Source organism: Cupressus sempervirens, chromosome 1 (genome assembly GCF_028749045.1).
Source record: "Cupressus sempervirens isolate cs-2001-9-10 chromosome 1, ASM2874904v1, whole genome shotgun sequence".
Lineage (NCBI taxonomy): Eukaryota > Viridiplantae > Streptophyta > Pinopsida > Cupressales > Cupressaceae > Cupressus > Cupressus sempervirens.
Window position 1 is genome coordinate 579850983 of NC_143118.1, and position 72089 is coordinate 579923071.

Consider the following 72089-nt stretch of genomic DNA (forward strand, 5'->3'; position numbering starts at 1 on the left):
CTATCTACACCTAAAGAATCAAAGTCATAACAAGTCTAAATTTCAATAACCACAATATTACAAGAAATCCATCCAGTAATCTAAGAATTCTAGAGAGTAATTCTTCCTTGTATCCCCTTGATAGGGAACCTAAGAGATCACATAACTAATAAGGGTTAAAGTGGAATAAATTTTATTGTATTTTTAACACAAAATTGAAGCACATAAATTTCATTTTCAATTATTCTAACATTAAATATTTTGACATATCTCATTGATTAAATATATGAATATTCTATATTAACTCAACAACCAAGTTCTTATAGGTTCCCAAACATCATTACTAGAAAAGCATACATAAGTTCCCAAAAGTAAAACCCATCATAAATATATGAACAAGATTTCATTATAAATAATTGAATCCATTATTACAATTAGATAGCGTAAAAATCACATAAGCATACCAAGGACAATCATCTTGATATACCCATTCTTCTTTATTGCAACTAAGCATGTGTACATATACATATTACAAGGAGCAAGTAATCATTATATATCATGTCTTCATATACTTCTAACATTTTTCTCCTCCAACATGATCTCTATACAAAATGGATACATAAGTATTATATCATATTCATGATACAAAAATATGATGTCGTAACATCTAGTCACACACAAAAAAAGATGCAAAATTGGAATGTGTGAAGAAAGATCATCCAAGGCTTTTGAAAAAGTGTGGAAAAATACTCAATGTATAAAAGACATTCCACCCAACCATGGAACCTTACTACCCCACTCCCCTAAGCTAGGAGATAACACAAGGCCCCACACCAAGTTCAAACATAAGCAAGGGGATAAAATAGCTATTTTAACATTGATAAAGTTTATTGCTGATCAATATTGTATCAAAAATTTGAACTAATTAGGTATTGATGTTAGGAACCTATGTGTTCCTTCTGTTTATTTTGTTAGAGTAGTGTTGTTGGACGCATATGCTTTGTAAGTCGTCCCGTGAGTATATTTTATTATCCCACATGCATAGGTAGTATTACTTTTCTAGATCGTACTCAGTATATAAGAATAGGTTGAGGCCCTTGATGGGCACAGACGAATTTATTGTATTGAGCTTGCTCAAAGGAGGTTACCCCCTTGAAGTGGCCTGCGATCAGTAGATTCATTCTGAGTTCTGCTATCACTTTGTATTCTGTTATTTCGAGCATTCTCACGATATTGCTATAAGGAGGTTCTTCACATCTGGTATCAGAGCACTCTCTTGGGCTCGCTGGGTGGAAATTACATCAAATTTTTTTCTGTCGTGCCCTTCAGGTTCCTCTCACTTCTAATAACTCTTTTCAGTTGCAATAACTCTTTTCAGTTGTTCTGTCTGTAGCTTCCTTGTTTGCTTTCTGTTTTTGCTCATACTTCCGCAGAACGTCTGCAATATCATTTCGCATACTTCCTTCCTTGGCGACCCAACCCCAAATTTTACATATCAAAGCCTTAAATCCCTCATTTATCTAATTTTAGGGTTTGCCCTATCTTTTTCACCTCTCATCCAATCGCCACCAAACTGAGCCACAAGATTCAATTCCTCATTTTGCTCCCTTATCCCTCTTCGACTGTTCGCCTCATTTCGCCTCCCTACCCTTGAAACCCTCATTTTTCTTTTTCCCTTGTCCCCAGATAGTCTCCCACCACCCGTCGAACACCCATTTCCTATATGAGTTTTACCCAAATCCAAGTTTGCCGTAACTAAAAAAGTTTTTGTTTCTCATCTTCTACCCATTCCAAAAAAAAAAAAAAAAAAACCTTGCTTTATGGTTGTTACGCGTACAGGAGCAAAAATCATGGAAGAGGAAATTGCATCCCTCAAAACCAAACTTCAAGATCTGGATGACAAAATTCTGGGTCTTAACTTTCAGCAGTCAGCCATGAGTCGAAACCATTCAGGAGATACTGGGTCCTCTTCTGGCAATTTCCGTGGACCAAAGCTTGATTTTCCACGCTTCGATGGTTCTGATCCGACTGGATGGATCTATAGGGCAGAGCAGTATTTCAGCTTGCATAATACTTTGGATAACCACAAAGTCCCCCTTGCATCTTTTCATTTGGAACATGAAGCTCTTCAATGGTTTCGTTGGTACATCAAGGCTAATGTAGGCCCAACGTGGAGAGAATTGTGCACCCTCATTTTGGAGCGCTTTGGCCCTAGTTCCTTAGATGATTTCACAGGAGAACTCACTAAACTGCGTCAAACAGGCACTGTAAGAGAATACCAGACAGAGTTTGAAAAATTAGCTAATTACACAGAGGGCTTGTCTGATGAATTCTTTCGTAGTTGTTTTGTCAGTGGTCTGAAGGATGCACTTCGTTCAGAAGTCAAAATGTTTTGACCTACTACAATGATGGAAGCCCTTGGGTTGGCTAAGTTAGCGGAAGACAAGATTAGTGCTCTACAACGCTCCAGATCTAATTTTGTTCCATTCAGAAATACAGGTTCTCACAACCCTCCAGTCATACCAGCTCCCAGAACTACTCCGATCAAGCACTTGTCTGAAACAGAGATGCGAGTCAGGCGAGACAAAGGGCTTTGTTATAATTGTGATGAGAAATGGTCTCGGGGCCATAGATGTGTTCAGCAAAAGCTCTATCTCTTGGATGTGGATTCTCCACCGGAACTGGAAGAATATGTAGATGCTCAGGAAACAGTGGATGATGAGGTTGAGCCTCACCAGCCTGAACCTCCTTCACCAGAAGCTCCACCAGAGATATCTGTCCATGCTTTGGCAGGAGTCACTACTCCACAAACCATGCGGGTCCAGGGTTTCTTCAAGAAGATCCCTCTTACTATACTCATTGATTCTGGTAGCACTCATAACTTCATTGATCCACGAATAGCCAAACAGGCTGATTGCTTTATCCATCCCTGCTCTAGCTTTGAAGTCATGATTGCCAATGGGGGCACTTTACCTTGTAAAGAGAAATGTCACAATGTGCATCTCTCTATTGGAGATTATAACATGCGCTCTGACATGTTTGCCTTACCCTTAGGTGGCTGTGATGTGGTTTTGGGTGCCCAATGGTTACGCACTCTTGGCCCCATTCTCTGGGATTTTGCTGAACTTTGGATGCAATTTTCAGCCGAGGGGCACCAACACACTTTGAAAGGCTTACAACCAGGGTCTCTCAGCATCATCAGTTCACACCATATGGAAAAACTTCTTAAGAAGAATTCACATGGTGTCATCGCTCAGCTCCATTCCATTCAGATGCAGCCATCAGCAGTCTCTAGCACTCCTGCCGATCTCCAACACATTTTGGACAAGTATTCTGGTGTATTTGCTGAACCTGTGGGATTACCTCCTTCTCGTCCAGAGGACCACCGTATTCAGCTCCTTCCTGGCAGTGTTTCGCCCAACATCAGGCCCTACCGCTACCCATTTCATCAGAAGACCGAAATCGAGATACTTGTCTGTGACTTACTGAAGCAAGGTATTATTCGCCCTAGTACCAGTTCCTTTTCTTCTCCGGTTTTGCTTGTTCGCAAAAAAGATGGGTCATGGCGACTCTGCATTGATTTCCGAGCACTTAGTCATCTCACTATAAAGGACAAGTTTCCCATTCCAATTGTTGATGAACTTCTTGATGAACTTCATGGGGCTCATTTTTTCTCCAAGTTAGATCTTCGTTCTGGGTATCATCAAATTCGGGTTAATGAGGAGGATATACCTAAAACTGCCTTCCGCACACATGATGGTCACTATGAATTTTTAGTCATGCCCTTTGGCCTCACGAATGCTCCTTCAACATTTCAGGCAGTGATGAATAACATATTTCGACCATACCTCCGAAAATTCATTCTGGTCTTCTTTGATGATATCCTCATATATAGCAAAACTTGGGTTGAGCATCTCCATCATCTGGAGCTTGTCTTGCAACTTCTCTCTGATCATCAACTCTGTGCAAAACTATCTAAATGTGTGTTTGGCCAGGAGGAAGTGGAGTATCTCGGGCATATTGTTGCACACCATGGAGTGCGGGTGGATCCTACAAAAATAGATGCCATGAAAACTTGGCCGCATCCTAAAACTCTCAAGAGCCTTCGGGGTTTTTTGGGGTTGACTGGCTACTACCGCAAGTTTGTCAAAGATTACGGGAAAATTGCAGCACCATTGACAGCTCTGTTAAAAAAGGATGCCTTCTCCTAGACTCCTGTTGCTGAGACTGCATTTGAACAACTGAAACAGGCTATGTGCAGTACACCTGTTCTCGCAATGCCAGATTTTTCCAAACCCTTCACTATTGAGAGTGATGCTTGCGGCAATGGATTGGGTGTTGTTCTCCTACAAGATGACCATCCTATTGCGTTCACTAGCAAAGCCCTCTCTGGTAAGAATCTAGCCCTCTCTACTTATGAAAAAAAATGATGGCTATTTTGCATGCTGTACAGAAGTGGCGGCCATACCTCTTAGGGAGTCATTTTTGCATCAGAACCGATCACCAAAGTCTGAAATACTTCCTGGAACAACGGGTATCCTCTCCTACACAACAGAAATGGGTCAGCAAACTCATGGGGTATGATTATGAGATCACCTACAAGAAGGGTAAGGAGAATATTGTGGCAGATGCTCTTTCTCGCACATTTGATAATCAAGCTTCCCTTTCCGCTATTTCTATGCCCATTCCCAATTGGTTAGCGTCTGTTCAGCAGGGCTATGACAGTGACTCTTCTTTATCTCAAATCATTCACCAGCTAGCCAATAATCCTTCTGCTATACCACGTTACTCTTGGGATGGTGCTTCTCTTCGATACAAGGGTCGGCTAGTGCTTCCTCAGAACCCAGCTCTACATCAGGCTATTTTTTATGAACTCCATGCTTCTCCTTCAGCAGGGCACTCAGGCTTCCTCAAAACTTATGAACAAGCAAGGAGAAACTTCTTTTGGAAAGGGATGAAACAAACGATTCAACAGATGGTGGCTGAATGTGATACTTGCCAACGCCACAAGGGTGAAACGACCCTCCTTCCTGGCTTGCTCGAACCATTGCCCATCCCTACACGGATTTGGACTGATATTTCTATGGATTTCATTGAAGGGCTTCCTAAATCCGGTGGCAAGACAGTGATCTTGGTTGTGGTTGATCGTCTCTCGAAATATAGTCATTTTTGTGCCCTCAGCCACCCCTATACTGCCTCCTCTGTTGCACAAATCTTCATGGACCAGATATTTCGTCTTCATGGACTCCCTTCTTCCATTGTCTCTGATCGTGATGCAACTTTTACCAGTCATTTTTGGACTGAACTGTTTCAGAAAACTGGCACCAAACTGAAGATGAGTTCGGGCTATCACCCACAAACTGATGGTCAAACTGAAATTGTCAATAAATGCTTGGAAACTTATCTTCGTTGCTTCACTTCCGAACAGCAACATCAGTGGGCCAAGTGGCTCCCTTTAGCTGAATGGTGGTACAATACCTCTTACCACACTACCTCTAAAATGACTCCATATGAAGCAGTCTATGGTCAGGAACCTCCAGTGCTCCTTCCCTACACTCCCAACAGCTCACCAGTCCAGGCAGTTGACATAGTTCTCTGCAGCAGGGATCAGATTCTTCGTACCTTACAGGATAATCTTCACATGGCCCATAATCGGATGAAACAGCAAGCAGATCAACACCGTTCTAAGTGCTCATTTCAAGTTGGGGATATGGTTTTTCTTCGTCTACAGCCATACAAACAATCCTCCCTAAAGCTGAAAGGGCGTCATAAGCTGGCCCCAAAATTTTATGGGCCTTATAAGGTTCTGCAGAAGATTGGTTCAGTTTCTTATAACCTGGAACTTCCTCCTTCTTCCCGCATTCATCCAGTCTTTCATGTTTCTTGTCTAAAGAAAGTTCTGGGTACCACTGTCAGAGCACAAACTACTCTCCCTGAAATGGATACGGAAGGATCCATTATCCTGGAGCCGGTGGCAATCATTGACCAGCGCACTCGCCAGCTTCGCTCTCGCTCCATCTCTGAGGTCTTGATTCAGTGGCATGGCATGCAACCAGAGGATGCTACCTGGGAACCCCTTCTTCAGATTCAACAACAATTTCCACACCTTAAGCTTTGAGGACAAAGCTTTTTTCTAAGGGAGAGGGGATGTTAGGAACCTGTGTGTTCCTTCTGTTTATTTTGTTAGAGTAGTGTTGTTGGACGCATATGCTTTGTAAGTCGTCCCGTGAGTATATTTTATTATCCCACATGCATAGGTAGTATTACTTTTCTAGATCGTACTCAGTATATAAGAATAGGTTGAGGCCCTTGATGGGCACGGACGAATTTATTGTATTGAGCTTGCTCAAAGGAGGTTACCCCCTCGAAGTGGCCTGCGATCAGTAGATTCATTCTGAGTTCTGCTATCACTTTGTATTCTGTTATTTCGAGCATTCTCACGATATTGCTATAAGGAGGTTCTTCACAATTGAATTAAACTTGATAAACAAATGACAGAGAAGGAAAAATTTAAACATGAACAAGATCATAAATCATATGACAATGACATATCAAAAATGATAAACTTATGCTTAAACAGTGATAAATTTTATTGTTAATCAATATTCTATCAAAGTTTTGAACTAATTAGGTATTGAATTTAATGTCATACATGAACATATCTAATTTACTTTCATACATGAACATATCTAATTTAATGTCATACATGAAGAAACATAAAATATAAAATGATAACCAATAATGTTATGTATATTAACAAACACATAATATATTATGATAACCAATAATGTCGTACATGAACAAACATATCATATATTAACCAATAATGCCATAAGTATAATAATGTCATGCATCAAGTAAATGTCATACATCAAATATAAAATGTCATATATACATCAAATGTATATCGAATATGTCCACTGACATAAAATCCAACATATATGTCTGTTGATGCCTCTACATGTACATTTCTATCAACTATATCTTCTCCTTCCCACAAGGGGAAGGAAACAAATCTCTAGAGGCCTTCGATCGTCATGTGGAGGGAGATGATGGCGATGATGGGGTCCTCCGCACACACTCGCTTGTCCTCTTATTGAGGCTCTTCTCTAACTCGAGCTAATACAAACAAAGTAGAAATGAATGAATAATTATTATACATTGAAATCAAATATATGTACACACAAAATTAATTATTTTCTTACTGCCATCATGTAGTTGCTTTGCAAGTCCACCTCAAACGCTCGTGGACAATCAGGTATGACAAGACCCTACAACAATTGAATCAATATAATCACTTATAAATAACATTACAAATTTTGATACTAACTATTATAAACAACAACTAAAACCAAAAAAAATCTTTCATACCTCAATCAATGGCTGTGAACTAGCCATAGTTGCAGCCACTCCACAATTGACAGACTATCGGAGATGAGGAGGAGTGTCTGAGTCATACAATACACATTACATGTAACATGAAACATGAAATAAATATAATCAAATGAACTAAATTAACATGAAACAAATGTACCTCTACAAAGCTCATATAATGTCTATGCTCTGAGTCTGTAGTAAATGTCGACGGTCCTGTAGAGAACTGATGCACATGCATAATTGTTTTTGTCAATCCTTAATATAGTTACTTAATAAATATATGTATTAATTTAAATGATTAAATCAATACATACCTCTAGACTTGTGGATGGAGAAAAAAATGGGGCTGGGGGATCGCTACTAGGCTTGCCAACACTCTGAACCTAAATTTTGATAAATGTCAGTAGATGCTAATTAATTAATCATTCACTATACATATGAAATGTGATCAAATTAGTAAATTATAATTGTAATTTACCTATGTGTCAATGCCAAATGTGTCATTTAGGAACTAACCAGTGACGAGCCCATCATCCACATCATCTCTAGCATGAGTTCCAAATGTGCACAAGGATCTGCATGATGTGCAGATGTGACCGTGGTGCACTGAAGGCTCCCCCTCAACTAATGGACTCATGCAATGGATGAGGGTCTACCTCAAAGCATTAATGGTCCCTAGAGCACTGGCCTCTACATGTTCCTTCACAACTAAAGGAATAGTCACATGCTCACCTTGTGGCTTGACCACAGGTGCCCTAACTACATTAGGGTCACGATGTGCCCCCGACCTCTCAAATGATGACCCCCCACCTCTACCTTGGGAGTCTAATTTATCAAAATAATTAGGGATCTCCCCAAGAACAAACTCACAATACAATTTCTTTAAAAAATACATGGGGACCTCATGATTGTTGCAAGACATATTCTACCTTTTAGTATTTCTTTTTTTTTGAACAACTTGATATGACAATTTATTTGCATAAAATCTTTTGTGTTCATCCCTCTTAACCTGCCAAACATCTAACTGACCACTAACTAAAGCTATTTGGGTCTTAATGGATTTGAGGGATGATGCCAATTGAGCCCTCATTGAATTGGTTTGTCTAGATTCTTTCAATTGACCAATGAGTCCTTCTAATTCAGTTTTGCCTCTTTCTATTTCATTTATTATATTTTCTTTTGTGCCATGCAGAGGTCTTGCAATTGGTTCAGGCTGCAAAAATTTTTGTTCTTCTTGGGGAGAGTTTTGGTTTTGATTTTGTTAAGGTTTTTGAGCTTCTTGGGGATTTGTCAGTTGATTATTGACATTTCCTGATAAAAAATCAATTAAAATCTAAATAAATAAACAAATCTAAAGAAAAATTGTAAAAACCCTACAAAACAATATCAAAAACATATCAAAAAATGTAAAATGAAATTTAGATCACATACGGCATGCTTGTGATCTCGTATTTCGCTGGCAAGGAGGCATATTGGCAAGGCGGGTGGTGAAAAGTTTGATTTTCTTCAATTTGCATATGTGTTGTTGTGAGGAGAGGTTAAACAAAAGAGTTAAAATGAATGGGTTGCAGGTATGCAGCCCATTTATAACATTTTCCTTTTTTAAAAGCGTGTACAGGCTATTGAAAATTGGAAAAAAAAAAAAAAAAAATCATAACTTGGTGCACATACCCTTTACTCTTTAATTTCATTGTATTATGACATGTTGTGTTTCCATCAATGCCAAAGAGGGGGATTGTTGAAAATATTTGGTTAATTGTGTATTGTCTTTCATGTTACACAAAATGTCATATCTTTATTAGTCAGTGTATGTCGAGCTCACTTGGGAAATAAAGATATTTGCCTGTGTCTACCAAGTTCACTCAAGTGTCAAAGAAAAGTTTGCAGAAGTTGAGTTCTAACCAAGCTCACTCGGTTAATAAAGGAAAGTTGGATGGAACCAGTGTTAATTGAGCTCACTCGGTTACCAAACAAACTTTGTGAAGATGCAATATTAACCAAATTCACTTGGTTAACATAGGAAAACCATTTTTGAGTTATTGTCTACCAAGTAAGGTCAACTAAAGAAGAATTTTCTTGTTTTGGCATATTGAGTTCAATAGATTTATTTGTTGGTTCTAGCAGACTGAAGAGATGAATATTAATTATTCTAAGATTTATTCAAGCCAACTTGACAATGGATATGATATAAGTCTATGGTCATGTTGAGGATTGAATATGAGAAAGTGTATGGAAGAATAGAAGATGCTAAGAGGAAGCAAATTAGAAGGATAAGAAGAATATCCTTCAGGAGTTGAAAATATACATTTGATCAGGAAGGATGGAGTATGATAGCCTAATTTTTTGCCCACCCAATTTATGTAATTTTTTTGAAAAAATCAGGAAGAAATATATTGAGAATAAACTAAGGTTTATGAGTTTTATCAACCCTAAAGGAAAACCCTAGGTAAGTCCTATTCTAATCATTTGAAGCTCATGCAATATAACTTTAATCTTTAAAAGGATATATATTTTTCCATGCATGCGCTCTTATCCTAAGCTTTGAAATTTTTTTGTTAGTATATTTCATGAAAGCTTCATGTTTGCTAAGTTGCAACTGTGCAAAACCTTTGTTAAGCATAGCATCACACTATTTTGTTCCCTATTCCTTTAAAGGTTGTGAACTAGCAAGGCAATCTATTTTCAAAAACAGGCACAATTTTCCTATAATCATTGCAAATGTATGTCTTTAAGTTGTGATAGGGCGAGGTAAAGAGAAACACATGATTGCAAGCTTATTTTGGCTTAAGGCACTAATAGTTGTGATTGTGCAAATAAAGGAAGGCAGTCAATACAAAATGTTAGCATGGCATTGCAAATGATTAGTTAAACGGTCAAGGATAAGCCACAAGGGTGCAAGGAGTTAATGTTGACTTAAGGTTTCTATTAGTGCATCATCGCAAGTAGTGTAAATGAATCGTGAGTTAGAGAAGAAAAGTAGCAAATTCTTGTAGTTGTGTTGTTGCAAGGTTTAATTGCAATTAAGACTTTTAGGTTGCAAAATGGTGAGGGCAGCTAAGTTGAAGGCTATGACATGGTTGCATGTAGTTTAAGTAACATCCTAAGTTAAGATGTGAAATTGAAAAAGTAAGATAAAAGTTAAACAAAGTATTGATCTCACCTATGCATGTCAGAATCCAAAGGGAACAAGTTGAATTGTGAGCATGTGAACAGAATATGTGTTGTGGTTAAAGTTGATGTCACATCCTCGTATAGTTCTAAATGATGTTAATGTTTTAGGTTGTGAAGTGGCGATTGATAATGAAGCACACATTCGCAAGCTTTCACAATCAATTAGAAAACTAAGTTTCGAAGTTGCGAGGTAAAAGAAATGCTAAGTTAGCCAACTGAGTGCACCATCACATGGTTAACTTTAATACACAATTTCAGAGTTGCAAAGGAGCTATAAGGTGAAATCTAAAGCATTGCATGATCACAAGCATAAAAATTTTTTAGGGCTAAACCATGGTGATTTTGTGAATTTTATAAAGGAAAGGCTTATCACAAGGTCACAACAGTCACAAAGATAGTTGCAAAGCCATGATTAAATTAGAAACATAAGGTTTTGAACATTGGAAGTCATTTTTAGCAAGGAGAAAGATCAAGTGCAAGGATGCAAAGTGATAGGCCAACACTGGGGCAAATAATAGAAAGGAATTAACAATTGATGATGAAGTTTGACTGGTCTATATGTGTCAATCCAAGAGTGTAAGCTTGTGAAAGGTGTCTAAGAAATATGCTATCAAGGGGTGATAGTTGTGAGATGAGGGATTGTGAATGCAACTACAAAATTTGAAGCAAATCTTATGAAAAACTAAAGAAATCCTAGTGATAGGGACATCAAAAATAGAAATAAGCATTAATCTATAAAATATTAAAAATGGTAATTTATGTAATAAATAATAATAGCATTAACAGTTATAGGAATAATACATTTAGATCTAAATTAACTAATCTGAACATTACTAAATGGATACAAACATGAACATTTATATTAACAAAATCAAATTCTTAAATAATACATAAAATAAACACAGCAATCATAATTACAAAAATCACCAACATATTGTCTAAAATAATTCACAATATTAACAACCTCACCAAACATTCCAAGAGCGGGGTCTTTCCCTGGTATACAAGGTGAGTAAAGAAACTATGACATTCTACATTGAGCTAATTAGTAGAACTGTAATTTTATTCCTCAAATTTTAACAAAGTTAACATTAGTACATTTCAATATGCATTATATATATATATATATATATATATATATATATATATATATATATATATATATATATATATATATATATATATATATATGCAGCATTAATAATGGTGATTACATAACAAATCTATTGGAAATCTATGATTTGCAAAGAATAGGCAATTTGTTCCAACAAAATTGGGTTATTTAGTTTGTTGTCCACGTGATACTTGAAATGAATACCAATTGCAATATTTGCTATCTCAATTCCTCACACCAACCATTTACATTGTTTGCATGTACAACCACCAATCTAAATAATAGAATGGTCTATAATCTCTTCATTTTTATCCATGGAGCATAAACAAATCTGTTATAACTTTTGAGAAATGGGGGAGGTGATAGTTTCATTGGAGAGAATGCTTCGCCTTTATTATTCCATGCAGGTGCAATAAGTATTGTAGTAATATGTTTTCATAATAGAAATAAAAATCATGTAGATGGAAAATGCATCCTCCACCAGTCTTCAATGTCCTCTCTACGTGTTCCTACAGGCTACATCTTTATGCCAACAAGAAATAATAATATAGAGTATGGTTTGCAGTCTTCCACGGAAGTAATCACAAGACATTTTAAAGTTGTTGGAGCTTGAATTAGTGATAGGAAGATTTGCAACTTATAATCAACATGCTAGATAAAGACAATCACATCTATGTATTCACACACTTTATCTAATAACTAAATTAAATATTACTTACATATATTAGATCATATGAAACATATAAGGAGAAAATGGAATATTAAAATGGGTATTGAAATGAGCATGAAGGGTTATATGAAGGCTAAAATATGGCATAATATAGGACATAAATTTCTCTCATCATTCAATTGATGGCAATAGCACCAAAATGATAGGCCAACACTAGGGAAAATAATAGAAAGGAATTAACAATTGATGATGAAGTTTGGCTTGTCTATACATGTCAATCTGAGCAAAGGTGTCCAAGCAATATACTATCAAGGGGTGATAGTTGTGAGATGAGGGATTATGAATGCAACTACAAAATGCAAAGCAAATCTTATGAAAAACTAAAGAAATCCCAGCGACACAACTATCACTTTCTGGTGACAGGAACATAAAAAATAGAAATAAACATTAATCTATAAAATATTAAAAATAATAATTTATGTAATAGATAATGATAACATTAATAGTTATAGGAATAATACATTTAGATCTAAATTAACAAATCTAAACGTTACTAAATGGATACAAACATGAACATTTATATTAACAAAATCAAATTCCTAAATAATACATAAAATAAACGCAGTAAAAATAATTACAAAAATTACCAGTGTACAGTCTAAAATAATTCACAATATTAACAACCTCACCAAAAATTCCAAGAGTGGGCCCTTTCTCTAGTCTGCAAGGTGAGGAAAGAAACTATGATATTCTACGTTGAGTTATTCAGCAAAACTATAATTTTATTCCTCAAATTTTAACAAAGGTAATAGTAGTACATTTCAATATGCATTGGGCTACTTATATACATAGCATTAATAATGGTGATTACATAACAAATATGTTGGAAATCTATGATTTGCAAAGAATAGGCAATTTGTTCCAACAAAATTGGGTTGTTTAGTTTGTTGTCCACATGATACTTGAAAAGAATTCCAGATGCAATATCTACTATCTCAATTCCTCACACCAACTCTATACATTGTTTGCATGTACAACCACCAATCTAAATAATAGAATGGTCTATAATCCCTTCATTTTTGTCCATAGAGTAGAAAGAAATCTGTTATAACTTTTGAGAAATGGGGAAGGTGATGGTTTCATTGGGAGAGAATGTTTCCCCATTATTATTCCATGCAAATGCAATAAGTATTGTAGTAATATATTTTCATAATAGAAATAAAAACTATGCAGCTGGAAAATACATCCTCCACTAGTCTTCAATGTCCTCTCCATGTGTTCCTATAGAGTGGATAATATCTACAATAGCTACATCTTTATGCCAACAAGAAATTATAATAATACAAGGTAAGGCTTGTGATCTTCTTTGGAAGTAATCACAAGACATTTTAAAGTTGATGGAGCTTGAACTAATGACAAGAAGATCTGCTACTTATAATCAACATGCTAGATAAAGATAATCACATCTATGTATTCACACACTTTATCTAATAATTAAATTAAATATTACTTACATATATTAGATCATATGCAAGATATAAGGAGAAAATGGAATATACAAATGGGTATTGAAATGAGCATGAAGGGTTATATGAAGGCTAAACTAAGGCATAATATAGGACATAAATTGCTCTCATCACAAAGCATTAGAAAGAAAACCCTCATTGCATGGTCATGACCTAAATCAAGGAAAATGTGAAAGTCATGGCGAAAAGGCAACGAGCTATTTTTTCCATTATCATGACTACCAGTTTTAAAGCATGAAAATAGTTTTAACTTCCATTATCCAAGTTGGATAAAAGGACATGAGTTAGAGGCACAAAAATATGAAAAAATAACAGACTTCGCCAACTTTTTGAGGATTGATAAGTTTTCAAGTGTGTTGGTTTTTCATTGTCATTAATGTTATGCTCCCATTGTAGAAACATGTAAAGTTTGAAAGATAGAGAAGTTTTCTTTATCATTTTCATGATTGCTTGAAAAGTTTCTAGGATAAATTTCAATTTGTAGAGTGATTCCTAGTGTTTTTCAATTTTTAGTACACAGAATCAGCAAAATTACTTGTAGAAATGGCCCAAAGAGAAGGCTAGTTAATTGCACAAGTAGTAATTGAAGAACCAGCTACACTACCAAAGGATCCTAGCACATTTGTAGAAGAATTGATACACATTTTTCTTGGTTCCACAAATGCTCAAAATTCTAGTCACCTTGCATGTTAGGATTAAACCATGGACAGAAATAACAATTACATGCAAATATAAACAATACTAGAAAGTAATAGATCATGTAGAAAAGAACACAAGACACCAAGATTTAACATGGTTCACCCAATCACTGGGCTATGTCCACCAAACAAAAAATCCAATATTATTACAATCTGTAATCCCTTATAGCTCAATATTGCTGCAAGAACCAATTTTCTCATCACCATAATGAAAAAATACCTAACCCTAAGCCCTTTTATACAAGTATTTTTACCACTTTAGGGTTATAATTAATAATTAAATGTCGACCCAAAATCATGATAAAATAAGGCCCAAAAAAAAAATTAAGCCCTAAAGAATTTATGAAGTATGTACCATACTTCCCTGATTAGTCATCACAACTTAAAAATCTCCAACTTGGGGACTGATCAAGCTCCACACTTAACAACAATCTCTCACTTGGAGATTGATCCTATAGCAATACTACTACTACATGGGGCTTCCATTGGATCAAATCACCCTGGACTATGTTGTTCTTTTATAATTGTTCAGTCTAGAAGACCAACCAAAGCTAAAGAAGAATTCACCTTCTCCTTTGTCACTACCTTTGTAAACATATCTATTGGATTGTCATCTATATGTATATTGTCTAGCTTTAATTGTCCATCATCCAAAATAGATCGAATGAAATGGTATTGCAACTGTATGTGTTTTGTCTTTGAATGCAGAGCTGAATTCTTCACAAGATGAATGGCACTTTGACTATCTGTAAATAAATAATTATCCTTCTAAGGGTGTCTCAATTCTTCTAAGAAGAATTGAAGCCATATCATCTCCTTGGCTATCTCTATAGCAGCAACATACTTTGCCTCTATAGTGAATAAAACATTAACTTTATATAACCTAGAAACCTAGCTCATGGCTGCCCCACCAATAGTAAATACATAACCTATAGTACTCTACCTTGTACCAATATCCCTTGCTAAATCTGAGTCAACACAACCCTATAAGTCAATAGTAGAGCTCCCAAGGTGTAAACACTTGTTGGATGTTCCTCTCAAATATCTAAGAATCCATTTGACTGCATTCCAATGCTCAATTCCTAGATGACTCGTATACCTGCTAACAACTCCCACTGCATGTTCAATATCTAACCTAGTACATGCCATAGCATGCATCAAGCTTCCTACAGTTGAAGCATAGGGTACCTTGGACATCTTATCCTCCTCTTCTTATGTCTTGGGACACATCTCCTTAGTCAACTTCAAATGACAAGGTAAAGGTGTACTGACAGCTTTAGCATTCTCCATAAAGAAACATTGCAACACCTTCTCAACATAATTAGCCTAAGATAGCATCAATTTTCTATTCTTCCTATCTCTGCAAGTATTCATGCCAATGATTTTTTTTTATGCCACCAAATCCTTCATATTAAATGTATGTGCTAACTGGTGTTTCAACCCCTTAATGTGATCTTTGTTAGACCAAGCTACAAGCATATCATCAACATATAAACATAAAATAATATATCTATCATCATCCAAACTCTTAAAGTAAACACGATGATCTGAATGACACCTACTATATCCATGCTCATGCATAAAACTATCAAATTTTAGATACCATTGCCAAGGTGCTTGCTCCAAGCCATATAAACTTTTCTTCAATTTACACACTATGTTCTCCTTACCTTTGACCGCAAATCCCTATGGCTGAGCCATATATATCTCTTCATCCAAATCACCATGAAGGAAGGCTATTTCAACATCAAGCTACTCTAAATGCAAATCTTTAGTAGCCACGATACTTAAAATAGTACGAATAGAAGTCATCTTAACAACAAGAAAAAATATCTCATCAAAATCAATGCCCTTTTTCTGTGCAAATCCTTTGACAACTAACCTGGCTTTAAATCTTTTCTTACCTCCATCCTCTTCTTTTAACTTGTAAACCCACTTATTCTATAAATCCCTTTTACCTAAAGGAAACTTGAATAAATCTCATGTCTTATTTTTTAGCAAAGAGTCCATTTTGTCTTACATTGCAGACTCCCAATGAATCTTAGTATCCACCTACACAACTTCATCGTAACATTCAGGTTCACCAGCATCTATTAGTAAAATAGAATACAAAGTGGGAGAAAATATTTTTGGAGGTCTAATTAGCCTTGTTGACCATCTAACTTTCATTGGTGTGTGTGATATTTTTTGTTGCGGTTGTTGCACATCATGAGGAATGGTTGGAATGTCATCTTTTAGAGTATCATCCAGCACTACATAATCATCTTCTTTCTTCTCATGTTGCTGCAATAGATCTTTGTACAACACTTTCTCATTGAATATAACATCCTTTCTTCTCATAATTTTATGATTTTAAAAATCTCAAAGCCTATAACCAAATTCATTAATTCCATATCCAACTAATACACATTTCTTTGACTTAGCTTCCAACTTGGTTCGATTTTCAGAATCTATATGAGCAAATGCTTCACAACCGAAGGTCTTGAGAAAAGAATAACTCACCTTCTTACCAATCCATGCTTCCTCTAGAATACCATAACCCAAAAGAGTAGAGGGACCTCTATTAATCAAATATATAGTAGCATTGATAGCCTCTACCCAAATGTGTAAGGGCAACCTAGCATGCAACCTCATGCTCCTTGCACGCTCCATTATAGTCATGTTCATGCTTTTAGCCACTTCATTTTCTTGTGGAGTCCTTGGAACAATTTTTTTCTATGAATACCATTAGTGGAGCAATAATCTTCAAATTCATGACTACAATACTCACCACCATTATCAAACCTAAGATAGTTTAATTTCTTACTAGTCTCATTTTCAACCAAACATTTCTATTTCTTAAAATTTTTCATCTAATACATTAGATTTTTGTCTAAGAAAATAAACCCATACTTTTCTAGTTGCATCATCAATGAATGTAACATAATAATGAGAGCCATGAAGGGAAGATACCTAAGCTGGTCCCCATACATCTGTAGGCACAAACTCTAATTTCTTCCTTTTATTTTCCTTCCCAATCTTCACAAAACTCACTCTCTTTTATTTTTGGTACACACAACTTTCACAGAAATCTATATTAACACATTTCAGACCTAGTAAAACATTCTTTGAATGAATTACTTTCACATGTTTCTCACTCATGTGCCCAAGTCTATTGTGCCACAACATTGTATGAGAATATATAGTAGCTATTTGTTTTCCCTGCTCAACTATAGCAACTGTTCCTGAACATTTATTTTTCTTTGAAACAATTAAAGTAGAAGGAACAATATGACCTATACAAAGATATAAGGTGCCTACTTTCACACCTTTTTCTACTACAAGGGAGCCTTTGAAACCTTCTAATTTTTATCATTAAAAGTAACTATACAACCCTCATCATTGAGTTGCCCTGTTGAAATTAAATTCCTACTTGGCCTTGGAACATGTCTTACCTCATATAGTAGCCACTGATTCCCATTCTACAACTTAATCTTAATTTTTCCCTTTCCAATAATTTGACAGGGTTTATTATCCCCCAAATAAACAAGTCCAAAATCCCCTTTGACATAATCAGTGAAATAACCTCTATGAGGTGTAGCATGAAATGAAGCACCAAAATCTAAAACCCATGAATCATCAACACTTTCTAAAGATAGAAGCAAAGCATCCTTTTCAGATTTTTTACTTACCACATTTGCCTCCTTGTCTCCATCTTGTTTATCTCCTTCATTTTTCTTTTGAATCCAACAATCTTTCTTTTTATGCCCTAGTTTCCCACAGTACTAGTAGTCATTCATTCCTCTTGATTGAGACCTCCTTCCCTTTGACTTTTCTCTTGATTTTCCATGATTTTTGGAATTACTTCCTCTCATTCATTTTACCTCAACTTTGTGCATTCAAAGCACTTCTTGATGTAGATCCACTTGAGGATTTCCTACAAGTTTCCTCACTCAAAATAACACTGATCACATTATCATATTTTAGGGTACTAGATCCAAGAACAGAATTAGTCACAGTCATTATCAAGTCATTCCAGTTTTCAAGCAAAGAACACAAAATCAAGAAAGCCCTAATTTCTTCATCAAAATTGATACTCGCAGAAGATAACTAACTAGTAATAGTATTAAACTCATTTAAATGGTCTGCAACAGATCCACCTTTTGTTATTTTCATATTAAATAAATGCTTCATGAGAAATACCTTGTTGAAAGTGGAGGGCTTTTCATATAGTTTTACTAGGGTTTGCATCAACTCTTATGTTGTCTTCACTTTTGTAATATTAAATGCCACCAATGGTGCTAGGCATAATTGAATACTTCCAAGTGTGTTTCTATCCAAAACCTTCCAAAAGCTTCCATAAATCCTTTTGATAAAGATAGTTGTCCATTTGCATCTTCCATAACTGAAAGTTTTGCCCATTAAACCTATCAAACATCAGCTTACCCTCGTCTGCCATCACTCCCACTCAATAATGAGACTTTCTTGCAAAGGATAACTAAAAAACAGCTGGGCTCTAATACCACTTGTTAGGATTAAATCACAAATAGAAATAACAATTACATGCAAATATAAACAATATCAAAAAATAATAGATCACACAAAGAAAACACAAGACACCAAGATTTAACGTGGTTCACCCAATCCCTAGGCTATGTCCACCAAATGATAAATCTAATATAATTACGATCTAGTGATTACAACCTTATTACAATATGTAATCCCTTATAGCTCAATACCACTGCAAGAACCAATTTTTGCATCACCACAATGAAACAATCCCTAACACTAAGCCCTTTTATAAAAGTATTTTTATTATTTTAGGGTTATAATTAATAATTACATGTCAGCCCAAAATCCTAACAATATAGGGCCCAAAAAAAATTAAGCCCCAACGAATTTATGAAGTATGTACAGTACTTCCCTAATCAGTCACCACAACTTAACATTGCATTTAAAGACCCCTATGCAATGTGTAGAGATGAAGTTCTCCCTAATAGAAATGGGTATGAATTGTTCTAGTTTGTTTCTCTACAAGAACATGGTGAAAGAAGTTCCAATATGCAACCCCTGGGTAAGAAATTTGGGAAAATTGATCATGCCAGAAGTATTTGTAGACGTGGACTTGGTCAAGGCATTAATCAAATGCTATAATCCTATTAATAAATCATTCCATAGGAAGGATAAAATTATTTTTCTAGCATTAGATAAAGACATATTTATAGAGACATCTGATTTGGGTGGACCTATGTCATTTCCCATTGATACTGAAGACCTAAACAAGAATTTCAAAAAGCATAAGAGTTTTTATATGGGTAAAAATATGACCAGACACATTCCCAAGGTGAAGAAGGATGCAAGAGAGATTCCAAAGAAGATAGATGTTGAGAAAATTATGCCCTTGGATTTCTTTCAAAGCTAATTTCAAAATATTGTGTTTGGGATTCATAAAGCCCTAGGTTTAGATGGAACCATGAATGCTTCATGGGAATATTATGTCATGGCTCTAAATATTCAAGACCCAAATCACTATGTTGGATATGATTTTGTAGAATACATTAGTGAAAGTATTCACAAGGAAATCATTGCTGCCCAACAAGGAGAGCTAAAGGATTTTATGTTCCATCACTACTCTCTGATTATGCACCTTATCTTGTCTAAGAATGTTGATATATTTGATCAAAGCTTCTTTGAGTCAACACAAGAATTGGGAGGTTGCTAGTGCAAAGATGGATACGGGTATGGAAAATCTACTATCCATATTCAAATTTTATCTCTTGCTATAATGATTTTCTTCATCTAGTTTTGAAAATGATAGCATGTATAATTGAAAGAGTCCCGACGAATGTTAGGAAATTTGTTAGACCTAAATGGTGTTTTGATGCTAGAAAACAATTGAGTCATGATTGGGGTAGTGTTTTCTTAGTTGAAGAATATATTGTTATAAGAGTTTTTGAATGTCCTCAGCCACGCCACATTTTTCCTAAATTTGTTGTTAAGAGGCTAGCATTAGTAGAAATCCTTTGGATGTTAATTTCTTTGAATAGGGAATACTTAGGAAAAGGTGTCAAAAAGGGAACAGTTCTATGTAGATGTACTAATCTGAGGGACTTTGAAATTGGCAAAAATGCCATTAAGCAGACCAATTCATTTTTGCAAAATTATAAAATGTCGATTGGGCCAGCCTGAATTTATGACCCCTGTAATGTAGTAAGGAATGCTTTGAAAATTATGAGAGGATATATTCTACCCCCTACAAAGCCCATGTAGAGAAAAGGTGTTATTGTTGATGTGTTGAGTGAGGATGTTGCAAGAAAAGAATGATTAAGTGCAAAGATATTGTTGGTTATGAACAAGAAATGAGAAAGGTAGACCTGTCTTCTAAAGGGTTTTATCCTGATGAAGAACATTGGTTCAGATTGGATAAGTGTGTAGAGAACTTTGATGAGTTGGTATCTCAAATCCTAGAGGCAATCAAATAGAAAGAAGATTGACCTAGACTAAGCTGATGATGAATACATAGTGGAGGTATCTGATGAAGAAGATCAATCTGAAGATGACCAACTGAGACAAGATGTTCTTGAAAGTTCTACATGGGAAGAATAAAGATATAAGAAGTAGAAAATGGTAGAAATACCAAATAAGGCTTAGAAAAAGGCTCTTCAGATTTTTCCAAAGGGGAGAAAATACTTTGATAATGCTAGAAGAAGATTCTTAATGTCCCAAGCATCTTAAATGAGTAGAGAACAAAGAAACAGCAACTAGAAGATCAAATGATCAATGATAGAATCATTGAAGCTAAGGAGTTTATGTGTGATGATAATTTTATCAATTCAAATGAATTCAAAAACTTCCTATTCAAAATAAAAAGGAATGAATTAAAATTATAGATGAAGCCTAGAGATTCAAATGAAGTAATTGTTGGGTTGGTACAAAAGCTGCAAGAATATGACCCTACCATCAAAACCCTTACTATTGAAGAGGCTAGATATCTAGTAATAAAGAGTGGAATGATTATCTTCCCAAGATGGGATATGAGCTCTTCATTTTTGCTAGATTAAATAAGAAGACAAGAAAATAAGTCTCATTTGAGGATGAGAATTAGTATGGGGAGATGATGGGGTTAGGGTTCAATATAGATGCCCAAACAAGAGCAATTTGGAGTTTAGCTCCAGAGGAGGATAAGCCCACTCTCATGGAAATCAAAGAATCCCCTAGGGGAAATGTTATATTTTGGCATGTGCAGTCTACTTCTAGTGACCAGATTTTTGGGATGCATACTTTGGTGGGATTGATGAGTAAGCACAAGATGGATACTCTTTAGGCCCATCTTGAAAAAACATATGCAAAATTTATTGAGACAAGGAGGAGTTATGAAGAGGAAATGAAGAAAACTTTTTTCTTACAGAAAAATGTTATTAAGTTAGAGATGGAGGTGGCATCATTAAAGAAAGCTGTCAGAACTATCACAGAAGTTCATGACAAAAATGTGCAAATAGATGGCTAGAATTTTGAAATAGGGGAAGCATTAGCCAGGCTATGGAAATTGATGAAGAAAAATTGGAAGCTAGTAAAGATGTAGAAATCAAAGCTATGAAGAATCTATTAGTTCATAAGACCGATGCATTGAAAATAGTATCTTGGAATGTGCATGGCAGTTACATTGCATTAGGAGTGGAATACAAATGTGTAGAGGCAATTGCTTTGTTATCTTTATTGTTCACCACATGGGACCCTTAGATTCATTTCATTGACAGTATAATTACTATACTTCCACAAAAAAAGGACCTGCCAAAGACAACCATTGTGAACACAAGGAAAGCAATTCATAAAGTGAAAGATCCAAATGCTTTCTTTGGAGGGAAAATGCAGCTAGTCCAAAGCAAGATGAAAACAATTGCTACAACAATACCAAATTTTGTACCTACAATTTTGGACAATGAGGGAAAGATAAAAGACTGGGTTGAATGGTCATCATCATTTGAAAATATCCTTGATCATCCCAAATTTTTATCTCTTTGTAATAATGAAGTGTCACTACTATTTATGATATGGTGGATATGCACTATAAACTAGAGGCAGAGATTTTTAAGGTGGTTGCTAAGGTAAAAGCCATAACTGATGCCAAGTGGACCAAGTGCCTAGAAGATCTAGATACAATCAGAGATATCACTTGGCCTAACTTTGATATAGACATCACCATATGGGAGCTAATCATAGATATCAAGGCATTGCCATCCAATGATAGTGACTAGATGCAGTTGAGATGAAACTCAGGAATAGAAAAAGAAAAGAAAAGACATGGATGGTGATAGGAACTAAAGACAAACTGAATTTGCTAAGGAGATATTTGTTGACAAATGCCACCTACCAATTTTGTAATTGCATCTTAGTTTTTTGGGGCCAAGTACAAAGAATGTATTCTTTCTAATAGAATAGGAATGTCTTCATATTTGTTTTTTAGTAAGATTTTGACAAGTTTCCTCTCCTCTAAAGCTTGTTGCAATCCTTTCTATAAAACGATTTCCAAGATGTGGAGTAGAGGTCTAATTTTCTTGTAATTTTGAGAATTATGCTATTGTTATCGGTCCACTGAGTCTTTTGTAAAATATTATGATGTATTATCTTGTAAATCTAAGAATACAAGTAAATATTGAAGTATTTGTTGTTTTATCTTGAAGTTTTTGTAGTCTTACCAACATTATGTAATTTTCAAGGAAAATTAATACAAAGGAGGAATTTTTGCCACATTTTTGTTTTGGAATTTTGTCTCTACTATTATGTATTCTTATGTTGGGATTGTGTAAGAAAGTTTTATGCAATTTAATGCAACTAGAATAGGTTGTATATCAATTTTTTGTTTCCTTTAATTCAATGAATTAAGTAAATGCTCCAATAAATTGATAGGGTTTCCAGTTATATGGCAGGGATATTCATAATAATGGGTTTGGGGAAAATTACTGATAAGATTAATTGTAATGCAATTAATTAGTTCAAAAATGTTTTTTTGGGTAAACTCTAAATCCCAATGGATAGGGCACTAATCACATATTCAGTTACATATTGAAGATGTCATAGGGTTGCATTAGACATGAAATACAAAATTGAATTAATTTCACTTTACTCTATGAAGAATTAAGCTACTGGTCAACACTTATTTGCAATAATCCCTTGAGTGTCATTGTTAGCTACTATTGTCAAGGATTAGTTGTAAAGTAGAAGATATGTGACCACTCTTTGCTTTAAAGTGATAGATCTAGAAAAGAAAAGTACCAATTAAATGAATTGTAAGACAATTGTCAAATAATCAATTATAATCCCTAAGGTGCACCCACTTAAGATTTGCAAAGCTTGAAGAATAGAGAATCTTGGTGATTTTGTTGAAGTCGGAGCCAGATCTAAAGTTTTTCTCAATTAAACATAGGAAGTAGCTAGCCCTTAGACTGAGATAAGTCCTCTATATCCTAGTATCAGGCCTTTTCTACTTGGTAGCCTAAAAAACACCAACAGAGTATTTGAACCAAAATTGAGATCTATAATTAGTAATTCAGTTGCATTAGAAATCAGGTCATCTCATTGTTACTCTCTAACCATTATAGCAGTGATCTAAATCTCTTAATAGAGTTGGCTTAACAGCTATTTGTAAATCCTCTAACAAGGTGGCATTTCTAGATTAAAGTGTGTAAAGACCTCTAACAAGGCCACTCCTAATAGGGTAATTAAATCCTCTCATAGGATCACACCTGGCAGTGTGTTTTGTAACCTTTAATAGGGTTGGATCTTGACAGGGCTCACTTTAGAAGAGTGAAAAATAATAACTAGTTACAATTTGTAGTTTTTCACAAATTGGGTTTCCACATTAAATCTTGGTGTCACTTATGTTCATGTTATTTCTTTCATGTGTATGCAACTAATTTAATTAAGGCTAATCACATATAACATCTTAAGATTTTCATGTTAATTATTTTTTGAGTTTTGGTTGTTATTTCAATGGTTACCGAGTTGCAACATAATATCAATATTAACCAAGTGCCTATGTGTTTGCCAAGCAACAGTATTTTTCATTGAAGTTTATATTCTTTGCTAACATCTAAGGTATCTGGCATTTATTTTAGTGGTGATTGATTCACCTCTCCCCTCTTAGTTACTCCTCTTATATTTCCAACACATTGAATGTCTTCATCAGACTAGAGGTCCTTTTGTCTTTGACTATCACTATCACTACAAGTGCCAAATTGATATCCTATAGTTAGATGCTCTTTATTCCAATAATTGTTGAAAATTGCATCCTCCTCAATTTCCTCAAGTTCAACCAAATTTTGCCTCATTTTCAAAAAATTGGTCATCTTGGTTTGACATCATAATTCAAAGTTGCATGCATCTTTAATTGATTTTGGCATAGAACTCTTAGAAGGTTGAGATTCTTTCTTATAGAAATTTAAGTATGTCAGAGGCTTAGATTTGTGTGACTGATATGTGCAATGTCATAATTTGGGATGACAATTCTTTCATTGAAATATTATTCTCTACTGCATGTTTCTCCATCTCTTTCTTAACCTCATCCCTTGAATCCATGCTTTTTAACTTTTCTATCAATGGCATCTCCTAATGTTTATATTTTCTTGCAGAGTTCCCATCGGAAATAAGTCTTATTTTTTTATGTTTAGTGGATCATAATTCCAATGAGTGACAAAATTAAAGCTAAAAAAATATACCAATTCATTTGCCACTTTGAAAGCCTTTCTCTCAAATGTGAGGCCTCCAATTGTGAAAGGCAAGGAAGGAAATATCATTTTCTTTTGTTGTCTAGTGAAAATTTCATCTATGTTCTCCATCTATCATACATATTCCAGTGCAAAAACCCTTTCTATAACATGCATTAGAAGTTTGCATGGTTCAACCATTGAACCGTAAAACCTTAACACAGTGTAGTCTTCTGTGAAGAACCAATCAGCCACTTGAATTTGACTTCCTAATTGAATGCAATCTTTACAAGACACAAGTAATATAGGTATCGAAGTGGCTATGATTTTTTGGTAAATAGGTGTCAAAAAGAAGTCTACAAAATGGTTGTAGTTATTATTGTTATCAGTCATCCTCATCTTATTTGTCCACTCATATACTGGACTTGGAGTCTCTGATTTCTTCTTGGTTTTCTCATCAATTTTAAAGACCTCAATATCAAGCTTATTGTTCTCTATCTCAAATATTGGGTGACATTTTGTTAAAAGAAGATAGCACAATTTTTGAACCTAAATGTCTTCATCTTGCATGTAGTTGTACTTTGTTTAATCATTAGTAATTGTTCTTGCATAGATTCAACAAAGTGTTGAACATAATTATATCTTACTTCTACCTTCTCAACTGATAGACCTCAACAATGGATATTATAAATCATTTCAAGAACATTGGCCCCCACTTCCTTCTTATTGTCTAATCCCAAAAAAAATGATAACAAAAAAATAGTATTGTGAACTCATGGTACAAAAATATCATACTAATAAGGAGGCTTATGGTCTATTTCCAGTGTAATAGTAACACTAGTATGATCAATAGATGACTCTGAGTCTATTAAACCCTTAATATATGGATCATGAAAAACTCTATCTAGTTTTTCATAAGTATGTGCTAGTTTATCCAAGTCAATGCACTTGTTAAAGCTTTCTAGTTTAAATCCTAGCCCTAGGTCTAACAAAGTGAAAAAATCACTCTCAGTTATGGATAAAGTTTCCTCCTAAGTGTTTTGATTTAAAATTGCCTTGCTATTTTCATCATAATTTTGAGTGCGTAGCATTACAATTTCAGGGCAAGGGAATACTTTGAGTATAGCAAGGTTTGCTAATCCACTAACCAAAGCAGTTAGTTTATTTGTATATGTGTTAATACTTTTGTTATATTTGAAATAATTTCTCCCTTTTTGTGGATCTAATTCCCATGATTCCCAAATCTCCATAGATAATAGGATCAAAAATATCATGACATTCATTGATGAAACCTAGGGTTTGTAGCACTTGCTTGAGTTCTATAAGGTCTTTCTTTTCCTTTATGCTTGCACTCGTACTAGAGGTTTTTGAAAAAATAAAAATTTCATGCCTACTATTAGTTATTACACAAAATCCTTCTTCAAACCCTATTTTAAAAAATTATAAAGATTAAACCTAAGATAGTAAGAATCAAGATTTCTATTGATGCAATTGCACTGCCGAAAAAAAATTAAATACCTGGAATCAAGATTCAATAATACTGGTGCTAGTAGATACTCAGATAATTGGTGTTGTTCTATGATACTCAAGTTTCAAACTTTCATTCTTCAGAAGAAAAAATGGAATCCACTCGTAGTCTTTAAAAAGTTAAAATTTGAAAACCCTATAGTATTGGACTGAGACTCTTGAGAACTTTGAACTTCATAGTCTTAAAACATAGAAGTAAAAAGTTAATAGTTAAAAATTAAAACGTAAGTAATTAATTGTTTAAAGTACTTTACTATGTACAATGTGCATGTACCTGTCATCAATAATGTACATAATTATAATAATAAAAAGTAATAATTAATTACATTAATATACATTTAAATATTGAAATGTGTACACTTTAAATAAATTAAATAATAAAAATTGAACTTCATAATCGATATGATTTTTGGGTCAATTTATGGAATGTTATCATTGTTGTTAAGAGTCATCTAGAATTGTGACACTTATCATGGACGCGTGTCTCATGATTTCAGATATTTCTTAACAGCAATGATAACATTCCAAAAATTTACCCAAAATTCATCTTGGGTCGTTTATTTGTCTTTAACTTAATAGTTAGGATTAACTAATATACAAGACTAAATATATTTATTAATAACTTAAATTGAGTCCTGACACTTAATCAAGCATTGCAATGACCAAACACGTGTCATGATTTCTGATGAATCTAGGTACATGAAAAAACATGTCCCAAATCGATCCAAAATTCATCTCAATTCTCAAGCTGTCGATCTTTCTTTCAATCAATGGTCAGGACTCAAACATAACTATAAGAAAGGATCTTGGACTACACATGTCCCAATTTTGGGCAGTGGAATGTTATTGTTGTTGTCAAGAGTCATTTGAAATTGTGACACTTGTCACGAAGATGTGTCCTTAACACATATCCTAGTTCTAGATCTTTCTTGACAATAATGTTAGCATTCCCAAAATCTACCCAAATTTCATCTCGGGTCGCTGGTCTATCTTTTAATTAATAGACTAACAATTAGGATTAGTTGATAACCAAGACTAAATATAATTATTAATAATTGAGTCCTGACACTTAATCGAGCATTGCAGTGATTGGACACTTGTCATGATTTTGGATGAATCTAAGCACATGGGAAAACATTATCCACATCTATCCAAAATTCATCTTAGGTCATTGATCTTTTTTTAATCAATGTTTGGGACTCCAACATAACTATAAGATAGATTATAATCAATATTTGCTAAATTGCTTCGGCTTGATAATGATAAGTGATAACTTAATTTAAATTTAAATAACCATGGCATTTTTTATTTAATTCAAAATATGATAAAAAAATTAAAAATATTATGATGATAATGATATTTAAACAAATTTAGATTTGAAAGTAAGAAGTAATGAATAAATAAATTAATATTCAATATTTTATGTGAACATTTATATATAAGGTATAATTTGAACTTTTTATTTTGAAATCAAATTTCAATGTTATTTATACAATTTAAATTGCATGATCAAGATTCAGGATTCATGATTCATGATTCATGAATCATGATGTTACATGTATCATAACTTTAACTTTAACAAACTAGTTATTTATTTATTTAATATTTTTAAATAAATCAATAACAATTAAAATTGTTATAACTATTCATTTACATGACCCTGGCCCTTGCATTCATATATTATCGAATTTTATAGGTTTTCTAATTTAAAAGACATACATATACATATTACAAATTTTCATTGGATCAAAATTACATTTCTAGGAACTACACTTGTCTTAAGCTCTAATAACTCATTCAAGTCTCCCTTGTCTAGAACTTAACAAAACATAATATTGATCATTAGCTTATATTTGATCATATATTATATCTTTCTATTCTAATAACATTCACTTCTTCAATGAAGATTTCCTTTTGCAGGCTTTGATATTTGTAGAAGATATGTACCAAATTCTAGAAAGAAATGGAAAGTTGTACAAAGGCTATTATTTTCACTTTGCTTACCATGTATGAGACTAACATCATAACTCAAGTTCTTGTTGGTCAGTTAAGTGATCTGGATTGTGTTGTAGTTTATATTTCTATAACAATTATTGTTAGTTTCAATTTCAACTTACAGGTTAGTACAGAGTTATTTAAAAGAAATGTTGGTTGAATTCATATTTTTTTGTTTCTTGTTTTAAAAACTCTTATAAGGCTTATGATTTTTTCTCAGTTTTATTTGGGTTTTTTGTTAAGTCACATTTATAATTAAGATTAGAATTCTTAAATATGAAGATAAACCTTGCTTCAAATTGATAACAATAAAATTGAGCTTTGACCTTGAAAAACTATGATATGCCTTTAATGATCTTCTAGACAAATATGGTAAATCGTCTCTATCATTGTATCTAGTTTAGGATAATATTTTTATGCTCGTTTGGTTCTATTGTTGTTTATAAGATTGTGTTGAGTTGCTAAAGTTTTGATTTTAATTATGTTAATGAATGAAAGTAGAAGCCACTGGTTAAAATGTGAGACTCAATTTGGCCTCCCCTCTAAAAATAAACAAATGAAATAAAAGAGAATGTGGAATAGAATCAACTTTATTGAGCAAGTGGGCAATCATATAGCAAGGTGGAGAAGGAGCTATGGAATAGTGGTGAGAAGGGAACAAGAGGATGCATGGGAGGAGGCCAAGTGATATTTCATATTTTCATTTATGATCTCTTTGTTTTTCAAGGATATATGTTAAAATATATATCTCCCTCACCCGTAGCTAGTGGGCATGATTATTGGATGATGTACCTACCATTCATTATTACATAATCATACATTTTCTCTATGTTTTAGGGTAAGCTATGAAGTGGGCCTTTGTAAAAGATATTTTTGGGCATTCATTGTTGAAAAATCTTTACAAACCTATTCTTCCATACCCATTGATTCCATCATCTTTTATTGTGAACTAATTTTTCCATTTTTAGTTCATGCCATGGCAATGAACTATTGTCTAGGGTCATCTTTAAAGAGTGATTAAAATGAACATCAGAAACCAATAATATTTCAATTTTTAAAAAGCATACTTTCTCCCTCAAAATTTATTAGGTTAAGTTGCAAGAATTTTAAGTAGTATACTTATTCTATTAATCAACTAGCTTTTTCATATACTATGATTGGATATTTGTGTGATTGCAAATGGTCCAGAGTTTAATTTTAGTATTACAATGCAGGAGAAGTCACAATGGTAGATTCTATTGCTTGTAAAAAATAGTAGGTACAAATTATGAGATGTTATAGATTCTAACATGACAAGTTGTACCACCACTCCCTTTTGTCCACCCATCCCTTTGCTTTTTTTGTTCAAAATTTCCTCCCTTGATGATGATTCATTCAATTTGAAGAAAGAGTTGTTGACAATTATGAAATCACCTATGACAAGTGTTAATTGAATGAGAAAATCAATGTGGAATGTGAGCATGTTATCATGCTTGATGCAGATAATATTATCCTCTAGAAAACAAATTATTTTTTGGTTTTTAGCATCGGCAATATTGTGCTACCTTCATCAGTTCTTGTTTATCTGGTAAGGCATTTTTGTATTGTAGGTTGATATTTCTAAAATGTTTTACTTTGATCCCTTCATTTGATGTACTTAGTGTCATTTAAATTTTTCAATCAATTGTCCAGTTTAAAAACTCATCACTTCATGCTAGATTGTTAGTCCATTCCTATAAATCTTGCTTAGTAAATATGGGTTGTTCCATTGCATACTATGAGAATTCAGTAGTCCTTGCATTTATCATTCTTCTCAAGGGTTTTAGAATTTCTTGCATGGTGCCTTCCCTTCATCTCCATTCTAGGGATGAAATACAATCACTGTTAGTTTTGAGCCTCTCATTGTACCCTCGTACTGCATAAAGCATTTTTGGTAGGATCAACAATATAAATGCCCCACTTTATTCCATTCTATTCCATAATAATTAAATAGGGAACTTCATTCTTAAGTAATAATATATGTAGTGAGATTTAAAGAATACCATTTCAATCTTCCAACCAAACGTAGGCTTGAAGGATGCCCAAACAAGTTGTCGAATTGCATTTTGTAGTTGTGAATCTAACTTAGAAATTTCTAAAGGCTTTTCAAAAAAATCCACTTCACGGATATCAAAACCACATGACATCCCATGAAACCACAACTATTTTGAGACATTCATTCAAACACTAAAGAGATTTTTTGCTTTCCTATGTTGGGAAAAGAGTTTAATTTAAAAATGGAGTCGCCTAGTCTCAAACATATACCTTGCCCCTCTTCCTTGACAACAATCAACCATGGGTATCTAGGAAATCACATTCAGATGCCCCTAAGGGGAGATTTTTCGAAAAATGGAAAAAATGCATAATGGTAATAATGTAAAGCTTAATTTTATCCATTTTTGAAAATACAACTTCTTGGTATTGTTCCAGTTAGGAAGAGCTCCTATCTCATCATCTGTGATAGTCACTTGGATAGATTTGTGATTTTGGGAACAATCTCTCAATAAAATTAGGGATTCAATTCAGAGAAACAATAAAAATTTCAATGAAATTAATATCTTGCTCTTATTTACTTCTTTTTTATTCTAGATTATTAATTTCAAACTGTAAATATATAAAGTTCCTTTACCATAAATACAACTCTTAGAATATGCTTTTATAATTGTCTCTATCAAGAATTCTAAATTTTTTTTCATTTTTAGGTCTAGAGATCTAGTCAAATGTGGCACATATTAAATCATTCTCTTATCTTGTTATAGTAGAATCACCGAGGATTAAAACTTAACAAAATCATTCTTGTTAAATGTCCTCTGGTATTCAACTCTATTGTTACAAAAGGAAGCCAATATGAACAACCAAATATACATGCAATAGGAAGCCATGGATACAGAGTATCATCTGTACTGAGGAAAAAATTGATGTTTATAATACTGTAGCCTCATTAAATAGAGGTCAAAAGAGAAATGTTGGAATTGTAGGATAATATTTAATTGGAGAATTCACCTACACACAGTATTTTTTATAAACATTTTTTAATAAGGAACTCAATGTATAGATGAGACCAATGCAGTGAGAGTAAGTGAGCTTTGATTAGGTTGAGTGGTCATTATTATTATTAGTTCAAAAAAAATATGGAACCTTGCAACACTACTACTTCAAATTTGATCAAACATAACCTATTAGCCATTAGGATTTTTTTTTCCCTTGTTGTTGAGTTTTTAATCAGTTCTATTTTTTAAGCTTTAACATGGAGAGATGTCCAGTAACATACCATCTACAAAAGGCTTGGAGGATGTCAAAATATGCAAGGAGATGGAGGTGTGGGCTCTCTAACACATTTATATACATGTTACAATGGTAAGTATCCTTAGCATATTTGAAATGGAATCCAACTTTAGAGTCATATTTCTACATCTCCTAGTGGCAAGACTTGTTAAAAGTGGGAAAAAAATTCAGCGATCCTGGTTTATACAACTCCTTTCCTTCGTGCTTTGGAATGAATATAATTGATTAAAATGATATTTTAGATGTGATTTATTAGCAAATGGTTTTTGTACCATATATGAGTTTTTAATTTAAGTCAACTTTGTATACATTACTTCTACTTCTATTTTATATTCCATTATAAGTTTAGATAGGCAAAGAAAATATGTGGAAAAAGTTATGCAAACTGAATGATAGAACACAACATTTTAAATAGTTGCCAAGTTGAACGCATAATGGAGTCTTTCATTTCCAAGAGATCACACTTCTCAACTTCCATACTATAATTATCAATTATTTCTCACTATTTCATCAATTGTGTGCATCAATTCCCTGCTTCACCTCATTCATGTTCTTCATTTTCATTTGAGACTGAAAATCATCAATTGTTTTCATCTTTTTATGTTACAACTCTTAATTGAAAAGAGTAGACATGTAACTTTGGACATAAATGACATTATCTACAATGGTGATAACTCATATTTTACATGTTATTTCTAAAATGAAAATGAAAATATCAGAAGATCATTGAGGAGGCACACAATAGTTGAAGCATTGTAGTTTTGTCTTGCATTTCCTTGTTTGTTGAGATAAACTTATTTTCCACACTAGTCAAATATTCTCAATAATTGAGGAATGATTTGTATCAACTTTGGCCTAATGGTGAATATCCTTCCATCCCCTACCAAGTTCATCTCACTTATGAGATCACTGTGGCAGTGACCTAGAACTGCTCATTGCATTGCCTAACACTAGTCTATCTCTCCATGGTAATACTTGTACAGACCTTGTTACAATAATTTGAAAAAAAAATTCATTTATTATAAAAAATCTTGTCCCTTTCAAATCTTGGCACCTTTTCATTGTAATGTTTTGCACATTAATTTCATTGTCTAAACTTTCAAATGGTTAGAACTTGATCTTGTGCTTTGAACATCTTTTTTACAAACCTAAAACTATCAATGTTTATTATAGATAGATTTTTGTTTTCATATAATCTATGTTTGTTCTTTAAACTTCTCCATATTTTCCTATTTTCCAAAAATGGTCTTGCAAGCACTTGGTAGGAACTTTGCTGCCTTATAGCTCTTTTTTTTATTTTTAAGGAGGATCAGAAAAATAGTGGAAGTTAGTAGAGAGGCAAGGAAGAAAGTCTAGTACCCATGGCACTATGGAGAGATACATTGACCAGGTGTCAAACTTTGTGTTTTCCATTTGGACATTTTTTTGTCTACATTGTGTGTCTTCTTTTTGTGGCACTATTGTGTTCATCTTATATTTGGTATCAGTTCTGAGATGTTCACCCTATATTTTTCTCAAGCATGCACCAAGAATGGAAAATGATGACAAATGTTCATCCTAACACTTACAAGTGTAAACTAATGATCAATTAAGAATTTAGAATCTTCGAGGGCAATATGCTGAAAGGTCTTATATCTTTTCTTCTCTTGTGTGTATATTCTCATACTGATTGCATTGTAACTATTGCTACATGTTATTTTCTATGTTTGATAGAATTGTTATGATTATTAATGGTTGGCATGCATTCATATCAGATGTTTTTGTGTGAATTTATCTTCATGAGACTTGAATAGGTGCATCATCAGTTACTTTCATGTATGTATTATAGGACAAAACAAGGCATTTGGCAAGTGTCAAGCTTATGCACACTTCTAAACAATGTTGTTAACCTTTAGGCAAGTCTTAATTTCTCTCCATATTTCAAAATTTCCATGAATATTGGTTTGGCTTCATTGGCACCCAGCATAATGGTTCTTGGCATGTTCATCTTTGTTATTCTATTTTTGCTTATGGATGTCTTTTATCAATGTGTTTTTCAACTCCATGCATTAATTTTTATTTTCATGCTCGACTCTTCGTGCTTTGGACATTAAGACACAAATATTTCTCTTAGTTCTATTGAGAAAAATTATCTTAATTATTCACAAAGATTTCTCTTAGTTCTATTGAGAAAATTTATCTTAATTATTCTAAACCTATCATATCTCTTAAGTTCCATGTATTATATCCAACATTGGTGGTTGATGATGAAATTTCTTGTTAGTTCCCAAGCATAATGGGACCTTTTCTGGATCAATTTTTTAACGAACAATATCATAGATACTTTTGTTATTGAAGATTTTCCTCTCTTATGACATTTTGATATCTCTTGTCATGCATTGTTAGCTGTTGTGCCTCCTTTGAATTTGTGTTTGATAATTGTCATAAGGCATATTCTTCATTGAATTTTTGAATTGCGTATAAACTCTAGTCAAATGTATTGGCTCATAGAGGGAGTGAAATATGTTGTCTCTAGTTAATGGTATTATGTTGCTGACATGCTTCTTGAATGAGTATTATGTTTAAAGTGTGGTCACCCTCTTCCCAATGCACATGATCAAATATACTTTATCAGACCTAGTGCATAACAAAAGAATTGATATATGTGAATAAGGTAAAAATGTATTCACCTAAATGTATAGAGGAAAATATGGATGATAGAAAGAAATGTGATATGACAGGAATATAGGACCTATCCTTGACCCAAATTCCCAAAAGAAATGATCTAAATTGATCGATCACAAAGAAGTGATCAATGTACAAATGAATCAAATGATGGAGAATATGAAGAAAGGAAGAAATGCTATAATCTACTATAGAAAGTATGTGCTTAAAACCTTGAATGAATAAATGACAATTAGTAACCTCAAAGTAGAGTAAATCTGGAAAATGTTGATTTCTGATGTATGTGTATAGTTTTAGAAGATTCTACAATCTATTTTGTACTGCAAATGTCGAGATAGAGAAAACCTATTAAAAAAATTGTCCTTTTGAAGGCAGGTCAACCTTGACCCAGATAATGGGGCACAATCTTACCTAGGGGCACAATTATGCCCTAAAAAGTCAACCTTAACGTACATAGCTCTAGTAAAAATTATGTTCACAGATCTTGCAAGTTCGAAAAAAAGGGTATCCAAATCTACACATTAATTTGTTGTCATGTACATGTATCTACAAGAAAAAGAGTTTTGTTGTTTGGATGGGGGGTTTGCCTTGATCAAACCCTAGTTTAGAATCAACCTTGAAATGTAATTGAAATTGCAATATAAATAAACAAAGTAAATGGAGCTAATCACCTTTCTTGTATTGAAATCCTTATGGAGGATTCGAATCCTTGAATCCACAAGTACGGATGCTCCAAATGAATGTAGAAATATATGTAGGACATCTCAAATCAATGGAACTAGATCTTCAACACCAATCTTGAATGGAACTTTTCATAGGAAAAGGCTTGGATGAATGTGGACAGAGAAATCTTCAACAAGAGGGCTCCTTAGAGATTGAATCCTTCAATGGCTAACAATGGATCTCCTTGATAAATTGGATGCTTGAACACTTAAATGCTTAAATGCTTGAACACTTGATGAATAGTAGATCTTCACTTCATAGAATAATTGTTCATCCAATATCTCTTGTGTGTGTAAACTTCATAGTAGGTGGACAGATCATAGATAATAACTTTGCTCATAGATAATGGATGTCAAAATAAGGGAAGAAGGCTTCCTTATATAGAGATCTAGGGCACAAACTTCTAGAGAAGGCCGACATTAGAGAATTAAATCCCAATTAATCTTAACACCTAGAAATGGACCTAGATTAAATGTATTTTAAGATTGTACCATTCTAAAATCCAAAACAATTGACCCATAAGCAGGAAACTAAACTTTCCAAAGCCCAATATCCCAAAACTCCCAAAACTTAAAAATTGAACCTAGGGTCAGGGATGAGGTCAACCCTACCCTAGGTCAAGGTTGAGGTCATCCTTGACCTAGGTTAGGGTTAAGGTCAACCTTGATCTAAAAGGTCATCCTTGATTGAGAAAGTCAAAGTCTTCAATTTCATAGAGAAAGTTGTCAAAAAGAGGCTAGAAATAGAGAGAGAGTGAAGTAGAACAAGCGGAAAATAACCAAATCCATGCAAAGACCTATTCAAGGTGCTTGACATGACCCCAGACCACTTACTTGGAGCGCTAAATGCTCTTAACATGGAAGTGCTTCTATTTTTAGATGATACAATATATACATGTGTATCTTTATTTATGAGTGAAGGAAATACATGCAGTCACTCCAATAAAAACTAAACATAAGCATTATTGTTAATAAATAGTTATCATTGACAATAGTTTATGTTTGGTTGATTTTTCCATATGTTGCAATAAAACAAAATAAATCTTTTGCATCCAAATGGTGATGTTTCATCTTCAGAGGGGGATTTATTTTTGCTATCTTCTTATGATCAAAATAGTCCTGAATTAATCTTTATGATAAGTTGATCTAATCGATCTTAGCTATAGAATGCAATAAAAGGAAATGAGATAAGCAAGTTTCTTTAATTAAGTGGGAGATGTTTTAGCTTCAAAGAGAGGCTTCATCAACTACCTTATTATGATGATCATAGTTAAGAGGGAGTATTTCTTGAATCCTTGCTAATCATATACATGTTTTCCATTATAGATTTTGAGACTCATATTGGAAAATATTTTTAGCTATGATTTCATTTATAGTATTTTTTGAGACTCTTGATGGAAATGATTTTTTGGTGTGATTGCATTTCTTGTTGATTATGATACCCTATTCATGACACTTATAAGGTCAACCCGATAACTCTTTCACTCTAGGAGTGAACATCGTGGTAGAAGAGTCCATGATGATATCGCATTGAGAGATTTCATGATGGGAGTTGGAAGTCATGCTAAGAGAGTCCATGACTATATGACATTGAGAGAATCTATGATAAAATGTTGGTTTTACACCTTACTAACTTGTCATGTTGAGACATTTCGTGTTAGCATCACATTGAGTGAGTCTACGATGAAAACTAAATGTGATCTTTGTAGATTTTTCAGGTTGATTGATTCCATGATTATGAGTAATTGGTAGAGGTTTATTATGTTGAGTGATTTCATGATTATTAAAAATTAGTAAATTGTTCTCTTAGCATCATGTTGAGATATTCCATGATAGCATCTTGATGAAAATTGGTTTAATTTCTTATACGATTTTTATGCTAAGTAATTCCATGAATTTATAGGATCTATGTGATTAGATTTTATCATTGAAATTTTGGTTGTGTCATTGTCTAACTATTTAGCTAAAGATTTCTCTCTTTCTAAGAGGGAGTTTTGAAATTTGTATAGTAATAGAAATCTTTATCTCGAGATGATAATGTTACAAGCTAGGGTTGTCGTTATACTAAAAGATCAACTTGTCAATGCCCAATACAACCACTATACTTGTAGAATGTAGGAGGCAGTTAAGCCATGTCACAAATCCTGAAGGGGAACATTGGCAGTTAGTCCAACAATCCTCCCCCTCAGCATTACTTGAGGAGATTAAAACCTATGACTAAGTTTTGATACCATTTGTTACAAGCTAGGGTTGACATTACACCAAAAGATTGACCTATCAATGCCTGATACAACCACTAGACTATAGAACACACTAGGTAATTAAGTCATGTCATGAATCCCAAAGGGGAATGTTGGCAGTTGGTCCAACAATCCCCCCTCAACATTACCTAAGGAGATTCAAACCTATAACTAAGCTTTCATACCACTTATAACAAGCTAGGTTTGGTGTTACACCAAAAGCTTGACTTGTCAATGACTGATACAACCACTAGGCTTATAGAACATAGGAGATGGTTAAGCCATGCCACAAATCTCAAAGGGGAATGTTGGTGGTTACTCCAAAAGTTAATACCCTTATCATCACGTTCAACTAAAAAGAACACTTATGATTAAAGTGTAATATTAAATGTAATGACATACATCATTTGTCATGCATTAAGACATGAAATTTTGTAGAGTTGTATTTAAATACAGAGTTATATTTTGAGAAACTCAAGAGACCTTCAGTTGTAATGTGAAGAGTCTCTCTATGAGTTATATATGTCACATCAAGCTAAAGGCATTGTATGTTTGAATTTCATTATCAATAAAATCAACTTTTGTTGTGTGTGGCTAGGTTTTCTCCTCTTTAAGGTTTTCCCAAGATATTTATGTGCCTCTTGCATCTTTTCTAGTTAAATTCACTATTGTTCTTTATCAGATTTTTGGGCAAGATTCAACATTCTAGTCCTACTATGACTATTTTTGCAACTTTATAGAATATAAAATTCATGTGGACTTATTGTGACTTCTAATGATTTAAATACATTCATAGGACTCATATATCATCATGTTGTGATCCTTATTCTCCTAGTTTGCATATACCTTAGATTCTTCAACACCATGTAGTGCCTAAAAGGTTTTTCCTTAGAAGTCAATAATACTCAAGAGTGTAATTTTATATCAAATTCATTAAAAGGTCAACCCAAATCTAATGGTGAGGTTTTTTTCTTACCAGGACGATATATTTATAAGCTCTTCTAAAAAACTCTCATTTAAAAGAAACATATGAATAATCATTAGTCAAGAATTTCTATTAAATCAAATCCACAAAAAACTCTCAAATATTGTATTGCCTTATCATTTCATGCATTTTCACATATTCAACATAAGATTATTAAAAAAAACTTTGGTAAAGAAACTTGCAACCAACTTTATGACAATTATTTCATCAATCATGTGCTACTGAACCTCCTTTGACCCATAGTCAATATTGATTACTTAAATATATAATTACTTCTTCAATATTAAATAATAAAAATTATATTGAGTAATATTGCAATGTTGTAATACAACTCACGAGATAATGAGAAATCTATGTTGACCTAAGTGCAAGCAGCACAATTTTATGCATGATTGTGCTAAGTATGACACATCATTTCCTTGCAAATAATCCTTAACTAGCATTTAGAGCACATTCAACCACTACCTTAATCTTCTTCCTCTTGTTTTCCCCCCATTGCTCTCCCTACATCATGCATTACGAAACAAAGTATGTCGATTTTAGCATAAAAAACTAACTTCTATTTGTATAGAAACACTAACCATTAATCAAGAATTTCTATTAAATCAGATCCACAACAAACTCTCAAATATTGTATTGTCTTATCATGCATTTTCACATATTCAAAATAAGATTATTATAAAACAACTTTGGTAAAGAAACTTGCAACTAACTTTATGACAATTATTTCATCAACCATGTGCTACTAAACCCTTTTGACCCATAGTCAATATTGATTAATTTATATAATTACTTTTTTAATATCAAATAATAAAAATTAAATATTGACTAATATTACAATGTTATAATACAACTCACCAAATATTTAGAAATCTATGTTGACCTAAGTGCAAGTAACACAATTGTATGCATGATTGTACTAAATATTGCACATCATTTTCTTACAAATAATCCTCAACTAGCATTCAGAGAACATTTCACCGCCGCCTTAATCTTCTTCCTCTTGTTTGCCCCCCATCGCTCTCCCTACATCATGCGTTAGGAAACAAAGTTTGTCAATTTTAGCATTAGAAAACTAACTTCTATTTGTATACAAACACTACAAGTTTGTGTACAAGATGGTACCTTTCTTTTACTGCGAATTGTCCCCTCAATTAATTGGTTTGATGGTTCTAACTCCCTCCATTGGATTCTCACTACCTCCAAATTCATTTCTCTCAAGCACTTATCCACTCTAGCAATGGCATCTATCTCAGTACAATTCATTGTTATCTTTTTCAGGGTTACTTCAATGATCAGTTCATCTGGAATGCTGGTTTTCTCAACAAGTACATCCACTTCTTCACAAATACAAACCATCAACGCATCTCTTCTTGAATCTTCTGCACCTTCATAAGATAAGCTACTACAACCTTCGCTCATCGAGTTCTCTCTAACTGCATTGGTTAGCCTTTGATTCAGCTGCTCAAGCTCCTCTATACGAAGCTTCTGACGATTCAGCTCCTTTATAGCATTCGTCAGTGTGGACATTTTATCAACTTTCTGCAAAAAATAATAAATAACACCATATTTATGATCATCAATAAACAGATGAAGCCAGGCATAAGGCCACACATGATGAAAGCTGTTGAGAAACAGTGTTGAACGAAAGGAAACCCATGAAAAAATATGCATATAAATAAGATATAACAAACACTAACAGCAAAAGGAAACCTATGAGGAAAACAATATAAAAAATCTCACCTTGGTATTGTGAGGAAGAAGAGAACGTAAGGCCAACAATTGCTGATTGAGTTTGATTCTTCTGTTGCGCTCAGCAATCCTATGTGTGGACGTATATAACTCCTCCACCAATCCGCTGTTTGCTTCACAGCTTAACCTCTCTCTGCTGTTTTTATGTATCTTCCTTAGAAAATCAAAGCATCTCTTTAGTGATTTCTGCTTCATTGTCGGTGCGAAACAGAACTGGAATTCTTTTGTAGAAACTTTCTTGTAACTCCGGAATGCACTTTTCGTTTCTGGTGTGCCATGAAGATCGAGATTATTGTCAATCAATCCATGACTCTGTGAGAAGCTTGAAGTTTCTTGAATGTGGATGACTTCATGAGGGTATTCCTGATCAATATGACAATATAGTTCAGGCAGTTGCTGGCCATACCCATCAACCCAAAGCAGATCTTCCCTTGAAAAATCAGCCGAATCATTAAGATCTCCAATGATGTCTGTTCCTATCACGAAACTAACATCCCCCATCAAACTACAAGAGTTCTCACACATCTCTACGGAATTATTTTCCATGTTCATGATGAACTTTGAAAATTTAACAAGACTTAACTCGATATGACTGATATGTGATGCTTAAGGGTGGCCGTGATGATAAGCAAATAATGTGGCCACTTTTGCTTTATGAATCCGATTTGGAGACTTCAGTTTCCTTTTCAAGGGTCGAACCAATTTGGAGTTTCATAGAGGCAGCGCTCAAAAGATTTGAATGGCCCTGCAAATTGCAAAGTGAGTTGTCTTTTATTGTAGGCGAGCTGAAGTAAAACGTGCCATGACGACCTGGAAGAAAGAATATTCAATAATTTTATCATGTAGACCGGCTTTTTGCTTGTCATCTTTCGCTTTGATCTAATTGTGATGTATCTTTTTCGTGGCCCGTTGTTTCGCATAGAACAAGAACGAGGAAGATTGGTATTAAACAATGGGCCGCATTGACTGTCGCCAGAGTAGACCGGTGGATGAGTAGAATGGAGAATATGGAGGGTTTCTGTGGGCGCCAGTGGTTTTCTCCATGTTGTCATCTTACCATATCTTATCACTCCTGGCCAGGGGCAATAAGAATGCACCATGTATGCTGCTGTTTTTTTTTTAATGCCATATGGTGCTGCATTCCAGTTGCATCATAGATGATATCATAAGGGTTTGTCTAACAATGTGTAAATCATTTTAATTTGATCGTTTTAATCTAAAAGATTTAGTTGGTGATGTGTTTAATTTGATGGAGCTCATTTTTCTATTTGTAAATGAGCGAAGTTTTACTATCTATTCTATCATCATAGTTAATATGGAGGCTATTTATCATAAAAGTGGTTTTTCCTTTATGATTATCTTTAGAATGGTTGATTTGATCTTACTTAAGTTATATTATTGTTCACATAGTTTTGTGTATCATCTTAAAATGGAAGCACTTCCATGTGAAGAGTATTTAGCCCTCCGAGTAAGTGGGGTCATGTCAAGCACCTTGAATGGATCTTTGCATGAATCTAGTTGTTTTCTCTCTCTATTTCCAACCTCTTTCTAACAACTTTCTTTGCGAAACTAAGGACTTTGACTTTCTAGGTCAAGGTCAACCTTGACCCTGACCTAAGTCACGAATGAGATTGACCCTAACCTAGGGCAAGGTCGATCTCATCCCTAACCCCAGGTCCAATTTTCTAGTTCTAGAGGTTTCAGGATATCAGGCTTCGAAAAGTTTCATTTTTTTGCTTCTGGGTCAACTGCTTCGGGTTTTGGAATGGTAAACTCTTAAATTGCATTTAATCTAGGTCCATTTCTAGGAGTTAAGGTTAATTAGGATTTAATTCTCCAATGTCATCCTTCTCTAGAAGTTTGTGCCCTAGATCTCTATATAAGGAAGCCTTATTCCCTCATTTTGACACACACTTTCTATGAACCATTATTTTGTGCATACATTATTCTATGAAGTGAAGATCTACTATCTAAGGCATAAAAAGATATATTAGATGATTCATTATCAAGCATTCAAGTATTCAAGATCCAATTCATCAAAGAGATCCATTTGTTAGCCATTGAAGGAATCAATATTCAATCTCTACGAAGCCCTCTTGTTGAAGATTTCTCCATCCACATTCATTCAAGTCTTTTCCTATGTGAAGATCCATTCAAGATTGGTGTTGAAGATCTAATGCCATTGATTTGTGACATCCTATACAATTCTACATTCTTTTGGAGCATCCATACTTGTGGATTCAAGGATTTGAATCCTCCACAAGGATTTCAACATAAGCAAGGTGAATAGTTCCATTTACTTTGTTTATTTATATTGCAATTACAATTACAATTTCAAGGTTGATTTCAAACTGGGGTTTGACCAAGGCAAACCCCCCATCCAAACAAAAAAACTATTTTTCTTGTAGGTAAAGGTATATGACAATGAATTGGAGTGTAGATTTGGATACCTTTTTTGTCAAACTTTTGGGATCCACAAGAAGATTTATGTTCAAGCAATGTAGGTCAAAGTCAACTTTTTGGGGTAAGATTGTGCCTCGCTATCTAGGTCACGGTTGACCTACACTCGAAAGGACAAAAGTTTTATGGGATTTCTCTATCTCAGCATTTCCATTCTGAAATAGGTTGCAAAATTACCCAAAACTACACATAGACTTCAAAAATCAGCATTTTCCATATTTGCCCTACTTTGAGGTTAGTAAATTTGTCTTGTATTCGTTCAAGATTTCAAGTACATACTTTCTATAGTAGATTTTAGGATTTCCTTCTTCATATTCTCCATTGTTTAATTTAGTTGTGCATTGATCACTTCTCTATGGTTAATCAATTTGGATCATTCCTTTTGGGAAAATGGGTTAAGAATAAGTCCTATACACCCCCTCACATCATATTTTACCCTATTCTACATACACCATTATTTTCTTTCTAATCATTTTACCTCTATTCACTTTGATGTGTGGGATTTGATTTAGTTGAAATGTTCCTACTTTTTTTATGGAGGTCCTCCATAAAATATTTGTAGCTACCCAATTTGGGAGCATGAGATTACGGTTGAAACTCTTCGACTAAGAGCTAAGTACTAAGGGGTTTCCATTCTACCAAATTTTCTTGGGACGTGATCTTGGCCTCATCTCTTTTCCATGTTGGATCCATGCACTCAGCAAGACTTGATCCATGGTGGGCTCATTAAAAACCATTTAACTTCATCAGTAGACCAAGGGCCCATTGAAAAAAGTTTTTGATTAAGGTAAGAACAAGTTTTGAGGGGACCCGAAACCCCTAACAATAGAAAAAAGATATTCAATCATAGCAAAACTAGGAAACAAAATCCTAAGACCAAAAAATAGACACAAAATCAAGTTTTACAAGGACCTGAAATCATAGAATGTAACCAGAAAATGCATCCAGGTTTTACAAGGACCTGATACCTACAAGTTTTACAAAGCTTTCAAAATGAAACTAAAACCATAAACAGAAAAAACTAGACCACTACTATAGCTCCTTGATCATCTTTGCAGCCTCCTTCCCCACTTTTGCTATACTAAGATTGGTATCAAGTGGGGTAAAGCTAGTACTAGAAAAAACCTCAGCAGCCTTCTTCTATGAGCTCAATCTGGTCCTTTTACTTGGTCCTCTAGGAGACATAGTATCCTCATTGGTCTTCTTCCCCAAACTTGTCATAACCACACACAAACTAGAAGTCACTTGTTCCATATTGTTGCCACTTTCCTTGATCATATGCCAAAGACCTTGTTCATATTCCTTCAATTTTTTAGGTATATTTCCCACCTAGGTTTCTAGCAGCACAAGTTTGGCCCAATCATTCTCCTAATCCTTCTGCACTTTTCCCAATTTTTTCTTTAATTGCATAATCTCATTGTAAGTCTATGAATCTCCACAGAGGGAGGAGTCGGCTTTAATCTTTGCAGTATTAAGGAAGGAGAGTGAAATCCCCAAACTCAGATCATCTACCTCCTTCTCCCTAGGGATCTCTGTGCCCTTCTCTTCTTCTTTTCCTAAATCTTTCTCCCTTCCCATTTTGTCCTCCACATTTTCCTCTCTAAATCTATAGGTTTTTCCATCCTAGTTTTCTTCATTACCAATGTTATCTGACCCTTCATTTTTATCTAGACGTTCCTCCACATCATTCTTCCTGGTCTCATCTTTACTACCAAGATAACCCTCCAAGTTAGAGCTAATATCCCCCATCTTTCTATCTTCCTCTGTCTCCACATTTTTATCTTCATATTTATCAGAAGACTCAGTAATATCCTCAACATTATTTTGGGGGGTATCCTTAATCACTAATTTCTTCTTCATGCTCTGTCCTTCATCCCCTTTGGTCTTTTTTGATTGGGATTCACTCACCAACCTCCTTTTCTTCTCCAAAATAGGGGAAATGATAATCACCTTAGTCTTGCAATAATTCTCAATTAAGAGAATGAAGCCTTTATGAAGGATAGGGTGAGTGTCCTTCTTCCTATGGGCATGGAGGCTTTGTAATAACGAGAACCTCGGGTAGAAAGGAAAAGAAATCCTATCTTTATACTAGAAATGGTTCAGAAAAACAAAATGGAACCTATGGACTCTTTTGGATCTTCCATCTAAAATAAAATATTCACAAAGACAAGATAAAACATCCCTCCATTTTACCTTAATCTGGTTAAGCTCGTAAAAGTCCCCATTCTTCTCCAACTTTTGTTCTTCCTCCTCAGTTTTCGAAAACTTTTTGAAAGCAACATTAGAAAAGCCTGTTTCCTTGTTGTATTTTAGTTCATCCTTTGGGAGACCCATCACTTTAGCAATGAAGTCCTCTATGAGATGAACCATGATGCCATGCAGAGTTACCCTATCCTCAAACCAATTCTTAAAGAAAGCATATGCAACATGCGGTTTAAAACCATGCGATCACTCTAGGTAAGGAATCACATTTCCTTTCTCAAGAATTTTCCAGACAGAGGCTTTAGCCTTCCAATTTTTGCAATTTTTGGGCTCTTGTTTCCTTGGCTCTTCCCCCATTTTCAAACAATGTGTGTCTCTGAGAATGGATAGAATAGCTAATCCCAAAAAAAAGAAAAAATGAAGCAAACCAAAATACTCACAAAAGTTAACAAGGATTTCATTAATCCTCCTACGTGCCATGCCCAGATAATAATAGCAATAAAGTACATCATAGGGATTGTAACACACCCCTCCGTAGACCCTCTATCAATTATCATTAAATTACTAATCTTGGAAGATCTTTCCCTCCATCGCATATGTACCATCATACTTAATGAGCAATTTTAAATCCATGTTTTTTTTTGAGATCGTTGTGCCACCTCAGTGTACTACCCCCTTGCACAGCCCTACTAGCAAGCCAATCAGCAATGGCATTACCCTCCTAGTAAGAATGGGAAAAGGTAACTTTTTCAAAATTAGTCGTTAGAGCTTTAATTTCCATTATACTATCCTCTATAGTCCATGTTCTTGGTGTTTTTTCATTGAGCATATTTATAATGTTTAGGGAATCACATTCCATCCAAAGGTACCTGCTTCTAGTTTCCACAGCCATTCTCATGGTGTAAAGGGCAGCAGTGGCTTCAGCTCTATGGCTGGTTGATATGCTGGTAGGAATAGCTATAGCATCAATAGTTTTTCCTTTATGATCCCTTACAACTCCTCCACACCCTACTTTTCTAGGGTTTCCTTTAGCAACCCCATCAAAATTCCCCTTAATCGATCCCCTTGGAGGAGCCTTCTATTTTAAACTTGATCTCTGATCCTCCACCTTCTTAATAGGTTCTATATTATGCATAGGATTATCAATCAAGAAACCATCAGGAACATTTTTTTGAGATTTGAAATTTTCCTTTATTTCTCTGATGGTGTTTTGACCTAGAACACATTTAGGCATTTCTTTCTCTCTGAAAATTCTATTATTTCTTTCTTTCCAGATTTCCCACCACAAGTGAGGAATGGTGATTTTCCATAGAAATTCCACATTACTGTCCTTAGTTGGGCAAGTCCAGCTCTAAAAGTAGTGCTCAATTTTATTATGATGAACCCAAGCAATATTCCAGAAGATGAATATGTAGCTCCACACATTTTGGCTATAATTGCAGTTTAAAAACAAGTGATCCCTGTTCTCCAGTCTTTCTTGCATAGACAGCAATGGTTGACCACATTTATCCCTCTTTTTTGTAAGTTTTCCTAGGTTAAAATTTTATTATGCAATAGAATCCAATAAAAAATATTGATTTTGGGAATTAGACCTTTTATCTAGGCTTTAGACCATAATGGACTAGGTCCTTTTTCTTTAGATCTAAAAATAGAAGAGACTTTGAAAATCCTATTAGCATCATTCCTCCATAACATTTTGTCCTCCTTATTGGGCTACAAATAGTAAGCATTCAACATAATCTGGATATTATTGAAGTCCTAGCTAATGTTAGTTAGACTAACCCATCTATTGTTAGCCCAATAATTTTCCACATGAATACCATAAAACTGCTTGCATTGTTTAATATAAGTCCTATCCTCAAAATCTTCTATCAGCGGATGGTCCATAACCCAAGAATCTTCCCAGAACTATATCTTTTTCCCATTTCCAACTTTCCATGAGCACCCTTAACTTAAGATATTCTTAGCACCTTACACAACCCCCCATATAGCAGATGGGGAAATAAAAAGGAATACGAGAAGAAATCAGAAAGAGAAGGGGCATTATACAAATATTTATTTTTCCATATAGAGCTCCACTCCTTATCATCATGGTACACTCTCCATCCTTGCTTAGCAAGAAGAGCCTTGTTCATACTTTGAATAGTCTTTATTCCCAAGCCTCCATCTTTGACCATTTTATAAATATTGTCCCAAGCAATTAGGGTCATTCTCTTCTTCTCCTTGGTACCAAACCAAAGAAAGTTCCTTTGGATTTTGTTAAGGGAATCAGCATATTTAGTGGGAATTTTGAAAAGGCTCAAAGCATAAGTAGGTATACTTTAAAGGCAAGCTTTCAAAAGAGTGACTTTACCAACTTGGTTCAACAGGTTTCCCTTCCATCCAGCAAGTTTCTTAGAAAACTTTTTGATTATATCTTCCCAAAAGGAATTAGAGGCATTAAGCCCCAAAGGGAGGCCCAAGTAAGTACAAGGAAAGGATCCTATGGAACATCCCAAGATTTTTAGCAATTTTGGTTTGTCTAGACACTAGGGTGTTCACAAAGAACAAAGAACTTTTATTCCAATTAATTAGCTATCTTGAGGCTAAGGAGTAGAAGCTTAGAGCTTTTTTCAGATTTCTAACTTCCCTAACATTAGCTTTGCCCATAAAAAAAGTGTCATTAACAAACTGACCATGGGAGCAAATAAGGGGATGAGAAGAGGGTTGCAAGCCTTTAATATCACCATCCAAAACCAATTTTCTAATATACCTACCCAATCAATCAACCATTATGGTGAAAAGAATATGAGATAAAGGGTCTCCCTATCTTAGACCTCTAGAGGGATTAAAAAAGCAGAAGAGTACCCATTAACCAAAACCGCAATCAAAGAGATGAAGATGAGTTGAAGAACAATCCTCACAATATTATTATTAAAACCAAAATCCAATAACACCTTTTCAAGGAAGGTCCACTCCACTCTATCATAGGCTTTACCAATATTAATTTTCATAATGAAGCCCTGATTGTTAGAAGAAAATAAAGAATGGATATTCTCATGCACAGCTATGATAGAGTTCAGAATTTGTCTACCTAGAACGAAGCCATTCTGTTATTCAGCAATAATATTTGGAAGCACCAAGAGTAGCCTAGAAGTGAGGACCTTAGAAATGATCTTATAAAAAGAATTGCATAAACTTATAAGCTTGAATTGGTCTGGAGAATTAGCACCCACCTTTTTAGGAATTAGGCAAAGAAAGGTAGAATTAATCTCTTTCAACAAACTTTTAGCCCCAAAAAATTCTTTGACAGCACAACAAACATCTTTCCCTACCAAATTCCACTCATTTTTTTAAAAAAACATAGGAAATCCATCCAGGCCAGGAGATTTATCCCCACCTAAGGAGCAAACAACCTAATAAATTTCCTTATCATTAGGAATGGATCCCAACATCTTATTTTGATCTCTAGTAACCAAAGGGGGAATGACACTAAAGATTTCATCTTGGTTACAAAGATCAATATTAGGATCAGCACTCATAAGGGAAGCAAAGAAAGAAACCAATTCATTCGAGATATCCTTTTCCTCAGTAATTTTCATATCACCTACCATTTTATTAGAGATGTGAGTTTTAGCCCTATGCTTCATTGTAGAAAGGTGAAAGAACCTAGTGTTTCTATCCCCTTCCTTCAACCAGACAAGTCTTGACCTTTGCTTCCAATAGATTTCCTCCTTACTGACAATATCATGATACTTAGCCAGTTTACCATTTTCTTCTCTAACTAGATCAGGAGTATACCCTTCCTTATAAATCCTATCCTGGATACTTGTAAGCTCTTCCTTAATTTAGGTTCGATCTCAAAAATGTTCCCAAAACATCTTTTATTCCAGATCTTAACCTCCTTTTTAGCATTACTAAGTTTATTAGCCACTTTATAAAGAGCATTCCCTTCAACTTCAATGTTCCACCTCCAAATTACTTTTAAAATGTGGGTGCTACATCCACATTTTTTCAAATCTGAATTGGAAGTTTTTCTTAGAGTATGCCTTAACAATAGTAAAAATCAAAGGAAAATGGTTTGAACTAACTTTCTAAGAAGCTTCCAGTTTACAAACAAAATCATTGGTCCAATCTGGGGAAATCAAAGCCCTATCCAAACAAGCTTGAATACAATCATTGTCAATCTTTTTATTAGACCAAGTGAACTCTATACCATGGAGATCCATATCCATAAGCCCTTCGTTATTAATAAATTCCATTAAATCCAACATCCCACCAAGCTGACTAACATTTCCTCCTTTTTTCTCTTGATCATAGAGGGGAACATTAAAATCACCCATAAAGATCCATCTACCATTTTGTTCTTTGCTCTTAACATTAGATAAAGTTTTCCAAACTTTTTTCCTAGAATTCTTAGTATTAGGGGTATACATATTGACTAAGAACCACTCAAAGTTCAGGCATAAGTTAGTCATTTTAACTACCATGAAGTGCTTACTTTCATTAATAAAAAGACCAGAGAATAGGGATTTTTTCCAAAGAATTAGAGTTCCTCCTGAGGCCCCTTCTGAACTACTAGCCTTTAAATAGTATTCCTTGAAAGAATTGATCTTTTCATCTCTTTCCTTTTCCATCTTTGTTTCTTGAAGCAAAAAGATATCTAGTTTTTGCTCCCTAACAAAGTAACGAATAATATCCAATTTATGAATACTACTCATCCCCCTAATATTCCAAGTAATGATTTTCATGATTATTTTTATGGGGTAAAATCAAGAATAGTTGCCTGTCTTCCATCAACAATATTCTGTAAGTTTTCAATTTCCCTTGTTTTCCTTGAAGATTTTCTTCCTGATTTTTTTTATGTCCCCACATTTGGTTTAATCTTAATCTGTTGCTCCACCTTAGAGTTTTGATTCATTTTAATGCTTCGGGTCTCAATTCTCTTAGGAATTCAAGAGCTTTTCTTCTCAGTCTTTTTCTTTTGGCTTTGTTTCTATTTTAGGTCCAACTTTTCTAGACTTTTCTGCTCTGGTTCTGACTCATTTCAAAAAGGATTTAAGTCATTACACAAAGGTGTTTCAAGAGACTAGGATTTGATATTCTAAATCTCAGCAGCATGGACTACCCCATTTTGTTGAGTCTCAGAAGTGTGGTCTTTCCCATTTTGCACTTCCTCCAACAACAAGTAATGGTCTTCCCCATTTTGTATTTCCTCCAAAATCAAATGACTGCTTGTTACTTCCATAATTTTTCCTTCCTCTATTTCCTCCTGTTCAAAAAAATCCTCCCATTTAAAAGCATTCTTTTCGTATATGAAAATTTGTTAAATCGAATAAGGCAAGTGGGTTTCTCCCCCAGATGAAATAGGACCATCATCCTACTTTTAAGAATTCAAATTCTATTTTCCATTCTCAAAACTAGTTCCAGGATTTAGAATATTTCCTTTTTCATTCTAACTTTTAGTTTTTGGTCTCCATTCTTTCTTTTGAGTCTTGTCCTCCTTCTTCTTGTCCTCTTTAACAACCTTAGTTTGATTTTTTATTTTAGTAGGATAGTTTTTAACCCAATTACCCTATTTTTTACAAGAAAAACAAGTATTTGGAAGGCCCTCATAAGTTACTTCTTGATTCCTTTTCCCTAGTTTTGAAAACAATTCCACCTTATCAAGGAGGTTGTTCAGGTTAACCACTATCACATATAACCTAGCACTATTTAGTTTTGATTTTGTAGCCATAGCCTAATCAACAGTAATAAGTTCCCCAAAAGATCTCGCTATTCCCTTAAAAATGTCTTCATGCCAATATTGTAAAGGGAGGCTTGGCAATCTCACCCAAATTAGAGTAGTTAAGAAGAAAGCATCAGATAAATTCATGTTTCACTACTACATTTAACATCATTTTTCGACCAAAAATTTTGACCATCAACTAAATAAATTTAGGGTGGTCGAAATGTAAAGGAAAAAATTTCATTTTTTTACATTTAGGACCCGTGTTTGTCAAAATTTTGACCAACACAGGGCTTATACATCCACAAAGTTTTAAAAACATTTGCCCAATTACGTCTTTCATGCCCGGTTTCATTTGACATTTTTGGAGCATTTTCGCATGGTTATCTCTACATTTTCGCATGGTTTTCTCTAAGCCCAATTTCGTTTTAGGTTTTCTCCACCCACTTGATTAATGATGCCTGCTAGCCCTGGGAATAATATGAAAGGGGGCCCTGCATTTGCATCAATATAGGGGGGGGCAAAATAGTAGTTTGAAACTCTCAATATTGTCTTTCTTTCATTCTTCCTGATGTGCTCAACTTCAAAAGCTCTTCCATTCATAACCTCCAATCACACCTGTATCTCCGGTGGTCGAGGAGAGGGATTTCTCTTCGAGCATATTTCCATAGGTACATGTGTATTTTTGTTGTAGGTTTTTATGATAATATTGAAGATGGAAGTGAATACTATTACTATCATTATTATTTTTTATGCCAAAGTTCAGCCATTGTTGTGTAATATAAATGGGAGAGTCTCCACTCAAGTGTTTTTTCTCAGTGATGTTTTGATGATAAGTGTTAAAAAGAGTCTAGTTGCAAAAAGAATGTAATGTACTTGTTGTTTCATTTTATTGAAAATGTGTAGATGCAGATTTATCATTTGGAATGTTGGTCTATTGTAACAACTATTATACTTTTTGTTATAGTAATGAAAGAAAAGAAAGGAAATGTGTATGCAGAAGTTGTAGTTGTAAAAGCTTAGAAGAAATAATAATGACAAATTTTTTGTTTTAGATAAATAGTTGTGTTGGTATCATATTTTTCTTGTATTTTTGTTTTAATAATACAGAATTATATTGTATGATTTAGACAACAGTTTCATATTCAAAAAAAAAACAAAAAGAAAAAAAAATTGAGTGTGTTTCTCTCTTCAACTCTAGAAAATTCAACTTAAACATCAACACATAAAGATAATAATTTGAAATCTGGTGTGTTTAGTGCTTGGAGTTGTACCCTCAATACCTAGGCCATGTGGGCTATAAAACATGATATTCATGTGATTCTATGTTAGATGTTGATGATGATAATGAATAATCACCATCTACTACTAGCTCATGTAGTGATAAAAGGTCTTCAATGCACCTCGAACTACAAGTATGCCATGGAAAACTTGTGATGGAGATGACTCCTCAAACTAATAGACTATCATGGAAATTTTTTAATGAAGATGACACCTACAAATACTGGACTATCTTCAAAAACTTATGATGAAGATGGCACCTAAATTTACTAGAATATAATTGAATTGATGTAGTTTGGATCCTTCACCGAAAGTATCTGTCATTTTGTTAGAAGATGATTTATCTTCTAGTTCAACCAAAAGAATCTCTCTCCTATATTTCAACATTACATTTAATTGTTGCATTGCAATTAGGTCTTCCTACAAGGGTTTCCATTTGGATGAATAACAAACTTGTTGGTGTTTTAAAACTACTAAGCAACAAAATGCTTAATACCAAGATGACAATACTCACACAATCTAAAGACTAGCCAATTCTTATTATCAATTGTATGTGCACACCATTTGGGCCCAACTTCTACAAAACCAAGGGTGGTTTTCTACTCTTTTGGCTCTGCAAAACCAGGGTGGGTATACCCAAGGATGATACAAGACTGGAAAAACTGTATGAGAATTATCTTAGTTTCATTTTGATTCTCATCTCAAATTCTCCAATACATGTACAATTCTTGATACTTTAATAAACACATCCCATATAATAGATATGGCCAAAAATCTTCTATAGGTCTACAGATATTCTCAGCAATAATGGCTAACTAAAGCTAAAACATTTCATGCAAACAAGTAGAGGCCAACTTTGAAGATCTATAGAAAATAAAAGTAAAGTTTATTATAATTCTACATTTTGACAATCATGTGTGACACATTTCTCTTTCAACTGGATTAAATTTGATCAGTGCCTAATCCATTGGGGTTTAGAGTCTACTACAAATCTCTAGATCTAAATTTGTTGCCTTACAACAAATTTTATCAGCAATTCTTATCAAAAATCGTCATTCAAAATCCTTTCCACTACTGTAGCAACCTTATCATATTCATCAAAGCTTTTACTTAATCCATTGAATTAACAACCGTGATAAACAGATATACAACCTAATTGAACTGCATTCAATTGCACAAGCCTTTACTTATACAACATCAAGATAACCAAGTAATCAAAAGGAGACAAAGTTTAGGAAGAACTAATATGGGGACAATTCATAATTTGTATTCATTTTCCTTGAAAATTGTATACAATTTACAATAGACTCGGAATGACCTTCAGAAAGAAACACAGATCATTATATATTCATGTATTCTCAAGATCTGATAGAGAAAATACATCACGAATTTTTGCTCAAAAATGGTGGACCAAAAACAGACTAAGTGTATCACTTAGCAAATAGAATTCGGACCTTTTCTCTTGCTCTGGAATTTCACTTATATAGTGTGAAATGCAACAAGCTTTAGGCTAAGAGAAACTAACAGGTGTCTTTTACAAGGAATATCTACATACACCTATCACAAAATGACAAAACTATGGGTAACAGAAGATATCGAAATCAAATCATTCCTTTCAGTGGGTCAGCTTCTGTTACATGTTCTGATGTTGCTGAGTTGGCTATTGATCTGATTTATCTTCATATGTAACTATTAAATTAGCCAACGATGAAGTTTTTTCTGATGAGGGTACATTAACCTCCACCTGTAGGCTTCCACCACCTTCACTCTGCATGGTAAGGACAACTTCTACCTTTTCCTTTTCTTTAATTGTATTGGCATCTTGTGGTCCTAGTTCTGCAATTGAAAGTGACAGGTTTTTCTTGTCTTCTTCTTCTAATTGGGTTTGAGTAGTGATGGTATCAATGATTTGGACTTCCTCACCCTACACCTCATCACTGTCAGTTTCATCTACATCAAACTGTTTAGTAGAAGCCATTTCTGCCATCCACCTGTCAAATAATGTGTCATCTGGCCAATTGAATTGCAAAATATCCTTTGGTTTCTTTATTATATAATCAACCTCATTATCAATATCAACAAATTCCTGTTTTAAAGAATCAAAGAATATTTTGGCTTTCACCATTTTTTCTATTGTGGTGGCCCACCGTGCATGCCCTGTTTCATTTATGACTTGATTCATTCTTAAACAGAATAAATCATCAAGTTCCTTCGCCCATTCCTCTTTTCTTTTCAAACTATTTTTCTTATCTAGAGCATGAGGAAATAAATTGAATTTTTGGCTCTTATATTTGTCTAAGTAGCCTATTATTATCTTCTATAAATGTATCCTTTTGCTATCAAAATCAACAAGATTAGAAACAATGTCAAAGATTTTATCAATCTGATCATGAGAATTATTTATAAAAGATAGACACAAGAAGGTTATTGCTTTCTCCCTTCTCACCCATTTGTTCACAATAGACTTTAGAGCCTCGTCATCTGCTTTTAACTCCTCCCAGATGTTAATCACCCTGGCCAATTGATCATGGATTAGTGGCCAACCTTGTCTCCTAGATATGTAAGAGTTGTTCTTAGTTTATCTTCATATTTAGATTCCAGCTCTACATGTAAGGCCCACAGTTTACTCTTTTCTTCTTCAAAATCCTCAGCAGTGTAATACTGTGGCCCTTGGGGTGTGTCTGGTATTTCAATGAGGGGGGTAGATTTGAAAGGTTCAACAGGGGGGTGAGGGTATGTTATTTTAGGCCTGGTGGATTTTCCCAGTAGCTTGTTTTCAAGCTCAACTCTCCTTTTTACCTCTTTATTGTAGGCATCTACAATTGCCTCATATTTACTTTGTAATTCAAACATTTCCTTTGCCTCGCTTTTAGCAGTAGCCAAGGCAAACTGAGAATAATCCACATTCATGTGCGCTGCCTGTACGTGTGAGGTATCAGCAACTCTCCTCACAATAATATTCTCTATCAGTCCTGAACCATCAGGTTGTGCTGATACAATCATGGATCCTCTTCTTAATGACCACATAACAAGAGTAGTTTGATCATCACTAAAAGCAGTCCCTGCAAATTCCTTTTTATTTGGGTCTTGTAACTCCACTCTATTAGAAACAGAGTTGAAAATCAATGCATATGCAATATCCCAATTAGGAAACAATAGTATGTTAGAATTTTTTACCATTTGCCTTCCCTCCTCAAGGGTAATGTTTTGGAATTCTTGCATCATTTTCTCCTTTATTTGGTTTTGGATGGAGGCTTCATCCATTTCTGGATGCTCTGTTCTCATGTTCTTACATCTTTCCTCAAAATTGTGGATGCTTGCCCTCCAAAAAATTGATGGAAACCCCTAGACCTTACAAAACTGTCATCTAACAAAAATTGTTGGCTAGCTTGTTCCAAAACAGGGTCCAATTCCCTTCCCTTAAAATTAGCTACAGTTAGCTCGAGGCTTGGCACAGGAGGTTCTCGGGGGTTACCTTCATCGATCTCTGCTTGAGTGACAAAAACTCCCCCTTGTGATCCAATTTGTTCAATTTGCTCAATAGTGAGTTGCTCCTTCCCGGTTCTCAAAGGGGTCTATGAAGGCGAATACTCCTCAACATGAGAATCCTCCTCTCTTATTATTTTCCTCCTCTTAGGGGAGGGCTCAGTAGGCCTCTCTTCCAAAACCCTAGTAGTGGACTGAATTATTTGTTTGCCTTTGTCCATTGTATTCTTTTTATTTTGAACAATAGTATATCCCGACCTTTTTTGGATAGTTAATTGACCTGCCCTTATATTGGGAGTAAAACCCAATCTTCCCATTACTTCCCTGGCCTTTTCCGGGTAGAACCTAATAAAGAATTGCTTCTTTTCATACATTGCCTCTATTATTTCAGGAAAATTATTCATAAGTTTTCTCATCTTATCTACATTTGTAATTGCATCGTCCAAAGGACTATAAGCTGGATCAAAACAATGAATTAAATCCAAAATTTTAGAAAAGACTTTCCACTTTTCTTTCATAGTCTCTTGCTCCTGCAAGGAGTACTCATTCCTTATTAAGTCTTTAGGAAAATAAAATTCATGCTCAATTTTACCAAGCTTAATTCTCTGCCTCAGAGCCAAATGATAAAATCTTTCAGAATCACAAAAACGAGGATGGGAAGTGGCCATCTTATAAGGATTCAAAATCTTGTGTAGAGAAAGCCAACCTCCTTTTGTGATTACAAAATGATGAGCCACTATGCAAGTAGGAAAAATTGACCCCTTTTGTCTTTTCAATAGAAGGGTTTCCTCCACTCCTCCCAGCTGCCACAATATCTCAGCAACTCCTACCTTCAAAGGCACTTGGTAGGGTAGTACGTGAGGGCTTCCTCTAAAACCATATATTCTAAATACATTAGAAATAGAATATGGAATGACATCTCCCCAATTATGTGAAACTTTCAAACCACTTGGGTTGTCCATAGGCCTAATGAGATTCATTAATGCTTTGGGGATTCTGGGATTGTCCCTTAATAGGAGGCATCTGAGCTTTGAAGCAAAATACTTATCAAACCTAACAAAACTAGCAATCTCTGCATCCCAAGTCATATCTGCACTCCACAATTGAACTAGTAATACTTCCCCACTCTCTTCTCTATCTAATTCTATTTCTTTACTAAAATATGTTACTCCCTTGAACAAGAACATGTGCATTAACAGAGAATAATGGCCAAAAGTTTGTTCCACCTTACCCTTAGCAATTCCAATCAGTCCAATGTGAATCTCCTCAACTAAGTAAGAAGAAAAATCAAAAATTATATCCACACCTAAAGAGGAAATCTGAGTAATCATATACATAAAATCCACAGGAATGAACTCTTCTTCATCTCTCCCAAAAACTTTACACAAGGACCTATATATTTCTATAGCCCTAGAATTGAAGTATGCCCTTTTGAAAGGCTCCTTGGAGGATGTTGTTATTGCTGGCAGTGTTCCAATTCTACCTATGTGTGCACTCAGCGCTCCTTGCCTAATTGCATCTCTCTTAGACATATACTCATTTTCTAACCCTTTCAAATCAATGGGCACATGATAATCAGTGACAGGCCCTAAACTGAAAACTTCCCTAATCTCCTCTGCACTGATTGTAATCAAGATTTCACCATCAGTTCTCCTCACTACCCTAAGGGCTTGGTCGTAATTCTTAGCTACAGCTTCCAAAAGATCATAATCCATGAAAACACTGGGAACCACTAATTTCCCTAGACCAAAATTCCAAATGTTGGCATGTGGGGCAAAAAGGTTCCTCTCTGAAAACCATTTTTTGAATAAAAGAAGACCAGTCTGTGAAGTTGTTGCATCCCTAACCTAGTTTCCTTTTTCATACAGCCCATCTACTATTTTTAGCCTAGGGTTTAATGAAATTAGCCTCTTAACTTCTATAGTTTCAACAGTGGAAGAAGGGAACAGTTCAAGCAAATCATCATGGACATTCCTATCCAAATAGTTCTCTTGACCAGAAAATGCTTTCTGTTTTGGAGCCATTTTAATTAACTCTCGAAGGAATTGAAATAGCAGAAGGATTATAATGCAAGTACTTACTTTGAATTTCTCTCTAGTTCTTCTCAGTGTTACTACAATCTTTTTGCGAACAAACTGCTTCACAATCTTACCGAATCCAGCATGGTCTTCTCAACAACTATTTTTTCTTAGAAATGCTCTGAATCTTTGTTCGAGTACGGTGGAATTAATAAAATCTTCTATGTTATACTCTATTTTTCTTCACATGTGAAACTTTCATCTCTCATAAATGCACAGGGTGGCATCACCTTCTATATTCAAATTTACACCATGGATATATGAAAAATCATACGATCCAAGGATGCAAGAAAAGATGACTCATGTTCCTCTTGACAAGCTGGCAGTCAACCCAATGAAAATTTTCCATGTGTACCTTTCCTTCATTGTTGGCACCTTTGAACTGGACCACAGAACTCTGAGGACATGTGTCACTTAGGCGCTATCTCACTATACATAAAGAGTAAGCACCTTGCCATAGCAAGATAGCGCCCGTCATTGATCCTGATTTGATCATGTGCATGACATTTGATACATTGATCAAAAGAAATATGGTGGGCCCCTTGTCACCATGTTGTTATTCGTAACCTTCATGCAACTCACCATAGCGAGATAGTGACGATCATGGATCTGAGATAGATCTGACGATTAGAGTCTTTCATATATTTTGTGAATAGGGTATGGGTCCAATCATTGATGACGTGATGAAATCCTGCCCCACTGGCATTTGGATTCAAACTTTTGAAGACCTGGCTATATTACCATGCTGCTTGGGGCCCATATTTATTTATTTCTTGGTCGAGTGCTATGTCGCTAACGACGAGAAGAACAAGTTTCAGATAGTGACATAGCGAATCCCAGTGTCTTTGCTTTTCCTGACGTATACGTGTAGCCCATTAGATGCTAGCATGTTCCAAAGCTTTATAATTGATATCTGATGGAGTACTTTCTAGGACCCACTTACTCTAAAAAAATTTCACAATACTACTTTCTGTCTAGGCGCTATGTCGCTAACGGTGAGAGACACCAATTCTTTGATAGCGACATAGCGATTTTTGGTGACTCATCAAAATTTAGGGTCGAAAAGATAAAGGCGAGTGAAGTCATAACTACCCTCATTAATGCATCTGACACATAATAAAATAGCACATGCACCACATAGCCTAAAAAAACGTACAATCATCAAAAAATTTAAAAGTTACTGCCGGCCATTATTTTTGGTGAAGGCATCATGTCGCTAACAGCGAAGTGCCCAATTTCTTTGATAGTGACAAAGCGACTAATCGAAAAAGCTAAGATTTCTGTTGATGCCTTTTGTACCTCAATGTTGTAATTCCTTTTCAGGTTCTGACATGTCTGTTATAAATGTGATGAAATATCTCTGAAACAATACAATCTCCGGTCACCGTATTTCCACTTGACGATACCGCTTTTCAACTTAGCGATGGTCGCTATGTCGCTAAGGGTAAAATACTTGTATCTTTTCATAGAGAGATAGCGATTGCCGTAGATCTTTTAGGGATCGGGCAATCAGAAACACAAAAGAAACGATGTGACTCAGGGTGCAAAAAGTTTGAAAAGGATGGGAATCTTTGCATATTTTTAGTTTCGCGCCCAAAAAATTTAAAAGAAAACAAGACCTAGGGTTTTGACAAAAAATTGCTTCAAAGACCTACAAAATATGACTTGGCTAGAAACCCTATTCACCATAGGTGGATCCCAATCTGAATTCTTCTATACCTTGGACAAAGGAATTTGATTATACAAAAATTCAGACCAACAAAACTATCATGGAAAAATTGTGACGAAGATGCCACCTGCAACTATTAGACTATCATAGAAAAATTGTGATGAAGATGACATTAAAAACTATTGGACTATCATGTGTACAAGTAAAAAATGATTCCAACATATGAAATTAAATGTACTACATAGGATAGTGATGACTGAATTTCCATGCCCTCCAAATTTGGTGGTTGTAACATTTATACCAATGTCATTTGTGGGATACACACTCTTGATAAGTTAGTTAGCCGTGCGACTAAGGTGGAGGGGGAATGTTGACACATGCAACCTGAGCATGAGTTTGAATTTGGTATTTCCTTGGAGATATTTACTTATTTTCCAAATAGAAGGTATCATCTCCATTTTGTCTGTCACGATAAGTTGTCATAGGTTTTTTGAATGAATTTATTTTCTTATGTGTATTTCTTCTCATAGAATGAACTTAGCTGAATGAAGCTGAACATGTGAATACTTGATGACCCAGCTCAAGAATATTGTGTATATAGAGGCCTTGTACATTCTAGTATAATTTCTCCCTCATATAAGGTCACTTATGGATTCAAGAAAATGCAAGATGCATTTTCAAAGGGTGTCTTTTGTTAGTTTTGAGACACCAATAATTATTCAAATAAATAATTTATCCTCAGCAAGATATTACTTCAAATTGTCATAATCTGTGACTTTTGTTGACAGGTTTAGACATCTCTCTCACAAGTAGATCATTGAAGCTAATTACAGATGATACCAATCTAGATAATACATGCTCAAAGGAATTTTCTAGTATTAACATTAGGAGTGGATAAGAGTAGGTAGTTATTAAAACCATTTCAAATGACATGGTGATGTATGAACTCCAATTAAATTTCTCACATAAGCATGATTAAGATGTTGAATTGAGATCTCTAATCGAACATGTTCATAGTAGTGAAGCTTGCAGCTCCAACAAGACTTGTCATACTGATAAATTAGGAGTACATCTAGAAAATCATCCTAGGTGGAAAAGGAGACATAATGAGAGTGAATCACAAGGGAATTTAATGGTGGATTCTACCAAACACATAGAGATCATAATCAACTTCTTTCTGGAATTAGTAGTAAGACTCTTGATCATGTACATGTGAGCAAAAAAAGATCAATTTTCCCTTAAGGAGATCATGTTTTCTTAGATACTTACCCTCAATTCTTTTTTATCTTTTATTTAGGGTATTTTGAATTACAATTATGCTGATAAAATTGAATTTGTATTGCAGATGCAAGAACTAGTAAATAAAGGCATATTTGTTATGGTTGTTAAAAATATCAAGCAGTGGAATTCAAACTTCTTTGAGGAAAATCTTGTGTTTCTATTTCAACTAAAGAAATTATTGAGATGTTCTCATTGATTATAATTTTTAGTATATTTGATATAAAAGGATGGTCAATTATTTCTATGTTCACAATCATGATATTTTAAGACTACTAGTTATGATATACAAGTTGAGTTTCTTAAACTTGTAAGAGATAGGGATTATACAGGGACTCTTAGAGTTTCACAATTTGGCATGGGTCCTTTTTCTTAAAGATATTCAAAAATTTTGAAACCTTTGAAAGAGATAATACTGACATTGACAAAGCTAGATTATAGTGCATCAATAAATTAGTGCATTTTGTTAATTTTTCTTCTGACTTCACTTCAGGTATGATCTAGAATTTTAATGACACAACTATTAGTGATGTTATGACATGAAGGACTTGCTATTTTGGTGCATCATTTTCTTATTAATAAACTTGTGCTATATCAGAAATGCTATCATAATATAGCATGATTATTTTATCTCTAACTTAACAATTTGTCTTATTTTATCACCGCATATTTCATCTCTAATAGTCGACCCTACTTTTCAATCCATGTCATTTCTCAGATTACATACCATCTTATATCTATGTTGTATATTTATATTTGATGTCTTCATTTTTGTGTAGAATCTTTACTCCTATTCCACGTGAATGTGGCAAGCAGATTCCATTCATCCATATCTGATGCACCACATATTGCCTTCAATGTAAGACTCATTTCACACATGGAGATATTTCTGTCATAATCATCTTTACCATAATCTTCATTTTGCAAATGTGCTTTAAACTCCATGACATTAAAGACTTCTTTTACTACAAAATTTTAGTAGAATATAATCATATCTTTCTGACATGCCCCATCTAGGGCCATGTCCCTACATGGCTTCACCCACATAGCATCTTATATATACTATCAAGATCGCTGTCGATTGGAAAATGCAGAAAAGAATATTGAAAGTTGAGCCAAACATTTGAATATCTAGATTGAAAGTCATTGTCCACTTCATAATCTTAGCAAGAAGAACACCATAAGTGCTTGTGAATCAAGTATTTATGATGAAGCAAGAAGGAAAGAAAAATGAAAAAATGTGTTGAGTCGAGAGATAGACATTGGAAAGAAAGCCATTGATTATAAAAAGTATTAAGATCAAGTTTAAAAATAATGTTTTAATTGACAAGCACAAAGCAAGATTAGTAGCTAAAGAGCAACAAATTTTCCTTGTACATCCGTGCACTATCTCCATGATTCCATGTTTGGTCCTTAGCCTCTTTGCAATAACCACATGATCGATGATTTCCAAATAGTGCCAACATACTATGTGGAAAGGCCCTTTCTAGATCATATTTCAATGCAACAATTTATCAAACGATGGCGCTTTGAGGGGACAATAATCATCTTCAACCGCGTGACTTTGGCTCATTGCTTCAAATTTGTTAGAGGATATAGAAACTTACTGACTTTAAACAACAAGTATGTTCTTAGAAAAAAAACCCATACTCATTGTAAACAGCAAGTATGGACTTAATGCATATTTCATGAGTTGTGGTTCATAAAAACCCATACTCATCAGCTTGAATTGTTTGTTTAATACCCAATGCATTGAGGTGATGCTTACAATTTGAATTCATAACAACCATTTCTCATCAACTTAAATTGTTTGTTTAGTACCCATTGCATTGACGTGACACTCACAAGGTTGAAGTATTGCAACTTCCTAGAAGGTCTACCTACTCAATTCCATGATGATCCAACTTTCCTTGATCCTTGGGAGAATGATGTAGGAGCATCAAGGTCAAGGTTGAAGGAATGAGGAGATATTAAGATCTCAAGATAACCAACATGACCATGTTAGAACAGTTGATGTAATAAGACCTTGTGAAGGTCCTTTTTGATATGTTTGTAATCATTTTAGTTACATTTGAAAACATTAATTAACAAAAATCATATGTACAGATATAAACATTAATCACAACATGTCCAATTTATTTGTAGGTATATTTTTCTGTGAAGAAATACCATGCCTAACAATATGAATCTAGAAGAAAATAATGAGACAATGGCTACATTGTGGGCTCAGTTCTGAAGAAAACTTGATAAATGTTATTGTCCTTGCAAAAAGTGTAAGGGTTTAAAGAATTGAAGAATTCTAATCACAACAGCCCAGAGTCATTGTAGGCAATATGGTAATGTTGAAGGGGGCCGTGATTTTTGTCCATTGTTGAATGTGGATTTCCTACTGGAGGAACATAGAGGTGTGAATATCCAAGCTGAGGATAACACTCCCATGGAAGAAGATGATAATGTGCCAGAGGACATGATTGAAGAAGATGGTATTGGGGAAAGTGATGAAGAGGCTCACAATGATGGTACTAGAAAATCTAATAATAATGATGAAGATGGTCTTGATATACCTTTACTTGAGAAGGCACACGAGCCCTTATACCCAAGCTCCCAAACAACTCTACTGTCGGCTATAGTGTTGTTGGTGAACTTAAAGGTTATGAATAGCATATCCAATGTAGCATTGTCATGTATGCTAAGGTATGTCATTTTTTTCATCTTTAATGTTAGCATACAATTATTATTCATTATATTAACAATGCATATTTGTTGTTGTAGGTTGATTAGTGAGTTTTTGTTACCACCATCAAACATTTTGCCTTGTTCATACCGAGAATTATCTAACATTATGGATCAAATTGGAATGAAGTATCAGACAATACATGCATGTCCCAATGATCACATTCTATATCATAAACAACATGAATTTGCAACAAAATGTCCTGATTGTCATGTTAGTAGATATCGGTCAGATCAAATAACAAAAAAAGTGCCTCACAAGGTTCTTCGGTAGATTCCCATTATTCCACGTCTGGAACAGTTATTCAGGTGTGCTAGCTTGGCACAATTTATGGATTACCATGCATGCAATAGAAGTCAGGATGACATTATGCAAATGCCTACCGATGGTTCTGCATTTAAAGAGATAGAAGAAACATGGTCACACTTTAAAGAAGAACCTCATAATCTGAAACTTTCATTGGCGGCGGATGGTGTCAATCCATATGGAGATATAAGATATGTTTACTCAGTATGGCCTATTTTTGTTATTAACAATAACATTCCTCCTTGGATGTCCATAAAGAGGGAGCACATAATGTTGTCAATGATTGTGCCAAGTATTTTTTTTTTGTAGTTATCTAAATTAGTTTATAAATAGTGCATGAAAATGGTTATAATAATTACTTAATGTGTATGTTCATTCAATTGCTAAGTAAATACCAAGTTAAAGATATGAACGTGTATATTGAGCCCCTAATTGATGAGTTGTTGAAGTTATGGAATGGCATCACTATGTATGACATCTCTAGACTGATAGGACATTGACAATTTCAATTCCATGCAATGCTTGTATGGACAATACATGATGCCCCTGGGCTAACTCATTTTTGCGGTATGTTATATTGTTAAGATCGCATATTTTTGGTCTGTTATAGTGCTTACACATTACTATCGAATGCTTAAGTTGTGCATGATAATTGTACATGATCTTTTAGTTCTATAGACAAAGGGAAACTTTGTATGTCCAGTTTGTGGTCCGAAGATGAAATGTCGTCATTCAAGAAGTTTAGGAAAGCAGGTGTTTGATGAGTTTAGACACTTTCTCCATAATAATCATAGGTATCAAATTGCCAAAAAACATCTTTTCAATGGGAAAGAAGAGACATCATCAAGGCCACAAAGAATGACACCTCATTTATGGAAGTTGGAATACGGTCGACTAAATCATTGAGGTAATGTCCAATTTTTCATCCGAAGTTTACAATTTGTATTTCAATATTGTCTTATATTTACTAGTGTTGTAACTGATGCTCGTGAAGTTCGTCAAGGCATCAATGACCAACTTCCTAGAGGAATGAAAAGTTATCCTACACAATTTAGTAGGTTACCATACTACAAGGATCTCCCAATCACGCTTTTGTTTGATGTTATGCATATTGGAAAGAATGTAACAGAGACACTATGAAAAATGTTGGATAGAAGGCATGATAGAGAACAAATTGCTAAAATTTGTACTGACATTCATGAATCTAATCATGCACTAAAAGTTTTCATTGAATCAAATAGGAATGGAGATCGCATAAATACAAGTGCCCTTCCTTGGTTATTAACAGAGCAACAAAGTGATGCATTAAAAGAAGTCATAAAAAAAACAAAATTTCCAACAGGATTTGCTGCAAATATAAGCACTCTTCTATCAAAGAAAGGTGATTTTGGGCCATGGTTGAAGACACATGATTGGAATACCTTCCTCAAGGTAAGTCATGTTTTCTATTTACAGTATATTTGTAAGATTAAATGTAGTACCAATTGCATTATTTAATAATATATTGAAATGATTGTAGTTCGTCCTACCTCTATCCCTTCCACAATAGTTTGACAACAATATTAAACAAGTTATATATGATCTTGGAAAATACATGAGGTTAGAGGAGTGTTTTTTCTTAGATTTGTATCTTTTTATCTAAAATCTATTGTATAATTTTATTTGAAATCTCCTTTGTGTGTTTTTACATGTTGAATCTCATTTAGGTGGTTATCATCTAAAGAAATTGATAAAAAAGATATAAAATATTGGAAGAGAAAAATTCCACAGCTTATGTGTGAAATGCAAAAGTGTTTACCTCCAATGTTTTTTAATGCTCAAAAACACTACCTCATACATCAAGTTGAGGAGATTGAATTGTGTGGACTTGTACAAGCTAGACCAATGTGGATGGTTGAGAGGCATTTGAAATTTATGAAGGGCTTGGTTCAACAAAGAGAACGTCCTGAGGATTCTATGATAGAGGGATATATGATATACTAGACCATGGTGTATATCAGTGAATATCTTCCAAAGTTTGCAGTAGGTATCCATCTAGATCGCATTTGGGATCCCAACTGTAATGAAAAATTCAAAGGGGAGTACCTGACAGGGAAAGGTAGATTGAGGAGGGTGATAGGTAATTATAAGGTTTTTTTTGTAATTTAACAATTCTTATCCATCATCAATATATATAAGTTGTTTCTAACTAGTGTAATTGTCTTCTTTATAATTGGTCGTGAGTGGGATCCACTACACTTGTATATTGCAAACAATCTTGACTGGATGACAATGTGGATTGAACAGTCTCAAGAAAATGGTCACTCATTAACATGGGATGGTGTTGCATCGTTGGTTAAAGAAGCTCATCATAATGGAGATCCCAATGTTATGCCACTGGTACTTGATCTAATATATGGCTTAAGAGATACAAAGGTATACATAAGATTACTAATCATGAGACATAAGTTTAATATCAACTCACAGATCAATGAGAAGATTCTTGACATGTTTGAATAATTGCAGGTCAAACAGCACAAAGCTACGTACTACAATGGCTATAAATTCTGCACAAAAAATTTAGATGAAATGAAAAAAATGTGTGATTCAGGGATAAGTATTGTCTTCACGGTCACCAATATTTCATCTAGAACTGACATACATCCTCAACAATCTGAAAATCGATACTATGGCATTTTGGATGATATACTTGAGTGCAACTTTAACTCATTCAAAATAGTTCTATTTGTTGTCAAATGGTTTAGGTTATGATAGAATTGAAATGATCTCGATAGGACTGTTATTGAACACGACAATGGATTTACTATGATTAATACAAGGTCATTTGAGCCAGTCGGAGATGAGCCCTATGTTCTTCCAAGTCAATGCGAGCAAGTATTTTACTTTGGTGTTCTAGACAAACCAAGTTGGTCATTTGTTGTTAGACATGACCCAAGAGGAAGGCTGGTAAAGTATAATGTAATCGAAGAAGAAGATATTGAAGAAGCACAAGAGGAAGTAAATGATTATCAGGAATGATAGTTACCCAGTGATGAAGAAGAAGAAGATGGTGATGATTTTGCTCATGCTAATGATAATGGTGATAATAATGATGATGATGTTGATGACGATCATGATCATGGTGATGAAGATGGTGATGATCATGGCGATGATGGTCATGATGATGATAGTGATCAAGAGGATGATGATGGTGATGAAGATGGTGGTGGTGACAATGATGATCAAAGTGATGAGTACGATGATGATGATGATGATGATGATGACATGGATGACGATCATGATGATCAATGAAATCTTCAGGTACGATCAATGTCAACTATGATGGGGTCTTTTATGACCAAATATTTCTTTCCAAACAAAATGTGCACATATAAACATTAAGTAGAACATGTCAAATTTTTTTTAGATATAAACATTAGTTACGCTAAATTTTTAACTTAAGAAAAATGATTTACATATACAATCTACTTTATTATTAATATTTTTTTTGGTAAGTCTATTACTTTAATTTCGCTGCTGATTTCTAAGACTTAATAATTTTTTCACAGGGCGATATGGATGCACCATGTTAGACACCTTCAATAGAGGTAAACATTAATTATTGTAAATTTTAATATTAATATAGAAACAAATGTCCTATTATTATGTTCTTTTCTTTATGGCTTTGGAATTATTTTTATGAAAGTATACGAATATTTGATGTCACAAATGATAAGAAAAAACTACAATGATCGCTGATCAAATGCAATCTGAAATATGGGCATCATATCTACATGACATTGGCCTTAGTACTGACCATGTATTCATCACCTAAAAAATTACATAAAGATACACTAATGATCTTATTCAAATTAGCATCAAGGGTGACAGAAGTGAGGAGAAAGAGGCACTAAGAATAGAATTGGACCGTAGAATCCAATCTTTGAAATTACTAAAGTAGTAATAGAAGTTCAATAGATATTAATATTTTATAGTATCTTATGGATCATGCTCTCTGATTTTATGTATTCTTGTATAGACATATGTGCTAGTTGCGACATCACATGCTAAACATGGTTAGGGTTGTTTCACAGTACCTTCATGTAAGTAACACTTTGTTTGTTTTGATCAACATTATAACACTTACCTTTTTTTTTGTCGACATTTCTCGCTAGTATCCCATTTGATCTTTATCCATTGCAAATGTCTTTGCTAACAATATTCTATTCTTCAACTCATGATGAAGTGCGGACTCCTCCTTTGGTTGGCGGTCCACTATTGTCTGCTGCATTGTCAGCAATAAGGACCATGTAAACATCATCGTTTATGCCCAGTAGAACTGGTAAAACCTTGTTTTGCTATTTTTGTAATGTGCTATATTTTGTAATGTTTTTCTACAAGTTGATGAACAACTAAGTAGCACATTAGTGCTTAAATGATGTCTACAGAAGCTTGCATACACACAAACACATGCATACACACACCACACATACATACATACATACATACATATATATATAGCCACACATAGAGAGACATGGACATAGGCAGGGAGGTAGACCAACAGAGAGCAGTACTAAAATTGTCATTTAATTGTTATGATGTTTCAGTTGATAGAGCAACAGAGAGCAGTACTACTGACGCTGATCCATTTCTTGGAGTAGTTCGTGTGATTAGTACTGGTTCATATGAAGGGACATTGTTGCTGAATAAGAAAACTATGTTTCCATTAAGAGAACGAAAGCTTCCAGGTGCTTTAAAATTGATATTATTTAAAGTGTAAATTTAGTTTACTTTTACATTACTCATTTTGGACTGATAAATCCTTTATGTTTTTGTAAGTAATAATGCTTTCTTTGAACATCTTTTTCATATGACATTGAGACTGTTTGGACCCACCATACGTAAAAGGTACGTAGTTTCATATCATTGCTACATAATTTTTCTTTTCTTCTATTTATCGTAATATACTAAATTTATTGATCTAACAATCTATTTGTTTTTAAAAAGGTGGAATTTACAAGCTGGGGAATTAAAAAATTAGTTGATTGCATCTATTGAGGAGAAATTTGGGAAAAACAATTTTGACACTAGCCTACTTCTGAAAAGAGCAGCAAAGCATATAAAGACTGTGAGGGATCAATATAGAAGGGGTCTTAAGGATAACCCAAAGTATGACCATCCTCCTATGATTCCATCGATGGAGTGGAATGAAATAATAGAAGATGCAAAGGAGAAAAGGCTATGTGAAGATAGAGATAATGAAGCAGCACAGGGCAAAAAGAGGTATGTCATTATAGTATTAAGTACATTGTAATCATGCACTAATTATTGATATTTGTAAATATATAATCTAAGATGTTTGAAATTGTTCATAGATTGTAGGACACATCCGTGGCTACAAAAGCGAGAATAGAAAAGGTTGGCCACCACAAACTTGGCTCTGGTGGCTATATGAATCTGCAATCTTGACTTGTAAGTAGAGCAATGAATTTTGTTTTTTTTTTTAATATAATGTTGCAAATAGTTTTGTTTAATGAAATCATACATGGAAAACTGACGTTATTAAGCAAAAACCACAGGGCACAGATTTCAATGCAGAGGTCACAGATGAAGATAGAAAAATTGCCTTGAAGGAAAGCTATAAAGTTGTGGTTGCACGCCTATGTGAAGAATCTGTAAGCCTTGCCCAAGAATCCAATGCACCAAATGATATCTCATAGGTAAATTGGTCAGATGAAAAGTAAATGAAATTAAATAGTTGAGAAGATTCTTTTTTGGTATTAGTTTTAAACGTAAATTGACTACATAACAATGTGCATAACATTTTACTGCAGCCTTCATATCCTACCATAGAACCTGCTCCTGACAAAGGCCATGATGTCCATTATAGTGGTGGAGGCATTAATTTGCTATTGGAAATTAATTATGCAATTATGAATACAATTTAACATCTTCAATTGGAATTTGATGTGTATCCTTTTTTTGAATATTTTAGAGCATGTTGAACATCATGCTGAAGGACTGGACCATGTTCCAAGTGTTCAACATGTTGATGTGGTGGTAGATCAAAATGTTAATGTACATGATGTGGCATTTTTAGGTAAGAAAAATGCATTTTATGTTGTACTCGTACTTAATTACAAACTTGTAACAGTTAGAAAAAGAAAAAGAGTATGCCAATTTATCGCATTCACTTGTTCTTGCAACAGAGCCCCCTTTAGTGTAGCAACCTCCTGCTTCTCCAAAGAGAAGGAACCATCATAATTTGACATTACACATGCCGAAAGAGGAGGAGAATGAAGCAGATATGGATGTCCCTATGAGCACTTTTCTTAAGAGAGCTCAGAAAAACAAAAAAAAAATGATATTTTAAAAATCTTCTTTGATAAACCTTGTTGGATAATGAAAGAACTTTGTTTTAAGTAATTATGTATGAATGATGCATATTAATACAAATTTTTATTTTATGTTAATGAATATTTTTATGTGTTAATGAAGTTTTGATTAGTATTGTGTATTAATGAATTTTATATCATATTAATGAATGTTATGTGATTGTATTGATTGAATGTTATAGTTCATAAATGGATGAATGAATGAATGAAGTATGTAATTAGATGATAATGGGTACTTTAGATTGATATTAGGGGGAGTGGGGTGAGGCCAGATGAGCTTCCACCTTCACGTGGTTGGCCTTGTTAAGTAGAGAATATTATAGTATTCTTGAAACCAAGTGAAGCTCAAATTTGTTAAGTCTTCAAACACACATCCCAATTCTCTTTAACGAGACTAAAGTTTTTCGCTTGTAATAGTCTCATTGCAGTCCTCTTTTGGTTCCTTGAACATATAGTTCTTGCTTAGTTTAAATCCCAATTATTAGATATTTTTCCACATTGGAGTTAGTTTGGCATAGAAACTTGCATATTTTATTATATATATTTAGTCAACTGAAAGCAATGTAGAAAGCATTCACATAGTTGATGTCTAACAAAAGAAGACAAGATGCATATACTATTTAGCATGGAAATCCTTGTAGGTGAATTGTGTGTGTATGTACACACACACACACATATGTATGTATGTATATAACTTCAAACAATGTGTAGACTCAATTAGCAAGAGACACCAACCTCAAATCCTGCAATGCAGAAGGAACTGACCTTTGAAACGCAAAGTGTTTATAATGTAGGTAGATTTGCCTTAGATCTCCTTTGAGGTCTTCAACAAATCTACCTTGTACTTATGAATAATCCACCAAGATTTGAAATAGTGTTTTTCAATAAATGCTCTAAACTTGGAATATACCTTCATAAAAATTCTGCCTTAGATCTGCTCATCATATTCAAAATACGCCTTCACATGTCTGTTCACTTAGGTCTGATTTGGGTCTTCCACAAATTTGGCTTATAATTATGCTCTTGAATCTCTTAAAATCTTCTTTGTATTCAAATGATATTTAATGAATTGATTGATACAAATTTCCTCATACTTGAATCCAAATATCATTGTCATTGTCAAACATAACACAGACATAAAATCATTTTGGTTATTCGCTTGTTATACAAGTTAGTCTGATCTTTTTGGTTTTCACAAGTCATGCACTTATGCATCTTTGGGATATCCACAAGCTATTAGAGATTTTTGGATGGTTCATGTCCTTATTTTTTTTTGTGTTGTTTGTGGGGTTTTTGCCATGAAGTCTAAGGACAGACATGTTGGATGTTTGTGATAGACATGTCCACCTATAAGAAAAGTATCAAATGTAGAAAAAATGCAAAGAAAATCTTGTAAGGGTTTTAGGTGTCTTTAGGCCTAGTACAGCTTGTAAGCATTTTAGGTGTCTTTGGAAGGGTTAGTGAAGTTATAAAACCTTTGAAAAGGTTAGTGAAATATATTAAAGGCATATATGATTGTAAGTTGTCGAAGTTGACACTTTGTGTCAACTTAGACAACAAATTTCAGTTTATAACTAACTAGTAATAGTCAAATAGTTAGACAGGAGTGGTTGTTTACTATTGTTTGGTTATTTAGAAGGGATTTTTTGAGTGTTTGGGGGAGAAGTAGAGTTGGGGTGGTGAGACAAGGCATTGTGAAAAAATTATAATCAATAAAATAATCCTGTTCTCTGCAATTCAGTCTCTGTCCCATGGAACAGTGAGTTCCTATGATGTATCAAATGCATTTTGACTAATATTTAATGTGAGAACATTTTATTATTTTTTTTATCTTGTCTACGCATTCTTCTAATTTTCATTGCGGGTTGAGTAAGGAATAATAGATTGGTGCATTCAAACTAGTGACTGGTTAGGCACAGTCAACTGTAGTTATTCTTAAGTTTCCAATGTAGATTCTCTCCTACCACTTGTAGTCACTATTATTGGTGGGAGACAATGAGGTTGTGATAATTTATTTGTACTATATTAAGCAAATGTAGGAGAGTGGGAAAACTTGGTGTAAGTGCAGTGTTGGATGGTAATTGTTGATGGAGGTTTAGCCTAGAT

At 34.3% G+C, this 72089-nt stretch overlaps 1 protein-coding gene across 3 annotated transcripts; it reads right to left on the reverse strand.

The window, feature by feature from the left end:
* Nucleotides 1-38906: 38906 nt before the first annotated feature.
* Nucleotides 38907-41148, reverse strand: LOC149578746 (uncharacterized). 3 transcript variants are annotated; one of them, XR_016357438.1, is made up of 4 exons: nt 40397-41148; nt 39779-40195; nt 39512-39679; nt 38907-39157 (listed from the first exon to the last, which is right to left on the reverse strand). XR_016357438.1 is itself a non-coding variant. In XM_089805828.1 (4 exons), the coding sequence occupies exons 1-3, from the start codon at nt 40955-40957 to the stop codon at nt 39608-39610; spliced, it is 1050 nt and encodes a 349-aa protein (XP_089661954.1). In that variant the 5' UTR covers nt 40958-41148; the 3' UTR covers nt 38907-39157; nt 39599-39607. The 3 variants fall into 3 exon arrangements, 2 of the variants coding, with proteins under 2 accessions (XP_089661954.1, XP_089661916.1); XM_089805828.1 differs by having other exon boundaries at nt 39599-39679; XM_089805790.1 differs by lacking the exon at nt 38907-39157 and having other exon boundaries at nt 39407-39679.
* Between the last annotated feature and the right edge of the window lie 30941 nt (nt 41149-72089).

Bases quoted from the DNA above. Each gene is read 5' to 3' on its own strand.
- LOC149578746 (XM_089805828.1), bottom strand. From the start codon at position 40,957: ATGAACATGGAAAATAATTCCGTAGAGATGTGTGAGAACTCTTGTAGT. The intron at 40,196-40,396 runs GTGAGATTTTTT...TATTTTTTGCAG, and splicing joins TTCTTCCTCACAATACCAAG to AAAGTTGATAAAATGTCCAC. The intron at 39,680-39,778 runs GTACCATCTTGT...CGCATGATGTAG, and splicing joins CAATTCGCAGTAAAAGAAAG to GGAGAGCGATGGGGGGCAAA.